The sequence below is a fragment of the Saimiri boliviensis genome, chromosome 3, assembly GCF_048565385.1.
Source record: "Saimiri boliviensis isolate mSaiBol1 chromosome 3, mSaiBol1.pri, whole genome shotgun sequence".
In the NCBI taxonomy this organism is placed as follows: Eukaryota; Metazoa; Chordata; class Mammalia; order Primates; family Cebidae; genus Saimiri; species Saimiri boliviensis.
The window spans coordinates 116,364,727-116,436,815 of record NC_133451.1 but is presented as its reverse complement, the minus strand read 5'-3'; the positions used below and the strand labels follow the sequence as shown (position 1 = coordinate 116,436,815).

The window sequence follows — 72,089 nt, the reverse complement described above, 5'->3', positions numbered from 1 at the left end:
CTCAACCTGGTAATGGGCATCTATGAAAATCCTATAACTAATGTCATACTTAATAATTGTAAAAGACTGATTGCTTTCCTCTTAAGATCATGAACAAGTCGAGTGTTTCTGCTCTCACCACTTCTCCTCATCACTGTACTAGAGGTTTTTAGTTCAACAGGCAAGAAAAAATAAAACAAAAGGCATCCAGATCGATATAGAAAGGTATCTTTTTTTTTTTTTTTTGAGTCAGAGTCTTGCTCTGTTGCCCAAGCTGGAGTGCAGTGGTGCAATCTCTGCTCACTGCAACATCCACCTGCTGGGTTCAAGCAATTTTCCAGTCTCAGCCTCCTGAGTAGCTGGGACTGCAGGCATGTGTCATCATGCCCGGCTAGTTTTGTTTGTATTTTTTTTTTAGTAGAGATGGGGGTTAACCACACTGGCCAGGCTGGTCTTGAACTGCTGACCTTTTGATCTGCCCGCCTCGGCCTCCCAAAGTGCTGGGATTACAGGCATGAGCCACTGCGCCTGGCCAGAAAGGCGTCTTTGTTCAGACATGATCATCCATGTGGAAAAACTGATGCAATCTACAAAGAAGCTAGTAGACTAATAAATGAGCTTTTCAGGACATATGCTCAATATAGAAAAGTTAGTTGTATTTCTATATATTTGCAATAAACAATTGGAAAGCTAAATAAAAGCACATTTGTAACAGCATTAAAAATATGAAACATTTAGGAATAAATCTGACAAAAGTTGTGAAAGACCTGTACACTGAAAACTAGGAATTATTGCTGAGAGAAGTTAAAGAAAACCTGTGTAAGTAAAATGATAAGCTGTGTCCATGGGTTGAAAGACTCATGTTAAAACAGCAACTCCCCAAATTGATTTATATATGCAACACAATTCTCATAAAAAATCAAAGCAGATTTTTTTTGTAGAAATTGAAAAATGGATTCTAAAAATCATGACAATGCAAAGGACCTGTATGACCACAATAATTTTGAAAAAGAACAAAGTTGGAAAACTAACACTCCCTGATTTTAAGACTTATCATAAAGCTAAATTCATCAAAATAATGTGGTATTGACATAAAGATAAACAAATAGATCAATGGAACAGAACAGAAATATCAGAAATAAAACAACACATATATGGACAACTGATTTTTTGGCAAAGGTATGAAGGAAATTCAATGAAGACAAATGATGCTGGGATAAATGGATATCTACACAGGATGAGATGAATTTAAACCTCTACATTATAAATATACAATAATGTCTTCAAAATGAATGATAGCTGTAAATGTAAAACCTAAAACTATAAAACTTCTAGATGTGGCCGGGTGCGGTGGCTCACGCCTGTAATCCCAGCACTTTGGGAGGCCAAAGCAGGCGGATCACCTGAGATCAGGAGTTCAATACCAACCTGGCCAAAATGGCAAAACCCTTGTCTCTACTAAAAATACAAAAATTATCCAGGCGTGATGGCAGGTGCCTGTAATCCCAGTTACTCAGGGAGCTGAGGCAGGAGAATCACTTGAACCCAGGAGGCGGAGGTTGCAGTGAGCCCAGATTGCATCACTGCACTCCAGCGTGGGCGACAGAGTCAGACTCTGTTTCAAAGAAAAAAAAAAAAAAAGTCTAATGAAAATATAGGATAAGACCTTTGTGTAAGAGGAGATATCTCGAATGTTCTGCATTATGTACACCCAGCCCACATCTGGAAAAGCAGATGTGGTGTAGAAGGAGCCACCAATGAGTGGAGGAGAGGGATGACTTAACACAGGGGAGGGTGATAAGGAAGAACCCCCACATCTGGGAACTCCACATCTTGGAGAACACTGAACACTGGTAACACCTTCTGGGAAGGCCAGGAGGGCTTCATATAGTTGCCAGGACATAGTGACTTCCAGATAAGGATAGCAGGTAGAACACACCTCTCCCGATAGCTCTCTAAAACTACAGTTCAGGAGATTTCTAATGGCATGGGGGAATGGGGGGGAAGAAAACTACAACAAATTCTGGATTCCAGAAAGTATATACATGAGTGTTAACTGACTTAGCAGACATAAAGAAGCTGAATGTTAAATCCGCAGTGGGGAAAGCTAATTTGTACCAGAGTCTCTAAACAGCTACAAATTGGCAGCACTGAGGGTCCAGGCCTAAACGAATTGTGGAAAGCTTTTTGGGAGCGATCTGGGCCAGAATCATGGTTCATTCCTGAGATCCCTTTGGGAGGCTGAGGCCGGAGGATCATTTGAGACCAGCCTGGGCAACACGGCAAGACCCCTGTCTCTACAAAAACATGTTTAAAAAAATTAGTTGGGCCTAGGGGGACATGCCTGTAGTCACAGCTACTCGGGAAGCGGAAGCAGGAGGACGGCTTGAGTCCAGGAGGTCAGGGTTGCAATGAGCTGTGATCGAGCCCCTACTCCAGCCTGGGTGACAGGGAGAGACCCTGTCTCAGAAACAAGAGGCAATTTCATTCCCACATCGTCTCATCCAATTCGTGCAAATCAGGCAGTGGCCCCTCCCCCCACTCACAGGAAAAGAGGTCCCCCGACTAGGGGACAGTAGGCATAGATGGAGGTGGATCCTATACCAGAAACAGGGAGAGTAGGTAAGTGGATTCTCATTGGATTCTGAGACCTGCTGTCTTCTCCATCCTTCTTAGCTCCCAGAACACTGAGAACCCAGCCAGGCCATTATCCTCCAAGCAGGAGACTAAAAAAGTCCTGTTAGGGGGTGGGGGGGCAGGCACAGTGGCTCATGCTTGTAATACCAGTGCTGTGGGAGGCCGAGGTGGGCAGATCACAAGGTCAGGAGACAGAGATCATCCTGGCCAACATGGTGAAAACCCGTCTCTACTAAAAATACAAAAATCAGCTGGGCGTGGTGGTGTGTGCCTGTAATTCCAGCTGCTCAGGAGGCTGAGGCAGGAGGATCGCTTGAACCAGGGAGTTGGAGGTTCTAGTGAGCCGAAATCGTGTCACTGCCCTCCAGCTTGACGAAAAAGTAGACACTCTGTCTCAAAAAAAAAAAAAAAAGTCCTGTGGGTATTTGACTGGCCCCAAGAAGATCTTAAAGATCTTAAAGATAACTGATTATGAGTTTCCTGGAGAAACAGCTCAGCCAGCTCACCCCCAGGATGAAGTTCACTGTTGACAACCCACATATTCAGTTTCTTTTCGCTCTTATGAGCACACGATCATGGATTCGAGACACACGAGGAAAACTCTAAGTGAAAGATCCAGACCAAGACAAAGCAATGTAAAAAGCAATGTGGACGAAATAGAGATGTTCACAAGAAGCAGCTCTTTTAAAAACCTAGCAGCACTAGCCTAACAGACATACAAAGAGATCTTTTACCCTTGGTACAGCAACAGGATGATATAAAACAGAACTTTTGAAGACAGAGGAGCTTTAAACATTTTAAAACATTATAGAAAATGTTTGAAGCTTAACAAATTGAAAGATAAAATTGAAGAACGCTCCCAAATAGTAGAGCAAAAAACAAACAAACAAAAATTAGAAGACTGGTCTAGGAGATCCAATATCTAAATAATAGGAGATTCAGAAAGAGAGAACAGAAAAAAAAAATGGAAAGGAAGAACTCATTTGTTAATATTTTAGTAAATAATTTGAACAATTTCCTGGACAAGAATGATGTAAGATTTCAGACTGACGCATGGTAGATAAAAACAGACACAAATCAAGGCATGTCACTGGGAAACTTTAGAACTGCTGGGATAAAGAAAGGATTTGAGAGGATTAAAGGATATAAAGGATCAAATCAGAATGTTGTCAGCCTTCTCAACAGTAATGGCAGAGGCTAGGGACATTACAGCAAGGCCTTCAAACATCTGAAGAAGAATAACTCATCTTAGAATTCTGTATGTAGTCAAAAATATCAACTGAGGGCTGGGGATGGTAGCTCATGCCTGTAATCCCAGCACTTTGGGAAGCTGAGGTGGGTGGATCACCTGAGGCCAGGAGTTCGAGACCAGCCTGACCAACATGGCAAAACCCTGTCTTTACTAAAATTACAAAACAATGAGCTGGGCGTGGTGGCGGGCACGTGTTGTCCCAGCTACTCAAGAGGCTGAGGCACAAGAATCACTTGAACCTGGAAGTTGCAGCAAGCTGAGATTGCGCCATTGCACTCCAGCCTGGGCAACAAGAGCAAGATTCCGTCTCAAAAAGGCCAGGCACGGTGGCTCATGCCTGTATTCCTAGCACTCTGGGAGGCCAAGGTGGGTGGATTGCCTGAGGTCAGTCGTTCCAGTCTAGCCTGACCAACATGGCGAAACCCCTAGCACTTGGGAGGCTGAGGCACAAGACTCACTTGAACTCGGGTGGAAGAGATTGCAATGAGCCGAGATCATGCCATTGCACTCCAGCCTGGGCAATAAGAGTGAGATTCCGTCTCAAAAAAAAATATTAATAAAAAATAAAAATAAAAAATAAAAATCCGCTGAGTATGAGGATTGAATAAGGACATTTTAGAAAGGTGATGTTCCAAATATTGTTTTCCCCATGCACCTTTATTCCTTTATGGTGGGAAGCTGCTAGAAGAAAGGCTTCACCAGGACAAAGAAGCCAATCAAGAAGGAAGAAGTACAGGAAACAGGAGCTCCAACACGAGAGAAGTGAAGGGCATCCCCAGAAGATGGAGAAGTCCTGGGGTGACAGTTCTGCACCAGTTGCTGAGAACAGTCTAGACCAGGAGTCCCCAAATCCCAGGCCATGGACTGGTACTGGTCGGTGGCCTGTCAGGAACTGGGCCACACAGCAGGAGGTGGATGGCAGGTGAGCGGGCATTACTGCCGAGCTCCGCCTCCTGTCAGATCGGTGGAGGCATCAGATAGGGCCGTGAACCCCACTGTGAACTGCACGTGCAAGGGGTCTGGGTTGCATGCTCCTGTGAGAACCTAATGCCTGATGATCTGAGGTGGAACAGTTTCATTCCAAACCATCCCCCACTGTCTGTGGAAAAATGGTCTTCCATGAAACTGGTTTCTGGTGCCAAAGAAGGTTGGGGATCCCTGGTCTAGACTGAAGTATGTTGGAGAATCTGGGTGAAATTTCATGAAGATTGGATTGACAAGATAAGTAATGCTCTGACTGTCTTAAGAGGATGTTTATGTAATTAAATGAGTTTGTGTTTGAATTCATGATAAGCATCAACAATAATAATAATAATAAAAAAATTTTAATCCAGGGAGGCAAAGAGTGGCTAGGATAGAACAAGTCATTATAGTTTGCTACATGGCTTAAAGTAGCATTTTCATGGTTGCAATAATACAAATGCTCAACAGAGAGCTAACAAAAATTATGATATAAGCATATTAGGAAGATAAGCAGATGAGAAGGGTATGGGTGTTTTTCCTCAGAGTAAGGGAAGGAAGGGCAGCCAAATTCTTCATTTGCAAAGGGATAAGTCAATAGATAAATACCTAAAAATGAAAAATCAAGGAACACAATATAAGCATTTTATTTAGAGAAGTAGAGGTTAACGCCACTAGAATTGGCTCAGATAATTGTAAGTGGTGTTTCTGGAGAAGAGGTGAGGGGAACTACTGTTTCTGTTAATGAACACTGTAGAATTGTTTGGCTCTATAACATTCATGCTTGTATTACTTTAATAAAAGTTAAAGTAAAAATATAAACAAACAACAAAAGGCTCACATTGCACGCCTCTCTGAACTAATAAATGAAACGAAGTGATGAATATTTTATAGCATCTGATTTCCATCAGCATCATTTGAAGCACTTTGAGCTCAGAGTCAGAAAGCTCAGCATCTATGCTGTAAGCAAAGCTCAGCCCTGGTGCTGACAGGCACAGAGAGGAAGTGCAAAGCCGCATCCCCAGGAGCGGGCGAGGGCACGGCCGGATATGAGCATCTGCCTGCTTTCATGGTTAGACGCCAGATGTAACCTGGCACTTCAGCAGGAAAAGTTTATATGTAATGATGCTGAGAAGGGAATTTTGCCTTAGAAAGCATCTTGAGAACAAAGAGTACTATAAAAAGATGAATAAGCGATTAAATCAATGTCCAGACATGAGCTGATTTTTCTTAAAAGCAATATGTTTACAGCTCCAGGGTTTAAACTCGCTGGTGTGGAACCAAGCCAAAAATAGCCGAAAGGAAACATTGGCCGTGAGAGTGGTGACCTGGCGAGCTCAACACTGTCCACCTGTTAGTCACCTGTCCATGTCAATTTCAACTTATGATTGCATACTTTCTAGCCTAGTGTTACTGTTGCTATACTCAGGTGCAAAAGCATTCAACAGAAGTTAAAGAGTGAATAAATAAACCTACCAAAACAGATTCAGGAGCACGGAGTGGGGTGAGAACAAACATGCTGCATTCCAAACCTCCTAGGATCCAGAGAATCAACTGCTAAACAAAGCACATACACCTGAGTCACCGTGGGAGCCAGTGCACAACACTTCCAAGGAATGAATTCAAGGAATGCAATTAATTCCCAAGCTCTTTTCCCCTCAACCCTAGTTTGGTTTCAAGCTAGCCTTCCCATAGCTCTGTTCAGACTTTGATTCAATTCTGTAATCTGTCCAGCTTTGGTAACCACCCAGCTATAATTTGAACTGGCTGGTCAACAAACTAACCACTGTCAAAGCTTCTCATTAGTGTCGCTAAAGTCAAAAACACTGAACAAATATAATAGAATATATAATCTTTTACTGATCACACAATCTCAGAAATTTTTTCCACCTTTAGATAGTGTCACGATTGGGGTTCAAATTGTGAAGGCCTAATGTGTAACTTATGCAAAAGTAATCACAATTGTTTCTTGCAATAGAAGTGAGCTGTTCTGTGCATTGCTGACAAACCACTTTTTACTGTTTACTTTTAAATGTATATATAGTAAAATTCATCCTTTTTGATGCACAGTTCCTCGAGTTTTAACACACTCATAGATTCAAGTAATAACCACCACAGTGAGGATACAGGGCAGTTCTATCATTCTATACTCCTTCACACTGTCCCACCTGGGATCCCTGGGAACCACTGATCTGTTCCCTGTCCCTAGTCTGGCCTTTTCTAGAATGTCATATAAATGAAGTAATTTGGAATGTAGCCTTTTGTGCCTAGCTTCTTTCACTTAGCATATTTGAGATTCGTCCATATTATTGTGTTATTAAATACAGCTCTGATGAGTGGAGGAATACCAGGTTCTTCCTCTCAAGTCAAATTGGAAAGAAAGAGGCGAACATATGTGGAGTGATTTTAAGGAGGGGAGAGTTTAACAGGCAAGAGAGATGGGAGAAGGCAGAAGGAAGTAGCTCCCCCGTACAGACACAAAGAGGTGCGGGGGGTGGTCCAAACCTGAAAGAGGAGACCCCACATGCCCTGGATACCAGCCAGGTATTTGAAGAGGCTGGAGGAGGCCGTGTTTGATTTGCATAGGCCTCAGGATATTGGTTTGATCAGGCATACCATTCATGTAGCACTCGGAAAAAGCTGACCCTCCCACTCCAGCCTTTTAATGTGCATCTACAGGGTGCCCTGATGTTCTACACACGTGGAGATATGTGTGGGCGGCCATGTTGACAGGAACACGTGGGTCGAGGGCAAGAGGACAACGGTGGGAACCCCCATGTTGGGTCACCATTTGGGTGAACCCAGTTTCTAAGAGCTGGCGTTTGCATATTAAAGGTTGCCGGCTGGGTTCTAAGAGCCAGGGATTTTCTGCTAGACAAGACACATTTCTGGAGCTGTTTTAAAAGAAACAAAACCTTCCCAAGGACCCCTTTTCCTCTGTAACGGCCGAAAATAATTTCTTAATAGCTCCTACAACAATATGTTTGTGCATGCATGTGTGTATGTGCATGCATGTTTGTGTGTACCTATATATATGTGAAATATACATTACAGTCATTGATTGACTTACGACCTATGCAACTTACGACCATTCGACTTTATGACCACAATCTCTAGCCACAACTGCTCCGTGTCTGGCAGTGCAAACGTTGCCCAGCTGGGCGTATGACAGGGCAGACCAGCTTCCGGCAGCACTACCATCTCCGCGTGCACCATTTCAACTGTTATCCCAGACTCGGTACAGCAATTTGTGTTTTGTGTCTTGGATATTTTTCATCAAACCCCTCCCAAGATGTCTACCAAGGGAAAATTGTCTTTGTCTACGCCTCAGCCTGCCAAGAAGGAAGGAAAGGCCATCGATCTCGACACGGAAATGAAGGTAATTAAGCAGCACGAAGGAGGAAAGAAAGGGAATGTGATCACATAAAATGAACAAAGAAAATTATGACATATAACAATAATGAAAGAAAATTATGATAAAATATGACTTAAAGATTTTTATAACATCATTTCACAGTACTGTACATAGAGCCTACTCAACTTACGACCAAATCGTGTTACGACCGGTCTGTTGGAACCAGTCGTGGTCATAAGTCGAGCACTAACTGTATATGTAACAATATTATCATGTATATATGCTTTTAATTTTGAAGTAATGATAGAGGCAGAGGAAGCTGCAAAAATAATACCAAGTGGTCCCTGTACCCTTCAGCCAGTTTCCTCCAATGGTTAGACCTTACGTAATTACTGCGCGTGCCATCGGGAGTGGGACATTGACGTTGATACTGCAGGAGAGGTGGGAAAACTGCCCCTTCACCCTCTAAATATTTGCTGAAAATCAACTGACAAAAGGCAGATTAATAGGAAAAAAGGGATTACGGTGGCTCACATGTGTAATCCCAGCATTTTGGGAAGCCGAGGCCAGTGGATCGCTTGAGCCCAGGAGTTTGAGACCAGCCTGGCCAACGTGGCAAAACCCTGTTTCTACTAAAAATACAAAAATTAGCCAGGTGTGGTGGTGTGCACCTGCCTCCCGGCTCCAGAGGTTGCAGTGAGCCAAGATCAGGCCACTGCCCTCCAGTCTGGGCAACAGAGTGGGACTCTGTCTCCAAAAGCAAGGAGAAAAGGCATGCACATTCATTCGATCATAGTTTTATGTGACATGAGAACCTTCAGAATGAAGACCCAAAGATACAGGGGAAACCATTCATTTTTATACTTAAGTTCAACAAAGTATGGGCAGCCGTGCAGCGATACTATTGGACAAAAAGGGTAAGATCTAATGCTGTGAGACTGAGTGGGGAAACCCAGCGAGGCCTGTCTGACTGGATTCTTCTTGGCCTCTCTGGGCAGCATTCCTTCTTTCTGGGTATGGGGCAGGGACCTCTCTAGAATGGGTTTCCGTGACCTAAAGTCAAACAAGGTGGGTCAGATAATTTCTTTATGTCCAGTTTTTACACAGAAAGTCCACTTGGGTAGGAGGGATTCTAGTTTCTACGACTAGCCTTAGGGAGAATGAGGGGCCAGAGACAGGAAGGCAGGAGAAGGTCAAGGAGAGCTGCTTCAGGCCTGGCATGGTGTCTCCTGCCTGTAATTCCAGCACTTTGGAAGGCCGGGACAGGTGGATCACCTGAGGTTAGGAGTTCGAGACCAGCCTGACCAACATGGTGAAACCCCGACTCTACTAAAAATGCAAAAATTAGCTGGATGCGGTGGTGCACTCCTGTAATCCCAGCTATTTAGGAGGCTGAGGTAGGAGAATCACCTGAACCCAGGAGGCAGAGGTTGCAGTGAACCGAGATAGCGCCATTGCACTCCAGGCTAGGCAACAAGAGCAAAACTCTGTCTCGGAAAAAGAGAGAGAGAGAGAGAGAGAGCGAGCGCTGCTTCTGAGGTCTCCCTTTGGGGTGCCCTTTTCTAAGCCCCAACAATATCATGTTTGTCATTTTATCACATATGCAGGTTCACATAACCACACCTCAGCCAGTGTTAGAACCGCTTCCAGCATCACTGAGACCCACCCTGAGCAACGCCTCCCTCGTCTCTCTGCTCCTTCCTTCCCCACCACTTACAGCATCTGGAAATCACTAATCTATTATCCAATTCAAAAATATTACCTACGTGGAATCACACAGTGTGCAACCTTTGAGATTTGTTGATTTCGCTTAGCATAATGCCCTTGAGAAGTTGCTGTATGTATTCCTAGTTCATCCCTCTATTTTATTACTGGGTGTATCCCATTGCATGGATTTTCCAGTTTGATTTCACATTCACCTATTGATGGACAGTTGGATTGCTTCCAATGTTTGACAGTTATGAAAAAAAGCTGTTATAAATATTTGCATACAGATGTGAACATAACCTTTCACTTCTCTTGGGTAATACCTAGGAGAGGAATGGCTGAGTCTTATACTAAGTGAATGTTTATGTTTAAAAGAAACTGCTAAGCTGTTTTCCAGACTGGTTGCATTATTTGCTTTCCCCCAGCAATGTGAGAGGTTTTATTTAGCTGCTTCCCTTCTGTACAAGCACTTGGTAATGTCAGGGGTTTTGTTTTTGCTTTTAGGCATTCTGCTAGAAGTAAAGAGGTATCTCCTTGTTTTAGTTTGCATTTATCAGGATAAACTTGAAATAAGAAAAAAGAAAACTCAACTTGAAGAGAATATTACTTCAATTTCCCTACTTCATATTTGTATTATTACTTAGCAAAGAATCTAATAAAGATCCTAAGGAGCTTCCACCCACCCCTCCTCACCAGCCACCCCGCCTCAGGAACCTGAAAATGGAAGTCATCAAGACAGTTGTCTGCTGTTTTGAATGACAGCTAATCACTGCTGTCAACTTCTTTGCAGGCTGAGTGAAAAAAAAAAAAGCTGATCTAGTTCATTATAATTTACTTCAAATAAAAAAGCAATTTTTCTTCATATTTCACACAAAATGTGTATTCTAGAAGCATTGTGTGAATAAAATTTATATTCCTTGAATTTCATTCCAAGGGTACTGGGAATGCTTTATGTTTTGAGGAATTTGCAGAGGAAGTCACCTCTTAGAAAATGAAAGTGCCAGGCGTGGTGGCATGCACCTGTGGTCCCAGCTACTCAGGAGGCTGAGGTGGGAGGAACGCTTGAGCCTGGGAGATCCAGGCTGCAGTGAGCTGTGATCTCACCACTGCACTCCAGCTTGAGCAGCATAGCAAGACCCTGTCTCTAAAACACACAAAACAGAGAATCAGCAGGGCTTCTTCTGAATCTGGGATGGGTTGAGGAGATACAAGGAGGCCTGGAGGAGGAGATGGGGGGAGACCTCCTCTCTTCCCCAGGTCCAGGGGGCAGTGGGCCTTTCCCTGCCCTCACCCCCATTTTGTACATTTATGAATCGCAGCACTATTCACAGCAGTATTCACAGTAGCAAAGATAAGGAACCTGCCTTGGCCTTCATCACTGCAAGACTGGATAAAGGAAATGTGGCCTGTATGTATCTAAAATGGAATACCATTCAGTCATAAGATAGAATAAAATCAGCCGGGCCCAGTGGCTCACGCCTGTAATCACAGCACTTTGGGAGGCTGAGGCAAGTGAATGACCTGAGGTCAGGAGTTCGAGACCAGTCTGACCAACATGGTGAAACCCCATCTTAAAAAAAAAAAGAAAAGAAAAGAAAAGAAAAAAACAGAAGAGTGCCAGAAAAGGTAAACATAGAGGTAATCATAAAAAAAAACGTTTTTTTAGTTTTCAAATTTTTATTAAAATAAATTGCTTAAAACAATAACAATGTATTGTTCATTTTATAATATGTATAGAAATAAAATGTATAACAGTAATAATCCAAAGGACAAGAAGCAGAAAATGAAAGTATATTATTGTAAGTTTCTCACCTTTTACAGGAAGTAATATAATATTATGCTATATCCTAGAACAACTACTAAAAAAAACTCAAAGAGATATAAATAGTAACAAATGGAAAATATACTAAAAAATATATTAATCCAGAAGAAGAAAAAAAGAAAAACAAAGAACAGAGAGAACAAATATTAAGATGGTAGACCTAAACTCAACCATATCAACAATGACATTAGATGTAAATAACCTTAGCTCTCCAATAAAATGACAAAGACCAAAAAGCAATATCCAGATACATGCAATTTATAAGAAATGGATTTTAAAAGTAAAAACATTTGAGGTGATAGATATGCTGTTTAGCCTGGTTTGATCATTTCATGATGTATCCATGTATCAAAATACCACACTGTACCCTGTAGATATGTACAACTATTATTCATCAATTAAAAATTAAATTTCTTCTATGCAGCACTTTAGCTGCTTCTTACAGAGTTTAATATGTGATGCTTTTATTGTCATCCAGTTCAAAGTATTTAAAAAACTTTCCGGGTGATTCCTTCTTTGGCTCTTGGGTTATTTAGGAGTGAGTTGTCTGATTTCTAAATATCGAGGGCTTTCCCACATATCTCCTAATTGCTAATTTCTGATTTAAATTCAGATATTTGATCAGAGAATGTACTTGGTATAATTTCAATTATTTTAAATTTATTGAGACTTGTTTTATGGCCCAGTAGGAGAATTGAATAACTCTATCAACCAACTACCTTGTCTTAATTGACATTTATGGAATGCTCCACCTAACAACAGCAGAAAATATATTCTTTTTGAATGTACATTGACTATTCACTAAGTAGAACATATACTGGGCCATAAAACAAGTCTCAATAAATTTAAAATAATTGAAATTATACCAAGTATATTCTCTGGCCAAATATCTGAATTTAAATCAGAAATTAGCAATTAGGAGATATGTGGGAAAGCCCTCGATATTTAGAAATCAGACAACTCACTCCTAAATAACCCAAGAGCCAAAGAAGGAATCACCCGGAAAGTTTTTTAAATACTTTGAACTGGATGACAATAAAAGCATCACATATTAAACTCTGTAAGCAGCAGGTAAAGTTGTGCATAGAAGAAATATGTAGTGAGGAAGTGGAAAAGAAGAATGAGCTGAGAATTATTTAAGCTTCTTCTACCTTAAGCTTAGACAAAGAAGAGCCAATAAATCCAGGTTACAGATTAGAGCAGAAATAAATCCTGAAAAACAATGGGGGAAAAAACCCAATGAAACTAGAAACCGGTTGTAGACAAGCGCATCTGGAGGACAGAGTGTGTGGGTTCAGATGCTGGGGTGGCCGGGGTGGGTGCATCTGTGGAAGTTCTTTTCTGACTGCCTCAGTAGTCCCCGTGAAATAGGACGCAAGGGCAGTAGCTCCAGGTAAAGAAAGGAGAGGAGGTGCTGGAGCTTTGAGGGGGAAGGGGAAGTTGTGAAATAGGCCTCTGAAGAGTGTGGAACAGTAATAATAAAAGGTCTCTTGAACGATAGCCTGGTAGCAACCAGGCTCCCTTGACATCCAGGGTACCTTCACACCTACTGTTTAATTACATTAAATAACACCTTATAAAATACAATTAGGGCAGGTATGATTGCCCCATTGCAAGGATGAACAAACGGAAATACCAAAAGGCTGTGTGGCTGGCCCCAGGCCATGAAATCTGTTACTGGTAAATGAAGGTCTAGAATCCAGGCTCTGGGCTCAGCTCTTGGACAGTCCCTTGCAAACATCTCTGCAGAATAAGTCAGAGAATTGGCAGAATCATCATTTGCATTTGGGCAGTTGGTAATATATCCTCCCACGTTTGACAGTTACTTTTTTAAAGTCTGTTTTTATTTATTTTATTTATTTATTTTTTTTTTGAGACGGAGTTTCGCTCTTGTTACCCAGGCTAGAGTGCAATGGCGCGATCTCGGCTCACCGCAACCTCCGCCTCCTGGGTTCAGGCAATTCTCCTGCCTCAGCCTCCCGAGTAGCTGGGATTACAGGCACGCGCCACCATGCCCAGCTAATTTTTTGTATTTTTAGTAGAGACGGGGTTTCACCATGTTGACCAGGATGGTCTCGATCTCTTGACCTCGTGATCCACCCGCCTCGGCCTCCCAAAGTGCTGGGATTACAGGCTTGAGCCACTGCGCCCGGCTAAAGTTTGTTTTTAAATAGGCTTTGAAAATAAAATTCCAATCTCCAGTTCAAATGTTTAAGACTTCCTCCTGGAGTAAATAGTGTCAGTTCTTTAAGCTTGAGAGACGGTGAGGTCTGCTGGCTACAAATGTGATATGAGAGACAGGTAACGCTGGGCTGTATTACCATGTAACTCACTCTGACCTGGGTGATTACACTTGCTGTTGACAACTGTCAAACAGCACATCTCACCTGTCTCTTGGGGAATCCCCCACCTTTTTTTAAAAAAACTTAAGGTCTTTGAATAAAAACAGATACTAAAACACCAGCTTTAACTTTCACCTTAGCTTCAGACACAATTACTTCCAAAAATTTTAGTGAGCAGCTTAAAATTCTACGCAATTTACTTTTAGAAGCAATATTTTATCGGTTGCTGAAATCTAATTCTTGATGATTCGTAAGAATGGATAGATACTTAAAAATAAGAAAAGGGAATTATTTATATTCTTCGGAAGGAAACGACAAATGAGGAAATGAATATTACGGTTGATTAATTCAACATATACTTATTGCATGTCTCCTATATGCCAGGTACTGCTCTGGGCACTGAAGATATAGCAGCAAATAACCCAAATAGAAATTCTTTCCTTGATGGGCTTTTAGTGGGAGCAGGTGGAAGATAAGGGAATAGGTACAATGTGATGGTAAGTGTGAAAAAGAAAAAAAACAAAATGTGGAAGGAAATAGGGAATGGTTTTGGTGAAAGGCCTAAAATTAAGGCTCAGTATTAGGTGCTGCCTTGATAGCCAGCGGAACTAACAGGACCTTGAATGACCTAACTTCAAGGTCCCCTCCCCACTCTGCTTCCATAGGTAAGCCCCAAAGAGCCCTCCTTATCAAGGGGCCAGGTGCAGTTCCTGTTCATCCCTGAGTAGGGGGCTTCAGTTCCCCACCGGGCCATGGAATTATTCAAACAAGCCAATCACAGCTTCCTTTGGGAACAGGGGTCACTCACCCCTTTGATACTACAAAGCCTGCCTCCCATAGCCCCTGATCTTCACTCTGTTACAGAGGGGAGTCCTTGTGTGACTTTTTAAAGTCCGGGCTTTTTCCTCCTGGATGTGATACATGTGACGAATGAATTGCTGCCGATCTCACCTTTCCAGTGTCACATGTCAAGTGCTTGGCCATTCGGTAACCCCAGGGTGGTGAGCAAGAGGCCATGGACATGGTGATCAAGTGGAGTTCCAATTTGGGATGATGCGCGCATGGCCAGTCAGCCGGTCTCCGCAAACTCAACCAGAAATGATCCTGGATATACATGAAAGGTAGAACTGGCAGACTTTGAAAGCAAATTGGATATCTTGTAACATGGAAATGGAGAGAGACGATACAACATTGTGAATGTACTTAGTGCCACTAACTTGACAGTAAGAAATGGTTAAAATGGTCAATTCTACGTTACATATATTTGTCCACACTAAAAATACTATTAAAAAGACAATATGAAGGGAAAGAGTAACATTTTCAATAGGATGATAAGAAAAGACCTTCCAGAGGGAGGTGACATTTGGACCAAGATCAGAAGAGGGAGTGAGCCATCTTCGTATCTGTGAGGCGGGTAAGAGCAGGTGCAAACCTGAAGCCGGGCGTGTAACTGTTGTTTAAGGAACAAGCAGGACTCGCAAGGACCAGGCAAGAGAAGAGGATGCAATGAGCTCAAAGACATGCCTGGGAACCGAAGGGGGTCAGCGCAAAGGCTGCCAGTCCTTTGTAAGAACTTTGGCTTCACTGGGCTGAAACATAAGCACAGATGTGACGAAATCTGACTCAGATGTTGTGGGAATCATCACTCTGACTGCCGTGTTGGGTACGGACTGGAGAGACAAGGGTGAAAGACCCTTAGGCGCTGTTGCAAAATCCAGCTGAGGGTGGAAGCTGGCTGGGGCTAGGCTGCTAGCACAGGTCCTGGTGAGAAATGGCTCTGGATGTATTTTAAAGGTAGAACTGACAAGACTTGAAGGCAAAATGGATATTGTGTATGAGAGACAGTGGGAAGAGGATGAGTTGCCTTTAATAGAAATGGGGATGACAACAGGGGGAGCAATTAGCAGAGGAGGAGGACAGGACGTCTGCTGCATTCTAATAGCTAGAAGTCAGTCCAGCCGAAATCGATGGGGCCGGGGAACTGAGCTCCGCCTCTTAAAGGAAGGGCCATTAAACCACCACAGCACAGGAGATAAGACAATACGAGTCACATCAGCATATTTTTGTAATAAACTTGAAGAACAGGCCAGGGATGGTGGCTCATGCCTGTAATTCCAGTACTCTGTGGGGCTGAGGTGAGAGGATCACTTAAGCCTGGGAGGTCCAGGCTGCAGTGAGCTGTAATCATGCCATGACACTTCAGCCTTGCCAACGGAGCAAGACCCTGTCTCAAAAGACAGCACCCCAAAACAAACAAACAAAAATAGATACCTCGAATGAGTTTGCTGAGACCACCCGACTGACCACAGGTGGAGCAGACCATTATCAGCACGGGGCACCTCTGACCTCATCACTGTGGACAGTTTTTCCTTCAACAGGGAATACGGCAAGACACACGTAACAGGAGAGCCTGTAAAAACTGACCTGAAGACGCATGTGAGTTCTTGAGAAACCATTTTAAAACCACACACATTTAGAGCTCACTAGCACATTAAATAACAGAATGATCTCTCTGGCTCTGCACACGGAAAAATGAAGTACTATGAAAGGAAGCTACTTACTGTTTGTTAATCAACTTCAACATGGATTGGAAGTTGGATTTCAAGTTTTTTCTTTTCCTTTGTTTTTTTTTTTTTTTGAGACAGTCTCACTTTATTGCCCTGGCTGGAGGGCCGTGGTGTGATCATGACTCACTGCAGCCTCAGCCTTTCCGGGCTCATGTGATCCTCCCAGCTCAGCCACCTGGGTACCTGGGACTACAGGTGTGCTGCATCACACCTGGCTATGTTTGTTTTGTTTTATTTTTAAAGGCAGGGTTTTGCCATGTTGCCCAGGCTGGTCTGGAACTCCTGAACTCCTGAATTCAAGCGATCCACTCTCCTCAGCCTTCCAAAGTGTTAGGATTACAGGCGTGAGCCATTGCACTTAGCCTCAATTTTTTTTTTTTTTGTCTCCATTTCCTTTCTGTTTAGCTTCTAATTGGTGTCTTCACAGGCTTTTAAAAACCATAAGTAAGTATGATTGATATATGTACACATATACAAAGATCAGTAGGAGAAAAATCATGAGTTTTAATTCAAGTAAGATGGAGATGAATTATATTGGTTTCCAGTTAGAGAGTTAGATGACATCTCTTACCATAATATCAGTCATCACTCTCAGCACTTTTTATTGAGTCCTAACCCATGCTCCAGACAATACTATTTGTCTTAATCCATTTGGGCTATTATAACAAAATACTGTAAACTGAGTGGCTTATAGAAAATAGAAATGTGTTTCTCACAGTTTTGGAGGCTGGGAAGTCCAAGATCAAGATGCTGGCAGATTCAGTGTCTGGTGAGGACCTCCTTCCTGGTTCACAGATGGCAGCTTCTAGCTGTGTCCCCATATGGCAAAGGGACAAAGAGTCTCTTTAAGGACTCTTTGATAAGGGTACTAATCCCATTCATGAGGCTCTGCTGCCAAGGCTGAGTCACTTCCTGGAGGCTTCACCTCCAGATGTGATAACATGGAGGGTTATGATTTCAACATGTGAATTTGGGGAAGACATAAATATCCAGTCCATGACGTTATTCTACTCTTTTCTATTCTGGCCTATTATACCTGCCTTACATACTTTCATTCTTCATCACAATACTGCAAGAGGATCCTTTTATCCATTTATAGATGGGGAAACTGAAGCCTGGAGAACTGAAGTGACTCGTCCAGGGTCACACAACTAATGGGAGCAAATTATCACGAAGAAGGCACTGGAATAGGAATTCAGAGACCCTGACTCAGGCCTGGCTCTGCCAATAACAAGCAGTGTCATTTGAGCTAATTTAATTAAAGCCTAAGATTCATCCCAGCTCTAAAATCCTAAGAATTTTGTTTGTTTGCCCCTGGTGCCAACCATCAGGTACAGCTAACCAAGACATGCGGATGCCTGAGGTGGACTAATAACTTGATGTCCCTTCAAATCCATATTCTCTAAATAGTTGCTTAGCTCTGCCATTGAACCCTGGACACTGCCCAGGAGAAGAAGGGAAGGGAGAGCAAGGCTGGGCCAGTGTTCAGCCTCTTTCTTTGTTCTGAGCAGTTCCACTCATACCAAAACTTGCATAACAGAAAGCCGTCTTCACAGTTCAGAGAACCCATCTTCAATGAAGGACACTTTATTAATAACAAGATATTGGGAGGCTGAGTGGGAGGATCATTTGAGACCAGGAGTTCAAGACCAGCCTACCTAACATGGCAAAACCCTGTCTCTAGTAAAAATACAAAACTTAGTCGGTGTGGTGGTGCACATCTGTGATCCCAGCTATTCAGGAGGCTGAGGCATGAGAATCGCTTAAGCAAGGGAGGCAGAGGTTGCAGTGAGCAGAGACTGCCATACTCCGACCTGTGTGACAGTCTCCAAAAACCAAAACCAAAACAAACAAAAAAGATAGTAAGATAATAAGATTAATTTTATTATCAGTAATTTTATTACTGATAATGTTATCTTAGCAATAAGATTGCTGGTAAGATAATAAGTTAGAAGAATTTTGTGATGCCAGAGATATTATCAGTGACTGCATTACTGACTGAACATCCTCATCTGAGAGCCCTGAGGGCAAAGAGGAAAGATAAAAATGAGTGTTTTTTCCTACAACCATCTGATCTTCAACGGAGCTGATGAAAACAAGCGATGGGAACGGACTTTGTATTCTATTTCTAATGGTGCTGGGAAAACTGGCTAGCCATATGAAACCGGGCCCTTTCCTTATGCCATGTACAAAAATCAACTAAAAATGGATTAAAGACTTAAATGTAAAACCCAAAACTATAAAAACCCTGGAAAACAACTTAGGAAATACCATTCTGGAGGTAGGAAAGGGCAAAGATTTTATGACAAAAACACCAAAAGCAATGGCAACAAAAACAAAAATTGACAAATGAGATCTAATTAAACTTAAGCACTTCCGCACAGCAAAACAAACTCAACAAAGTAAACAGACAACCTACAGAAGGGGAGAAAATATTTGCAAATGTTTTCTCAGGTCATGTCATACATTTGACAAAGGTTGAATATTCAGCATCTATAAGGAACTTAAGCAAAATTTTCAAGCAAAAAACAAACAACCCCATTAAAAAGTGGGCAAAGGACATGAACAGACACTTCTCAAAAGAAGACATACATGCAGCCAACAAGCATATGAAAGAAAGCTCACCATCACTAATCATCAGAGAAATGCAAAACAAAATCGCAGCGAGATACCATCTCACACCAGTCAGAACGGCTAGTATTAAAAATGTGAAAAATAACAGATGCAATGTCACAGAGAAAAAGGAATGCATATACACTGTTAGTGGGAGTATAAATAGTTCCAGCATGTGGACAGTAGTGTGGCGATTCCTCAAAAAATTGCTAAAAACAGAACTACCATTTGACACAGCCATCCCATTACTGGGCATATACCCCGAAGAATATAGATTATTCTACCATAAAGACACAGGCACATGAATGTTTATAACAACATTTTTCACAATAGCAAAGACACAGAATCAACCTAAATGCCCATCAATGGCAGACTGGATAAAGGGCATGCAGTACATATACACCATAGAATACTATGCAGCTGTTGTAGGAGTTATTAAGAAATTATTTTAGGCAGATAGAGAGGAAAAAGGGTCCTTGGAAAGTTTTCATTTTTAAAGACGTTACTTGTCTAGCTAGAAAGCCCCAGCTGGCAATTCTTGATATGCAAATCCTGGCCATTAGAAACTGGGTCCACCCAAATGTGGTGATTCCTGAGCCCTTCTTGACCTTGCCCCAACATAGGCCTGGCAACATGGCCACCCCCACATGTGTAGAACATCATGGCACCCTACATTTGCAAATTAAAGGGCTAGGGAGGGAGGGCCAGCTTTTTCACTGTGTACCTGAATGACATACCTGCTCAAATCAACCCTCTGTGCCCTGTGCAAATCAGACACTGCCTCCTCCAGTCTCTACATATACCTGACTGGTTTCCATCCCACTGAGCATTCCCTCCCATGGCTTTGGAGCCCCCCTCCCTCTGTTGCTGTGCAAGGGAGCTTCTTCCTTCTTTCTCCCCGATTCCATCTTGCCTATTAAACTCTCCCCTCCTTGAAAGCACTCCACATGTGTACATGTCGTTTTATCTAAACTGGCATGAGGACCAAGAACCTGGTGTGCCTCCACTCATCAGAGCAGTATCACAGCCATAAAAAAGAACAAGATTGTGTCTTTTGTGGGTACATGGATGGAGCTAGAGACCATTATCCATAGCAAACTAACTCAGGAACAGAAGACCAAATATTGCATGTTCTCACTTATAAGTGGGAGCTAAATGATGAGAACACAAGGGCACAAAGAGGGGAACAACAGATACTGGGGTTTGGATGTTGGGAATAGGGAGAGGATCAGGGAAAATATTGGGTACTAAGCCTAGTACCTGGGTGATGAAATAATCAGTACAATAAACTCCTGTGACATGAGTTTACCTATATGACAAACCTGAACATGTACCCCTGAACCTAAAATAAAAGTTAAAAAAAAAATCAAAAAAGAAAGAAAAAGGAAAATAAGTGTTTTTCATTCTCTGTCACAGAAGACTTTATAACGAGATATCTGTAAAATAAAAACACAGCGTTCTTTTACTGCAGACTTTCTCCATCACTGCTTTGCTAAGCAGAAAACAAAATGCTATCCATTTCAGACAAATTTTGATTTTAAAAGACAATAGTTTACATTGTTGAGCGCTTTACAGTTTGCAAAGGACATTTCAGGCATATCATTTCTTCTAATCTTCACAAAGTCCTTTGGTGGGTGGGAGAGACTGAATTAACTGAATTAACTTCAATCTCTGTGTCTAAGTGTTAGGAGCCCTCAAATAAGGACATTCATTGCCCAGTGCTGGCTTCACCGGCAGGGGACCAGTGGGGCCCAATGGGGAGGAAAGCACGGACCCTCTACACCCTGGGTCCTGCCTCCCGCCTCCCTGGGCTGGGTTCTTGGCTGTGCTCCCCTGTTCTCTGGGAATGGGGAGAGTGCTAGGGTCTTTACTCTCCTGCCTCATGATGAATCTATCTGTGTCTAACGGAGCTTGTCACTAAAACACCCAGACAGGTGGAGACAGTGACCACTGGAGAAGAAGAAAGTTTTTTCCTGCTTTTTGAATAAGGGGCCATGCATTTTTATGTTGCACTGTGCTAGACAAAATATGTAGTCGGTTCTGACCTTAACAAATGCCATCTCATTCAACCACTTCACAATTAAAGCTATTTTACATGCGTCAGAGGATGTAAAGCTCTAAAAAGTTAAATCATTTACCAAAGTACACGCACCTGATCACTGCTGGAACTAAAACTGAACTCAAGTCTAAGTTCAAATGAACTTTTTACCTCACCTTACCTGCCAGGAAAAATATACATAAGAACACTGTGTAATAGTGAATTTAATTTGAAATGTTTTTTATATTTAATCTTTTATTTTATATTCAAGGAAAGAGATGATCCTTCTAACTTAAGAAAGTATTTGTATTTCTTAAGTGGTTTTGAGTAGGCTGGTTTTATCCATATTATTATGCAGTTTTTAAAAATTAAAAAAACAGTTTGCTTAATATCTTCTAAACCATGTCACAGATTCACCTGACTCAAAATAAACTAACTTATCAGATTGTTTGCCCACTGTACCTGACACATAAGCTATGTCTATGCTTGTGCTTTCTGTCCAATTCTCAAGGCAGCCTTGAGTACTCATTGCAAGATAACATCTCAGCCAGCTCCTAGGTTGCTACATAATATGTAAATCTCAGATACTGCTAATTCTGGCCAGGTGTGGTAGCTCATGCCTGCAATCCCAGCAGTTTGGGAGGCTGAGGCAAGAGGATTGCTTAAGTCCAGGAGTTCAAGACCAGACTAAGCAATATGATGAGTCCTTTACAAAACATTGAAACATGAGCTGGGTGTAGTGACATGCAGAGGCTGAGCTGGGAGGATCTCTTGAGCCTGGGAAGCAGAGGTGGCAGTGAGCTGAGACTGTCACTGCACTGCAGCCTAGGCGACCGAGGGAGACTTTGTCACAAAAACAAATAAATAAATAAATAAAATCCTTATGAATTAGCCTCTGTACTTAAGTATTTTAGAGAGAAACTTGCTGATTCTGATATACAGAGTTTGGTAGGCCTATGAGAATCACAACTATCCTGTTCTTTGGAAGGTTTAAATCGTAAAAACAACTTTTGGGGGTTTTGTCTTGTTTTTTTCCTTAGAAAATTTTGCTAATACTTTCCTTAAATAAATGGTTTTATAGATTTAAAAAACACTTGTAGAATGCACCAAAGAATACAAAGGACTTTACAAGCAACTGTGTGAAGTCAGTGTTATGACTGCCATTTCATTGATGTATGTTCACATCAATTTTTATTGTGTATTCAGATGAACACACATTTCACTGATGTGTCATGACGTCAATTTTCTTTCTTTTTGTCTTTGAGATGGAATTTCACTCTTGTTGCCCAGGCTGGAATGCACAGCATGGTCTCGGCTCACTTGAACCTCCACCTTTCAAGCATTTCTCCTGCCTCAGCCTCCTGAGTACCTGGGATTACAGGCACATGCGACCATGCCCTGTTAATTTTTGTATTTTTAGTACAGACAGGGTTTCACCATGTTGGCCAGGCTGGTCTCGAACTCCTGACCTCGGGTAATCCACCTGTCTCAGCATCCCAAAGTGCTGGGATTACAAGTGTGAGCCACCGCACCTGGCCTTCCACATCAATTTTCATTGAGTGTTCAGATGAGACTGTCGTGGAGTAAGGCCAGGCCAGGACTCTATTCTTAGCCCGGTGTTCTTATCACAGCAATACTCCTTTTCCTAGAGGTACCATGACAGGCCGAGGGCACAGGCTGCCATGCTGGCTAGATGACCATCTTAGAAAAGGGCATGTCTTGACACTGCCAGTTGTTTGTTTTCTGGGACTCCTATTTCACTTAGGGATAATACCCAGAACACTGGTTAGATCACTGTATGACTTTTAAGAGTCAGGAAGAGATAAGGGTCCTGGTTGGCGTGGTTGAAGAGGTAGCCAAATTAAACAGTTCTGAAGAGGTGGATCTTTGAACCAGTCGGGTACAAGGTGTGAGGTAGTTTGGACTCTCTTGAAAAGCACAGGGATGACACATACTTTCAGGGTGGGGCAGGAAGTGTGGGTTTACCATCCCTGTACACTCTGCCCACTGGTCTGTCTTCTGGGGTATCACTTAGTTTGGGAGGTAGAAACTAGCCTCTTCAACCTGAGCACTGCTAAAATTCTACTGTGGGCTAATGCAAAAAAGTTGGATCACACAGCACAGACACAAATTGTCTGTTTCCACAGGAAAGATTAGGAACTTTTCACAGAGGACTGCTGTGGTCTTTGTAACCCGACAGCCCTCTAGGACAGAGCTCCAAATAGACAGGAGGTGAGGACATCAGGGCCAATGTCGTTAGGACAGGCATTCTTACCTAAAGCACAAGAGTCCCGAGGCCACGTCCAGGAAGCCTGTGCAACCCTTAGCATGAGATCCGGCCACAGATCTGGTGTGACCTGCCTGAGTAAAAGAACATGCAGTCCATGCTTCCTGTTCTGCAGCTCCATTTGGATGACTCCAGAAGAAAACACACAGAATCACGTCCTTCTTGTCCAGTTAACGTGCTGCCTCCCTGAAGATGATGGTTTACATAATCATGGGAGATGCTGTTTTTAGCAAACACACCAGAACTTACCTACCCACAAGATGGCCGCCTTTCACAGACGTGGTCTGGGGTAGGGTGAAGGCGCAGCTGCTGCTCAAGGTACAGATTTTGCTTAAGGTGGTACTTTGGAAAGTCTCGTATTTGATCACTAGACATAGAAGACAATCTGATTAGTTTCTGGAATCACCCTTCAGGTTTGTTTGGTTTTAAATAAAAATTGAGCCCTAAACCCCAGAATACCAGTATGTGCACAGCACATACTGGTATTCCACTAAGTGATTTGGGAATGTCCAGAGATTCATTTCCCATCATCACTGGAGTTCCCCCAAGTCAGCTCTACCTTTAAAGGGGAAGACTCACCACCACCAGTAAGTCTAAAGGATGTTCCGCAGATGGCTTTCCAGAAGAAGGTATCCCAACAGGGCCACTTTAAGGGGACGATATTCACCAAATGTTGTGGTTTTAAATTACAGTTACAAGTTCTTTAATACTTTCCTCATAACAGGTGGGGCTTATGCTTCCTCCCCTTGAAAACAGGCAGGCATGTTTATCTTTGACTAATAAAACAGAGTGAGAAAGATGCCACGTGACTGCCGAGGCCAGGTCACAAAAAATCACACCATTTTCACCTTGTTGACTCAAATCCTCATTGTTAGAGCCTTAACCTGCCAAGTAAGAAGTGTGAGTACCCTGATTCCACCGTGCTGTGTGGAAGCTCAGCATTACCTGGAAAGGTTGATTGTGGGTGCATGATCGACAATCCAAGCTGGGCCAGGCTCTGAGGCATCCTGATGCAGGCATGAGACACCTCCAGGTACTTCCAGTGCCGGTTTACTCCACGACAGTCTCATCTGAACACTCAATGAAACCCTTCCAGCCATTGGAGTTTCCCTCCTTGAGATGCAGCTCATTGTGATCAGGATTGTTATTGTGATCAGGTCATTCGATCAGGAACAGTGAGGATTCCTTATCTCAGGTCACAGAGATTTAAAGCATAACAAAACAGTTGCTGTTCCGGGCTAATTTTAGGGTACTTTGATATAAAACAATAGGTGACTGGGCCATTGGTTTGACAACTACTGGACAACCAGTAAAAGTAAATATTTCAGTCATATGACTCCTACCTGCCACATAATGTGCTGAACATTGTCGAAAATGGTGCATTCGTTTTACCAAGATTCAACCGAAGTTTTAAACCTCATGGCCTTGGTACCTTCTTTCAGGGCTGCCACTGATGAGAGGTTTGGTGTTTCTGGGCTTTTGTTCCCTGCTCTATGAGAAACTGCATGATATAGCCTCTTTTTTTTTTTTTTTTTTTTTTTTTTTTTTTTTTTTTTTTAATAAGACAGGGTTTCACCATGTTGGTCAGGCTGGTCTTGAACTCCTGACCTGAGGTGATCCACCCACCTCGGCCTCCTAAAGTGCTGAGATTACAGGCATAAGCCACCACACCGGCCATGATGTAGCCTCTTAAGGAGTTCATGATCCTAAGGTTTCAAGCACGAACATGTCACAGAAAGTATCCTTTCCACACCAGTGTTCATTGCCCCATTATTCACAATAGCCAGAGGAGACGCAACACAAATGTCCATTCAGAGATGAATAGACAAGCAAAATGTGGTCTACCCATGCAGCAGAACGTCATTCAGCCTTTAAACGGAATGAAGTGCAGATACCTGCTCCAACCTGGATGGATCTTGAAAACAGTGCCCTAAATTAAAGAAGCCAGATGCAAAAGGACACATATTTTATGTTTCCACTCATATGATGCACCTAGAATAGGTAAATTCACAGAGATAGAGACAGTTACCAGGGGCTGGGGCAAAGTGGACTCTGGGAGTTGTTTAATAAGTACAGAGTTTCTGTTTGACATGACGCAGAAGTTCTGGAGATGGATGGTGATGGTGGTGAAACATTTTGAATGGACATAACACCACTGAAATGTACATTTGAAATGGATTAAAACGGTAACTTTTAAAAATTTATATTTTGGTACAGTAAGAAAAAATTTCAGTCTTCTTCCAGGAGGCTTTAACTGTGGAGTCCACACCTCGCATCACAACGTGGAGTAAGGAGGAGGACGGATGCCCTCATCCGCCTTCAGGCAGTCACCGGGCATCTGGAAGTGTCTCTTAGGACACAACCCAGATTACTCATCTCATCAACAGGGATTTCTGGATACAGTCAAAGAAGAGCTGTGAAGGGCTTCCATGAATATGTGCTACAATGCCCTGACTTCGCATGTGAGGACAGCGGAAATGTCACTCAAAGAACCATCCTCCGTGGGGAAAAAAGCAATCCAGCTAGATTTCAGGCTTAACTTAAACCAAGTCTGGCATTTGCTCTTCTAGGACAGTGGTCCGCTTTTCTCTATAAATCTCATTTTCAGCTCATTTGCCATTTCGTGTTCCTCTCTGAGCCAAGGAATTGATAGGACCCAGATTGAGGATCTAGGTTCTACTAAACCTCTAATTTGATTCTCCTTCTCAGCATGTGAATCTAGGCAGTCACTACCAATTCATTAGAGCTGGCATAAAAGTTGAAATGTATTTGCGATTCCCATGACAATGTGTTCTATTGTAATACAGTGGAGTGGGCACTGAACTTGAAGCCCAGTGGCCTGAATTTACATCTAGACTCTGCCATGACCTAGGGCAAGTGATTAAATTTCTCTGTTCTTCATCTTTAAATAAAGCAAGTGGAGGAAATATATCCTAAAATGGCTCCCAGCTTGTATGATTCCATTATTCTCTGATTGTGTATTATTTTTGTTTGTGCTTTAAAAGTAAGGAAATAACCTGAATACTTGAAAGTTATCATGCATCAATCAATTCTACCATTCCTCCATCCATGCATGTGTGAAATGACGTGTGGATCGGTGTGTGGATTGTCTCAGTGTAGTGGAAGCAAGGCTGCATTGCCCAGTTTTTCATTTCTGAATGAAGGACTTACCTCCCCAGCTGCCGGGTGTATGGCCTGTAAACGGCCCTCAAGCCTCAGTTCCCTTCAGGAATTGCTCTGGGCTGAAGGAAGTCACTTTGCCTGAGACTTACTGCCTTTCCAGGGGCAGCTTGTACCCAAAGACTGACCCACATGGGAATTTGAAGACATGACCTCCTCATCCTGACCCAGGACCTAACTCTGAAATGTTCTACTAGCTCGGAGCTTCTCATGGGGTTAGCTGAGGCCTTTGATGAGACTAAATTGCAAGTTAATTTCTCCCTCTGTCCAAATTCGCTTCTTTGCCTTCCCCCCGCTCCCCTCAATGAGTTGATCCCAAAAGCAACCCCCAAGAAAAATCCTGCATGCTAATCTCCATTCAGCTGTTTCCCAGGTAACCTACCTGTAATAGTATAACCTCCTAATGATATTATAAGGTAGATATCTGATAAAGGTATCATAAGGTATTTAGAAGCTAGAGGAAGGTACATTTCCATGATTGTCCAACTAGAAGATGATAAAGCCAGGATTTAAACCCATGCCCTGGCATCCGTACTCCAGGCTGCTATAATATTCTGCCTCCTTGATGTTTCATTCCTTTCTCAGATTTTTTTTTTTTTTTAAATTTGAGATGGAGTCTCACTCTGTTGCCCAGGCTGGAGTACAGTGGTGCAGTCTCAGCTCACTGCAGCCTCTGCCTCCAGGTTAAATGATTCTCCTACCTCAGCCTCCTGAGTAGCTGGGACTATGGGTGTGCCACCACACTTGACTAATTTTTTGTTTTTTGTTTTTTGTGGTTTTTTTTGAGACGGAGTTTCGCTCTTGTTACCCAGGCTGGAGTGCAATGGCGCGATCCCTGCTCACTGCAACCTCTGGCTCCTGGGTTCAGGCAATTCTCCTGCCTCAGCCTCCTGAGTAGCTGGGATTACAGGCACGCGCCACCATACCCAGCTAATTATTTGTATTTTTTTGTAGAGATGGGATTTCACCATATTGGCCAGGCTGGCCTTGAACTCCTGACTTCGTAGTTTACCTGCCTCGGTCTCCAAAAGTGCTGGGATTACAGGCGTGAGCCACCATGCCTGGCCCATTTCTCAGATTTTATACAAATTTCCCAAGTGTATATTTAAAAACCATTGCTTAACTAAATGCATATTTTCCAAATGTTAGACATGTTTTCATGCTAGTCTGCAAAGGTGAATGTAAGTATTGGGAAAAGCCCCAGTAAAGTGACTTTCACAGTAAGTCACCCCACAGTTAGGAACCTAAGAAACAACCCAGCAATCCTAAATCCAACCCCTTCCAAAATCTTTTTAAAATTTTTTTGTTTTGCCATTTTGTGTTTATAAACTACAGCTCCTTCAAAATTCCAATAAAAATAGCCATGAAGACAAAAAGAGAATGCTGTTTGACAAGTTGCAGGTGAGAAAAACCCAGGGCACAAAAGCCCCCAGCGGAGCCGCTGCGAGATGGCACGGACGAGAGATGCGCTCTTCACAGGCCTGGCCTGCTGTCCGCGGTCCTGCCTCTGCTGGGGCCGTGGGCAGGCGGGGGGCAGTGAGCATTCCCAGGTGCGTCCTCTCTCCCACCTTGCCTACCTTCGCTGAGATTCTCTGGCACTTTCAGAGACCGGCAACTGCTGAGAGAAATGTCCTGTGCTAAGACGGCCTATTCACAAGCGGCTGTACAGGCCGATGCCGGAGGTGGCAATCTACCACTCAGCGATTTTTAGGGAACTGCAGACCTCGCCGTCCCTCCGTTTTCTCAGCAGCCAACTGAGGATAACAACACTTGTTCTTCCTTCACATAAAACAACCGCAAAAAACAAACGTGGCAATGGCATGGCTTGATGGTTACAAGTGCTGTATATTTTCCAAAACCCATTATTCTATCCTCTGGAAACAGAAGGAGAATTATGAATAGCGATTTATTCATTTGACATTAAAAAGTGTCTCATACTCTTTTCTTTCGTCTAGGAGATGATTCACATCTCATCTACATCACTGCCTATCTTCACGTATCTTTCTGGTGTGAGGCCTTGTGTATTTGCCTAATAGTTATCTAATCCCTGGGCCAAAGGGCTAAGGTTGGAGGTCAGTGGACCAAATTCAGCTTGCCGACAAAATTGATTTCAGCTCACATAGTGTTGCTGTTATGTTTGAAAACTTGAATTAGCTGACAACGAAAACTCAGGTTTCCAGCTTTGTTCAAAATTTCAAAAATATGGTTTCATCCCTATATGGCAAGAGTTAGCTGATGTAAGATGGCAGCTGACCACTTTAGGTAGGGCACATGAGCTTGAGTTTGCCACAGTCTCCACCATTCCCTATTGCAGCCCTCTCACTGAGGCCAAATGTCCATTGCAGTTTCTCATCTATACTTGCAAATCCATTCTGCTCTTTTAAATTGCCTGACCTCCCCATCGCCCCGGAGTCTTAAATCTAGTGTCAGATTCCTGCCCTGGCCAAGGGATCCACAGGCCTATGTTCTTAGGTGACACTAAGAACAGCTGGTAACTTCAGGGCCTGAAACTGTTTGAGTTGGCTCAGGAACTAGGATTTGTGGGCCCGAAGGAGTAATGGGCTATTTGTGGTCTTTAAGACTCAGCTGTGAGACCTCCTCAGACACACTGGCTTTATAACACAATATATACACTGGTTGTGTATATGAATTGACAGTGCTTTAAAGCATTAATCACACGAACGTCCGCGGCCAGTGCTGTCCTAGGAGTCTCTTGAGTCGTGCTTGGTCTGCCTGTCCACATCGCCACTGGTCATAATTAACGTCCTCGTCTTATCCCTGGGAAATTGCATCAGTGGTCTTGGTCTTTCTGTCTCATCTCTTTCTTCTCCAGTGCACTGATTTACTGGAACCAAAGTTAATCTTCTGGGTTCCAGTAAAATATAATCTGCTCTCTCCTTCACTTATAAGCCCCTAGCTGCCCCTGAAGAATGAGGTCCGAGCTCCCTATGAAAGACCGTCCTCCATCTAACCCCAAACCACGGCTCTGCCCCATCTTCCGCACGCCCTGGCTTCCTCCCAGTTCCGCCCAGGCACTACGGCCTGCCCAGCGGGGCAGCCTGCATCCTCCGGCACCTGGGCCTGGAGTGAGTTATGGTGGCCCTCAGGCCTTTGCATTTCAAAGGTCAATATTTTTATTTAAATGTGGGCAACGTGATGTTTTGATTAGGCTAAGTAAGAGAGAATGTAAATAACAATATAGATGGTATTATCTCTGTTCAGCTTGATTTCAGAAGAGAAAAACAGCAACATTCCAGAAGGAGAAAGTACATCGTCCCAAACCTAAGTTGTTTTCAATCGGATACATTTAGCTTTTTGTAAAGCTTACTACCTGACCTTTATTTTTCTCATGTCCCTTCAGACCAGTGAAAATGTCATCACTAGCATCTGTCCTGGGCTTGCTTTTGAGACCCACTAACCTGTCCATTATGATTATGATTATGATTATTACTTTTTGAACAGAAGTCTCACTCTGTCACCAGCATCTGACTCCCTGGTTCAAGCAATCCTCCGGCCTCAGCCTCCCTGGTTCAAGTGATTCTCCTGCCTCAGCCTCCCGAGTAGCTGGGATTACAGGCACACGCCACCATGCCCAGCTAATTTTTGTGTTTTAGTAGAGACGGGGTTTCACCATGTTGGCCAGGATGGTCTTGATCTCCTCATCTTGTGATCCGTCCACCTCAACCTCCCAAAGTGCTCTAATTACAGGCGTGAGCCACCACACCCAGCCCCATCTTTTTTATTCTAGAAAATTCTCACCCATCCTTCTAGATCAGTTCTTGAGTGAAGTCTTTGCTGACTCCGGAGGCAGAGGTAGTTACTATCCCTTTGTGTATCTCCTTGTTACAGCAAAGCGTCTTTCGATTTTTGATGGTGATTGTTTCGATACATGGAAGAGGGAATCACTAAAGCCCCTTCGAAATCCTCTTAAACAGGCTGTGCTTGGGGGCTCACACCTGGAATCCCAGCACTGTGGGAGGCTGAGGCCACGGACCACTTGAGGTCAGGAGTTCGAGACCAGCCTGTTCAATATGGTGCAACCTTGTCTCCACTAAAAATACAAAAATGACCTGGGCATGATGGTAGGCATCTATAATCCCAGCCACTTGGGAGGCTGAGGCAGAAGAATCACTTGAACCCAGGAGGAGGAGATTGCAGTGAGCTGAGATCGCACCACTGCACTCCAGCCTGGGCAACAGAGTGAGACTCTGTCTCAAAAAAAAAAAAAAAAAAAATCCTCTTAAACAGCCTCTCTTCTTCCACAATTTCATTCACTATGGCGGCTGCTCACCCCTCTATCTCTCTTTAAAAAAATGTCTTTGGGCAGGGCGCAGTGGCTCGTGCCTGTAATCTCAGCACTTTGGGAGGCTGATGCAGGAGGATCACTTGAGGTCAAGAGTTCCAGACCAGCATGGCCAACATGGTGAAACCCCATCTCTACTAAAAATACAAAAATTAGCCAGGCATGACGGCACGTGCTTGACAGCCACACTCACAGCAGAATGGGTCAAAGGGTCATGGGACAAATCACAAATGCAGTTGACATAGCCTGGGTACATCCATGACACTTGTCATGCATACAAGGGTCCACTCTGTTCCACCATCAAAGACCCCTGCCTCCTAATTGGGCTTCAGAGAGGACAGGACGTGCCTGTGTTTCAGCAGTGCAGCTCCCAGAATGGCTGGCCTGCCACATGCTGGGAGCTCAGGGAAGCTGCCCCCATGTCCTAAACATGCTTCAGTCGTCGTTCTAGAGGAGGTAGAGACTTTGGTTACAGTAACAGGAAAAGTGTGAAACAGGGAAAAGTACCAGGATGTCCCCAAGAACCGAACAGTGGCCTCTTGTGGATGGGTCGCTACTGGCCATCACTACAGAACTTTTTTTTTTTTTTTTTTTTTTTTTTTTTGAGACGGAGTTTCGCTCTTGTTACCCAGGCTGGAGTGCAATGGCGCGATCTCGGCTCACCGCAACCTCCGCCTCCTGGGTTCAGGCAACTCTCCTGCCTCAGCCTCCTGAGTAGCTGGGATTACAGGCACGCACCACCATGCCCAGCTAATTTTTTGTCTTTTTAGTAGAGACGGGGTTTGACCACATTGCACGTTGACCAGGATGGTCTCGATCTCTTGACTTCGTGATTCCACCCTCCTCGGCCTCCCAAAGTGCTGGGATTACAGGCTTGAGCCACCACGCCCGGCAGAACTTTCATTCATTGTTTTAAAAACGGTGTGTGTGTGCTCCAGAGGCTGAGGCAAGAGAATTGCTTGACCCCAGGAGGAGGAGGTTGCAGTGAGCGGCGATCGCACCACTGCACTCCAGCCTGGGCAACAGAGCAAGATCCATCTCAAAAAACAAACAAAAAACCAAAAACTTGTCTTCAGCATTTCTGGGGACACTTCTGTATCCTCCATACCTAAAACTGCACTGGGAGAGAGTTCAGTGAAAGCCACATCTGTTCTCAGCCCAAACGACAAGCCCCTGTGCCTCAACTATGCCCGAATCCAGCATGACATTGAGCTGTCTACCCAAAGTCTGTGGCCCCAAGTCAACGATGAGGGACTCACAGAAGAAAGATCTAAGGCCTTGCACACACACGTTTTTAAAACAATGAAACAATGAATAAAAGTTCTGCAGTGATGGCCAGTAGCGACCATCCACGAGAGGCCACTGTTCGGTTCTTGGGGACATCCTGGTACTTTCCCCTGTTTCACACTTTTCCTGTTACTGTAACCACAGTCTCTACCTCCTCTAGTACGACGACTGAAGCATGTTTAGGACATGGGGGCAGCTTCACTGAGCTCCCAGCATGTGGCAGGCCAGTCATTCCAGGAGCCGCACTGCTGAAGCACAGGTGTGTCCTGTCTGCTCTGAAGCCCAATTAGGAGGCAGGGGTCTTTGATGGAACAGAGTGGACCCTTCTGTGCATGACAAGTGGCATGGATGTACCCAGGTTATGCCAACTGCATTTGTGACTTGTCCCATGACCCTTTGATCCATTCCGCTGTGAGTGTGGCTGTCAATCAGGGTTGAGAGGTGACAGAGAAGTGGGCAGGCAGCTTCAGGCCCCATGCTGGTGTTGGCCTGGGCACCTGTTGGGTCAGCACTCTAATTGCACCCTGGAGTTCCTGGAAGCTGCCCACCACTCAGCCAGGTCTGCTTGTGGATGGAGCCTTGTGCCAGCTACATTTGGCAAGGAAGCCACAGCTCGGCTAGTGAGCAACACAGTTCTGGGAAAGGTCAGGCTCTCTGTGTTCCTTCCTTTCTTGAAAAGCATGGGCACCATGGGGTCCCTTGAGGTCCCTATGTTGCACTTGCTTTTCATCTCTCTGGGCAATGGCTGCCCAAGCCATACCTTATGACGCTGAGGTAAGAGCGGGAGGTTGGGGAGTATGCGGGCTGGGGTGTGTGCTGAGGCCTGGGTGCTGGATTCGTCCTTGTGTGTCTCATTGCTTACAGATTTTTTTTTTTTTTTTTTTTTTTTTTGGATAGAGGGTCTCACTGTGTCACCCAGGCTGGAGTGCAGTGGTGTGATCATAGCTCACTGCAGCCTGGGACTCCTGACCTCAAGCAGTCCTCCTGCCTCAGCCTCCCAAAGTGCTGGGATTATAGGTACACACCCAGTTGCTTCCTGTGGCTCTGGTCGTCCTGCTGCCGTCTCCTCTCCCACTCCACTGCCGGGGATCTCCAGCCCGTATAAAAACTCCCACAGGCTTCCAGGGATCTCCAGCCCGTATAAAAACTCCCACGGGCTTCCAGGGATTTCCAGCCCATATAAAAACTCCCACGGGCTTCCAGGGATCTGCAGCCCATATGAAAACTTCTCACTCCCCTGCTGTCGCCCTTTTAGCAGGCTCCTTATGCCACTGCCTCCACGTCCAGTCAAGTCACTCTAATTTAATTCTTTCCAAGTATCCTCCCTCCTGCAGTGCTGGGCTCCACCGTGGGGATGAGTCAGGGCACATCACCCACAGCTTTCCGGAGACCCAGGGCCCAGGGCCCGCCCTGCTGCGAGCGTGGCTCCTTCGCCTCCTTCCTTCCTCGCCTGTGGAGAGTCAGACATTCGTGAACTTTGTGCCTATATCCCTGCATCTGTCAGGACCTGCTAAGCACATAAGACATATCTGCATGTTTCACAATCCAAGCTTTCGACAGGATTCCAGTTTTTCCCCATGGAGCTTTTGGCAAATGAGGGGTATGGCTCAACAGCTGCTCCAATGTCCCTTGTCTCCCCCACACAGGACCGTCTCTGCCTCCACATTCTAGCATATCTGGGTCTCAGCTTTGCAGCAATCAGACTCCGTTGCTGAAGTTTCTATGTTTATGTGACAAAAGAAGCTGTCAGCCTCCTCCTACCCACCTGTTGTAAGAAAGGGCTCCAAAGTCTTGAAACCACACGCCGGGGAAGGGAAAGTTGACTTTAAAGGGGAATGAGGTCCTTCTGGGATTCCAGCAGCCTTGGGAGGAGAACGTCAAAGACGGAAGGCTCCTCTGCCCAGGGATGGGGACTGCTGACTTCAAGAACAGAACAGGTGCCTGGCTAGTGGAGGAGTTCCCCAGTGTGGATTTAAACTCCAGTGTCTCCAGAGAACATCACCAACATTTGTCATTAGGAGGTGTGTTTGTTTTAGTAGATCAGCTAGTGAAAAACCCAGCCGGCCGGCAGCCCTCCTGGCAGATGGTGAAAAGGAAACCCCGACTAGGCACCGCTGCCCACCCCGGTCCCCAGAGAGCTGTGTTGCTTCCTCCTGCCGAGGCCTTTGGATCAAGCCACGGCGAGCATCCCTGGGCACCTGGCCGAAGCCGGAAACTCAGGATAAGAATTAAGGCCCTGAGGCTGGGCACCGTGGCTCACGCCTGTAATCCCAGAACTTTGGGAGGCCGAGGCGGGCGGATTGCCTGAGCTCAGGAGTTCAAGACCAGTCGGGCCCACGCAGTGTAACTGTCTCTACTAAAATACAAAAAATTGGCCTGGCGTGGTGGCGGGCACCTGTAATCCCAACTACCTGGGAAGCTGAGGCAGGAGAATCACTTGAACCCAGGAGGTGGAGGTTGTGGAGAACTGAGATTGTGCCATTGCACTCCAGCCTGGGTGACAGAGTCAGACTCCGTCTCCAAAAAAAAAAAAAAAAAAAAAGAATTGAGGCCCTGGAAGGGAAGAAGAAGAACCCACGCGTGAGCTTGCCCCATGAGAAGGGGTGGAGTTTTCAGAAGATGGGGGTGAAATGAACAGAGACGCCTGAGGAAATGGAAGCTGTGCTGGAATGGGGGAGCCTGGATGAAAATCAGAGAATGAGAAGGCCAGGTTCAGAGGGTGGAAAGAGTCTCTGGGTGTCCCCCACAAGGAGGATGAGTCATCTGGAACCTCCAGGAGGACCAAGCCTTTGGGCAGAAGGAACCTTAGTATTTACCCTCCTGGCTGTAATTCTGCCTTATTTTGGCTTTCTTAAAACTGTGGTAAGATGTCCAGAAGAGCTACCGTTTTAACCATTTCCAAGTGTACTATTCAGTGGCAGTGAGCACATTCACGGTGTTATGCAACCATCACCCGCCCCATCGATCTCCAGAGCATTGTCATCATTCTGAACACAAACTCTGCACCCATTAAGCAATAACTCCCCTTTCCCCCAAACCCCCGCAGCCCCTGGCAACCTCTGCTTTACTTTCTATCTCTTTGAATTTGGCAACTCTAGGAATCTCAGATAAATGGAATCATATAATGTGTTTCCTTTTGTATGTGACTTATTTCACATAGCATGTTTTCAAGGCTCATTCCTGGTATAGACTATGTGCAAATGGCATTCCTTTCTAAGGTTGAATAGTATTCCATTATATGTAGACACTATCTAACAGAGAATGGGCTCACTGCCATACATGAATAGATACCCATGCTGGCGCTGGCTTTTTTTTATTTTTTATTTTTTATTTTTTATTTTTTATTTTTTATTTTTATTTTTTTTGCATCAGGGTCTTTCTCTGTTGCTCAGGCTGGAATGCGATGGCACGATCTCAGCTCACAGCAACCTCCACCTCCAAGGGTTTAAGGGATTCATTCTTGTGCCTCGGCCTCCCGAGTAACTGGAACTACAGGGGCACACCATCATGCCTGGGGAATTTTTATATTTTTAGTAGAGACAAGGTTTCGCCGTGTTAACCAGGCTGGTCTCAAACTCCTGATCTCAAGTGATCCACTTGCCTCAGCCTCCCAAAGTGCTGGGATTACGGGCATGAGCCACCGGGCCTGGCCTGATTTACAATATTTGAAATCAAATCCATCCTCAGTGTTTCCCCAAGGGGATCAGAGCAGGGCACCCAGGAATATGCTTTCTTTAGGTGTGCTGCAGAAGCTTAGCTACCTACACTACGCTGTCTCCTGTTGCATGTAAAACCAGAAACAACTGAAATGGTCAACAACATGAGATGGCTGGGGAGTCTTTGTCCATTCATATGAGCTTTTTTTTTTTTTTTTTTTTTTTTTTTTTTCTGAGATGGAGTCTTGCTCTCTCGTCCAGGCTGGAGTGCAGTGGTACAATCTCGGCTCACCACAACCTCCGCCTCCCAGGTTCAAGCCATTCTCCTGCCTCAGCCTCCTGAGTAGCTAGGACTACAGGCATGCACCACCACACCCGGCTTATAGTAGCTTTTACCAATACGTAATGTTCTTGAAGATTTTTCAGAGAGAGATCCAAGATGGCTGATCACTAGCAGCTCGGGATTGTAGCTCCCAGTGAAAATGCAAAGAACGAGAGGACGCCACACCTTCACATGAATTCTTGTTGCTCACGCATCAGGAGATTCCCAGCGGAGGAGCCCCACGGGTTGCCAGCGTGACTCTTGTGACCGGCGAGGCGGTTTTGCCGGTGCCTCAGAATGTCAGTTCTTGGTGCAGAGTCAGAAAAGCACCATCAATCTTAACACCGCTGGTTTAGTCGGTGCAGTGGGTTGCTCAGATTTCGGCGCTGAGAATCAATAAGTTGGACGTCCACTCAGAAACCCAATTACAAAGACGGTAATTATAAAGACCACAGATGGATAAATCTACAACGAAGGGAAGAAAACAGTCAAAAAAGACTGAGAATACCCAAGATCAAAACGCCTCTTCCTCAGCAGGGGATCCCAGTTCCTCATCAGCAACGAAACAAGGCTTGATGGAGAACGAGTGTGTTCCAATTACAGAAGCAGGCTTCAAAACGTGGATAATAAGAAACTTCTGTGAATTAAAAGAACTTGTTCTAACACAATCTAAAGAAACTAAGAACTTTGAAAAAAGGTTTGACGAAATGTTAACAAGAATACAAAATTTAGAGAGGAAAATAAGTGAATTGATGGAGCTGAAAAACACAATACGAGAACTACGTGAAGTATGCACAAGTTTTAACAGCCGAATTGATCAAGCAGAAGAAAGGATATTAGAGGTCGAAGACCAACTCAATGAAATAAAACGAGAAGACAAGATTAGAGAAAAAAGGATAAAAAGGAACAAGCAAAGTCTCCAAGAAATATGGGACTATGTGAAAAGACCTAACCTACGTTTGATAGGTGTACCTGAATGTGACGAAGAGAATGAATCCAAGCTGGAAAATATGCTTCAGGATATTATTCAGGAAAATTTTCCCAACTTAGTAAGGCAGGATAATATTCAACTCCAGGTAATACAGAGAACACCACAAAGATATTCCTCAAGAAGAGCAACTCCAAGGCACATAATCGTCAGATACACCAGGGTTGAAATGAAGGAGAAAATACTAAGGGCAGCCAGAGAGAAAGGTCAGGTTACCCACAAAGGGAAGCCTATCAGACTTACAGCAGATCTCTCAGCAGAAACCCTACAAGCCAGAAGAGAGTGGGAACCAATATTCAACATCCTTAAAGAAAAGAACTTTCAACCAAGAATTTCACATCCAGCCAAACTAAGCTTTATAAGTGAAGGAAAAATAAAGTTTTTTGTGAACAAGAAAGCACTCAGAGAATTCATCACCACCAGGCCTGCTTTACAAGAGCTTCTGAAAGAACCACTACACATAGAAAGGAACAAACAGTATCAGCCTTTCTAAAAAATACCAAAAAGTAAAGAACATCAATATAATGAAGAATTTACATCAACTAATGGGCAAAATAGCCAGCTAATATTAAATCGCAGTATTAAACTCACATATATCATTATTAATTCTAAATTTAAATTGACTAAATTCCCCAATTCAAAGACAGACAGGCAATTTGGACAAAAAACTAAAACTGTATGCTGCATCCAGACCCATCTCACATTCAAGGATACACAAAGACTCAAAACAAGGGATGGAGAGAGACTTACCAACCAACCAGAGAGCAAAAATAAATAAATAAAAAGCAGAAGTTACAATTTTTGGCTCTGATAAAATAGTATTTAAAGCAACAAAGATCAAAAGAAGCAAAGAAGGACATTATATAATGATAAAAGAATCAATGCAACAACAAGAAGAGTTAAAGGTCCTAAATATATACGCACCCAATACAGGAATACCCAGACATACAAGACTTATAAAGAGACTTAGACTCCCACACAATAATAGTGGGAGACTTCAACATTAATATTAGACAGATCAATGAGACAGAAAATTAACAACTCTGTCCAGGACTTGAACTCAGATCTGGAACAAGTGGACGTAATTAACATTTATAGAGCTCTCCACTTTACACAAAATCTACACTCTTATCAGTACCACATCATATCAACTTAGAAGTTTAAACGAAATGTTGGTTGACTCCTTGTTTGTTACTCTCTTCCCTCATTTTCTTTCATGTCTCCATTATTAAGGACAATTATAGGCATACCCATATTTAGACTGCATTCTAGCCCGGGCAACAAAGCAATACCCCCATTCTCTCTCCCTCTTCCTCTTTCTCTTTCTTCCTCTTCTTTATTCTTTTTCTTATTATTCTTTTTCTCTTAAAAAAAAAAAGATTTTTCAGTGAGATGGGCAAAATCTCATGATATCATATTGAATACAAAAAAAAGATGACAAAAGACATATATAATGTCATATATTTGTAATACATCTTAATACATCACTCTCCTGCATCTATGTGTGTATATATACATATATATGCAGGAAATTATAGTGCATTGTCATGAGATACATGTATATATATATAAAAGCAGGAAAGAGATGTATTAAGTATAGTTTGTCTCTGGGAGATGGGGTGAGCAATAGTTTTTGTCTTTTCTAAATTTTTCATGTTTTTTTTTTTTTTCACAGTAAGCATACATTATTGGCATAATCAGAGGAGAGCAGTATGCATGTGAAAACTGAATGTAACAGGTCGGTGTGCACGCGTACATCCAGCACTACTCCATCTGGCCAGAGATGTCGTGTCATCTCCTTTCCTTCATCTCTCGGTGGTGACTCATGTCAGAACCATGAGGATCCCATGAAAGAGCCAAAAAGAGTCCTCAGAAAATATCTACTCCCTGATTGTCTGCATGACCTAGTGACAGGAAAGAAAGGGAGAAGTCTTGTTACCATATTAGCGAGAGTAGCTGTGCAGACACTTGCAGGGAAAAACTCTATTATGACATTATTTTTAAAAACAGGCTTTTCTGGCCCAGTGCAGTGGCTCATGCCTGTAATTTCAGCACTTTGGGAGGCCGAGGAGGGTGGATCACAAGGTCAGGAGATCAAGACCATCCCGGCCAACATGATGAAACCCCATCTCTACTAAAATACAAAAAAATTAGCCGGGCATGGTGGTGCATGCCTGTAGTCCCAGCTACTCAGGAGGCTGAGGCAGGGGAATGGCTTGAACCTGGGCGGTAGAGGATCCTGTGAGCCGAGATCATGCCACTGCACTACAGCCTGGTGACAGAGCAAGACTCCGTCTCAGAGAAAACAAAACAGGCTTTTCTGTGCTTAATCTGTTTTGTAAATGATCTTCTCTCTGCCCCTTCCCATCTCACAAAAAAAGAAGACTTTTGTGTGTGTGTGTTAATGGTAATTCTGTTGGTAAGGCTGGGTCCTATTGCCTGGCCACAAAGGGGAACCCATTTAAGACCTCCATCCCTTGTGGTTCCATAGCATGGGGATGCATAGGAGGGCAGTCAACACACAGTCCAGGAAAGGAATCTCGTGTTCCTACTCAGCTACTGGTTCATTTGGATTAAAAAACATCATGGGAGGCCGGGCGAGGTGGCTCACACTTGTAATCCCAGCACTTTGGAAGGCAGAGGTGGGCGGATCACAAGGTCAGGAGTTTGAGACCAGCCTTGCCAATATGGTGAAATCCCATCTCTACTAAAAATATAAAAAATTAGCCAAGTGTGGTGGCGTGTGTCTGTTGTCCCAGTTACTCCAGAGGCTGAGGCAGGGGAATCACTTGATCCAGGGGAGTGGAGGTTGCAGTGAGCTGAGATCATGCCACTGCATTCCAGCCTGGGTGACAGAGTGAGGCTCTGTCTCAAAACAAACAACAGCCGGGCGCGGTGGCTCAAGCCTGTAATCCCAGCACTTTGGGAGGCCGAGGCGGGTGGATCTCGAGGTCGAGAGATCGAGACCATCCTGGTCAACATGGTGAAACCCCGTCTCTACTAAAAATACAAAAAATTAGCTGGGCATGGTGGCACGTGCCTGTAATCTCAGCTACTCAGGAGGCTGAGGCAGGAGAATTGCCTGAACCCAGGAGGCGGAGGTTGCGGTGAGCCGAGATCGTGCCATTGCACTCCAGCCTGGGTAACAAGAGCGAAACTCCGTCTCAAAAAAAAAACAAAAAAAAAACAAACGAACAACAACAACAATAACAAAAAACATCATGAGCAGACAGGCTGGCAAAGTTGCTGTGTTCTCTTTGGATTCAATAGCCATATAGTTTAATTTTATGTATTTACTTATGCATATTACTTCATTAGAACAGGCTTCAAAGATGGTATACTAGCATTTGTTTGTTTTTATTTGTTACATTTACAAATATTGGCTTATCAAATTTTATACTGTAGCAAGATATTAAAAATAAACCAGAAGAAAAGGAGGCCAGGGGAAATTAGCGCATAAAACGCCTGCTGTAAGGCCCTGCAGATGACCAAGGTTGGATGGGAAACTCAGCTGGGAGCTTCCTAGTGGTTAATGAGGATCCCAGACAGAGGGTCACCTTAGAGCTGATTCAGTGAGGAGAGGACCATGAAGCAAGCACCTTGATGGACTCTAACCATCTCACAGCACAGTCAACCAGTCATCAAAAACCCACCCAGAGGCCAACAACAGCCATGTGCAGACACAGTCGCCTGGGGTAGCCGGAGAGGACAGAGACATGTTCCAGCTGCCAGCTTCACTGCTGCTGTCTTCCGAGAAAGCCAGGAGTCAATGCTAGGAACTCAACAGTGCCCAGAGAACAGCAAACCGGGGCTGGGTCTTAAAAAGCCCTTGTCCAACTTTATAAAGTCTAAATGAGTTTTGGTTTTATCCTAAAATGTTGGTAAAATTCCTTAGCCCCGCATGCAAGGCCACCACAAGGCAGTACCAGCGAACGTCTATAGCCTTGGTTCCATTTCATCACCGTCATTTCACCGTTCCATTTCACCACCGTGATCCTCCATATCACTGTCATTCCAGTTGAACACTGGCCTTAGGCTCCCCGTGCCTGCTCTGTGGCACGTCTTTGCACAACTCTTTCCTTTAACCTACTATCACCTCGAGAATGATTTCCTTTCACCCACAATAATCTCCAGATGGGGTCCTCTGGGGCCCAAGGGAAGCCCTACCTAGAAGAGAATGTTAGGGCATTCACAAGGATCTCTTTCACTGATAAGAAAACCAAAGCCCTTTGTGAGGTAGCTAATTCGTTTCTCTTCTATTTCTGTTTTCTCTTCCAGGAGGACAGCACCTTGTACTCTCACCTCCTGCAGTTAAGTGTGGCCATGTGACTGAATTCTGGCCAATAGAATGTGAAAGAAAAGAAAGAAGACGATTCACCTCCCCAAGAAGGTGAATCCGCACTGCTGTGTCCCTTCTGTCAACTTGAATGAAAAAAATGGGAATGGAAACCACTTGTTGAAGACGGGAGGGCTAAAAGATGGAAAGAGACTGGAGCCCTGAGTCACTACCTGGAGGAAAACCACCCAACCATCAGGAATTTTGATTACACATTTGGGAGTTTTTGGGTTACAGCAGCTACTTTAACTAAAATACCCCAAGACAAGAGCTATTATTACACAAATTGGTTAAGTTACCTTCTTGTATGTTTGGATCCTCTCTCTTCGATTAGACTGCAGGTTCCTTTGAAACACATCTATTTAAAATTCTCATATCCCCAGAAAACCTAGCAAAGAGTGTGCACAGAGTGAGCCTTCGGTAAATGCTGAGTAAATAAACTCCTAATTAATGAAACTGGGTCTCTGAAGTTTGTTCTGAACAGCACTTAGTACAGGCTTTTGTGCTGTTGGTCACTTTTCATAAACATTCTTGCTGTTAAGGAACCTGACTCATAGAGAGCAGAATTCCAGGAGAAACAAATAGAAGAGATATGTCCAAAAGTCCGGTTAAAATTTCACTGAGAGATATTTATCCCTTTAATCCTGGAAGTTGTTGTATGTAATGGAAGGTTCAGTAGAATGAAAACAGGACTGTGAGCTAGAAAGAGACTTGGGGTCTCTTGGCCGACTCTGCCACAAATTGTGTTACCTTCAATTTCTGCATCTGTAAAATGAAGTCAGTGGTCTCCAAAATGAAAACTTCACTAATGACAAATCAGCTAGGATTTGCTTATATAGAGATAGGTTCTCCATGTGATTGTGATGCACAAATCAGATTTGGAAACCACCTGGCTATGTGATCTCATCCTATGAGTCTATCATTTTCAACATGGAAAAATAAATTTGTTTTGCTGACCGAAGGCTTTGTAACTTAGAACTGGAAAGAGACATAGAATTGAATAACCCATCTCTATGGGGTAAAAAAATGAAACACATTTAGTTAGTCCAAAGATAAAATGGAAAAATAAATATGTTTTAAAATGATTTGTTAGAGAAAATATTTTCTTTGACAGGATATTAGAGAATTTGTCAAGAGTTATTAAACAGGAGAGTCAAAGGTTTCATTGCAGGAACTTAATAAATATTTGTTTATTAGCTGATTAATGTGCTAATCCAAGCAGAGGAGGAATTCTGCCTTTGTTTTAAAGTCAGGATTTCTAATTGCCCTTTCAGGATAAAAATATTCTCCGTGTTCAGCTAAGCAACCTAAACTGACTGTTCCATTATTCAAACAAACACCAAAAAGGATTTAATGTATCCTATGGCAACCAAAGATAAAACTCCCAGGTCAGGCTTCTTTCAGGCAGATATTAATGGTTACTTTTAGTTATCAAAAAATATTGCATAATTCATGTGCTGTGCTTGACAAAGTAGATCTAAACTCTGGGGCCCTGAGGAATTTCAGGCAGAATTCCTTACTCTTTGAGAGTGTCTTCGTTCCCCACCCTGGGTGCTTATCATGCCTCTGAGTGAAACCCAAATGATAATAATGGCAGGGCTTTTCAAAAAAGCAGTGATCCAAGGTCCTTTTGAAGTGCAACAATCAGAACTATTGATTCTGAAACTGAGCAATTTCCAGCGGTACCAAAGAATTGGTATATTATAGTAATTAGAATATGTCTTCTATTCAGCACATTCCAGATCCCTCTCTATTCAAACATGCTCAACATGTATTTTTATTCAACATATTCAAAACATTCATTCTTCAAAAAGTGCTTCCCCCATTAGTCAGCCCCCTGCAAGTCAGTTGCTCCCACCTTTATTCCACTGATACGGAGGTCCTGTGAACGCTGTTTGCTTTGTTAAGATGCTGTCATTTGAACCACACACTCACATTTCATGCAAATCTGAATTATGCAAATTTTCAATAATGCTATGTAAAATAGCAATAAAATACTGCTGGAGATTGCTCAATTTCAGAATGAATAACATTTGAAATAGTGCAAATTCCTCCAAATTTGCATGATTTATCCAGAATGGCATAACAAATCCAGAGCACAGCCAGTGAAATTTACACCGTGTTTAGACCTGGGCTGGTGGCTGCACCAACATTACGGTAAACAGAAACCTCCACAGGGAAACTGCCATGGGCACTGGCCTGTGTGACGAGGAGTTGTACCGTGAAGCAGAGCAGACGTTCTCCTGAGTGATTTTTGTGACTATAGGGCTGGTTTTTTTTTAAATTAATTGAATTAATAATTTAACATCTTTTCTATCCTATGAAATATCATGTAAGCTATTATACAATAGTGGCACTGAAAATATGCTGTAAATTATACTTCATTCAGTTTCCATAGGGGAATGGTTCAAGATTCCCGGCACCTCCCATAACAAAATCTGCAGATGTTCAAGTAACTGAAACACCATGGCCTAGGATTTGCATAGAACCTACTCACATCTTCCTGTACAGGTTTTTTTTTTTTTTTTTTTTTTTTTTTTTTGACAGAATCTCGCTTTGTTGCCCAGGCTGGAGTGTGAAGTCTCAGCTCACTGCAACCTCCGCCTCCCATGTTCAAGGGATTCTCCTGCCTCAGCATCCCGAGTAGCTGGGATTACAGGCACCCAACACCACACCCAGCTATTTTTTTTTTTTTTTTTTTTTAAGTAGAGATGGGTTTCACCGTGTTAGCCGGACTGGTCTTGAACTTCTGAACTCAAGTGATCCACCCACCTTGGCCTTCCAAAAATGCTGGAGTTACAGGCGTGAGCCACTGCACCTGGCCCCTTCCCACATACTTTAAATCACCTCTAAATTAATTATAATACCTAATTCAATATAAATCCTAGGTAAATAGGTGTTATACTGTTTGGTTTAGGGAATAATGGCAAGAAAAAGTCTGTACATGTTCAGTACAGACAAAACCATCTTTTTTTTGTTTGCTTTTTAAATACCTTCCATCCAATGGTTAGTTGATTCTGAGAATGTGAAAGCCCTGGATACCGAGGGGCAACTGTAGTATGAAGGGACATTAGATGTGCTAGATGAAGAAGGCCTGTCACTGGCCGTGAGCCACAGTGCCATTAATTTAGGAGAAAGACTGCAAAATAATAAAAGAGATTGTGCTAGGACTTTTTCTGAAGCATCTTTAAAGCAAATGTGCCACGAATACAGACTTCCGCACTCTGAGAACATATTCCCTTTCTGTCTTGTGATTCTCTACAGGAAAATTAGACTTAGATTAGGCACGTTTTGGATGATGTTGTTCTTCAGGAGTAGTTACCTTTAAACTATTTTCATGTGAATATCGTGCATGTGCTTCCGAGATTGTAATCTCCTCAGAAGGAAGCAGAAACCATCTGTTGTTGTTATATCCTGAACTCCAGTTAGCTAATGACAACAATAGTGACATTGTGACGGTAGTTTCCTCTTCGCAAAGTGCTTCTGTCTCAGTTCACCCTGTGACAACATTGCAAGGTGAGTTTTCTTGGCTTCTACATTTGACAGGCCAGGACCCAGAAGCGTAGAAAGAGTCATTGATTTTTCTGGGGTAAAAACGAGCACCCATTCCCTAGAGCTGCTTCCCTTCTCTTGGACCTGAGGTTCCCCCGGGAGGGTCTTGGCTGGCAGCCCGTGGCAACCAAGCTTCTTTGTTCAGTGTGAGACACACCAGAATCGGACACAGGTCAAGGGTGTGCAAGTGTGTTTAGAGAAAGAAGGCCTTCCTTCTTACCCATCGCATAAATGAGTTTAAAGGAATCCTCAAACCACAGATGCTCTAGTGTGTTTCTAGGTCCACCCTCCACCCCCACTTGCCCTCAGTGGTATGCACACTTGTTCTGAGGTTGGGGAAGGAGACTTCAGGAGGCCCCGTGACTTGCCCTAGTTCACTCAGACAGTTGGTAGAAGAGCCAGGCCTAGAACTGGTTCTCTGCCTTCTCCCGTCTTGGGACATGGCTAGCATGCCCTGGTTCCCTGGTTATCCTTCAGATGGGTGGGCCAGACTGCAGGTCGGAACTCAGATAAGGCATCTGGGGGACACATAGAGAGGCCTTTGTCAAGAGCAGTGAAGCCTGAGAAACAGAATGAAATCTTTGGACGTTGTGGCTGCAGAAAGAGGTGATGTAATCGACTTCTGCTGGAACCCAGGAAAGGAAGCTGGGAGCGGGCGATGTCATATTGTCGGGGCAGGTGGCGTCTGGCACCCAGGCCGCAGACACTGGGCCCCATTTTTGGGAACAGGCCTTCTGCCCCTGGGACAGTGTCCAGCACTAAAAAAGTCAGAAGGTCACCCCCACAGGGACTGGAGTGGTTGGCAAGAGACATAAATGGATATTCAAGTTTAAGAATTTAGGGCCGGAACCTCATGATTATGTCAAAGACGGGGCTCAGGGGGGAGGGGCAAGGCAACAGAACAGGGTGTCAGTGTATTGGGCCAACCTCGGTAGGCCCATGGACAGGGTTGGTCCAGAGGTGAGATGGGGGTTGAGCCTGCAGATTGGAGATAGTTAAGGGGGCTGGTACAGGGACAAAGGTGAAGGCTGCTGACCAGGCAGAACTTTGCACTGCCTTTCAGCCAGTGCTCTTTTCTGTTAAATGTTTATCTATTAGAAATTCAGCACGATTAAGACTTTTCGCCCTCATACCCTATGAAAAAGGAAGGGTAAAGAGACACAAGGTTCTGACTTGCTCCTGCCAATTTGGGGAAAGCAGTTGTATTTACCCAGATTTGGCAATCCCATATTGGATAGCTCAAGCAAAGGAAAGTCACAGCCCATGGCCAAGCTCCCAGTTCTTCATAAATACCAGGAAAATGGGCTTTTAAAAAGTGTTACGTAAGTCATCCTACTGAGAAGTCAGGTAGGGAGTGCAACGTGCGATTCAGGCAGTAAGGCAGTTGCCCCTAGACTCGTGGAGGAGAGAGGGAGATGGAGGCTCGTGTTGGAGGCAGGATAGACAGGGGAGGAGCACCAGTCTGCCAGTCAGAAAACCTGGTTGACTCTGCCCTCCCACTGCTCTGGGCAATGTCCTCATCTATAACCTGGGGATTACACATCCCAGAGAGGAATAAGGAGTAAATGCAGTTGTATCTTTGCAAGTGCATTGAAAGAATTGCAGAGAATCATTCTCCTTTAATTTGCATCCACCACCCCTTTCCTCTTCCTTGGCTATTCGGATATTCTTGGCTGAGCCGAGGAATGAATACCCAGCTTGATCAGGCAGGTGTGGACTGAGGCCGGTGACCAACCTCACTGTCCCTCAGGAGCTTGGTGGCTGGTCCTTCTAGCAATCACTCACCTGTGTCTAATCCCACATGGACCTTCTTAGAGAGAGGCTAGCATTCTGCTGAGTGTCCAGGCACTGAAATGATCACGATCAAGTCATATCCAACGAACTCCTTTTTTTTCTGTAGAAAATACTATATTATAGAGTTGCACATGATCTTGCTGTAAAAGGGAGGTGAAAAACAGACTGATTAAGAACATAGCTTGCTGATTGAATATTTCTTCAGAGTTGATTAATATCAATGTGCTAGCCAGAGGGAAATCATCAGGTCTCTGTTCTTGGCCCTGGGCAAACTGACAATGTCATGAGTAATGCAGAGAAAGCAGAGACAGCATGCCGATCGGATCTGCAAATGTGGGAAGAATGCTTACAACCAAATAACAACTACTAACTAAATAGATGATAAGCACAACCAAATAAATGCCCATAAGATACTATTAATGAATTTCCCCCCTGGAGGTAGACTAGAATCAAAGGGGAAACATATTTTTAAAATATTCATGCCTTCTAATTTAGTTTGATTTCCCTTGGAATTAAAAAAAAGAAAAGAAAAGAAAAAAAGAGAGAAACATCACATGACCAGGATCCTTTCCCAGGGATTCTGATTGAGTACGGGGCCAATCTATGTGAAAATCATTTTAGAAGCGGGTAAAGGCAAAACAAAACCAGGACGCAAAGTGGCAGACACTTCATGAAACTAAGTGTATAAAAATACACATGCAAAACAAAGATGGTAAGAAAATGTAAGAAACTGTTAACTGCGCTTAACTCAGGATTAGCAAACAGACTGATAATAAGTGACTTTATTTTCACTGTCTTTTCCATATAAGTCTTCTATCATCATAATGTATTGCTTTTTAATCAAGGGGGAAGCATTGATTTTTTAAAAAAAGATGTTGGAGTTGACTGACTACTTTGTGTGAGCCAACTGTATAATGTTGGCTACTAAAAATTTATCGGAATCATAGGCTGCCTGTCCATGAACATGGTAGCTACTTAAGATCACTAATCACACCATGGGCTTTGTGCTGGGCAGAACTCACTGGAGCTGTGTTTGACTCTGGGCCCCACATGGACAGGGATATCATCCCCCAGGAAATGAAGGGTCTGCAACGCATCATGAGTCAAGAGCAAGAGCCTCGTTTAGAAAAGAGGAGACAGGGGTCTATGGCAACCGTCTCTCTATACCTGAAGTACTTTACTAGAGAAGAAGGGGCAGGCATCCCCAAAAGCCATTCATCAGCAAGAACATGTTGGCCCAACCTCAGAAAGAGCCTAAAAGAATGAAATGGTGCAGCAGCGGGGAAGACTGCCTCCAAATGCATGAGGTTCACATTATGCAAAGTGTCAGTGCTTGCTCTGAAACTTTATGGATTTGGTAGAAAAAACTTCTGTGCCCTATTTATTCATAAATTTATTGAGATGTTCATTTATTCAATAAATATTTATTGAGAAAATTGTGAGTTGCAAGAAAGTTGGAGGAAGTGCCTTTCAAAAGTTCTTTCTGATCAAATCATGCTTCTGCTTAGTTCAAAGGAAGTGTTGGGGCTCTTACATTGGGTTGACTGAAGTAAGGAAAATCAAGCTTTTAGAGAATTAAAGTTAGTTTTATTCAGAAGTCTGACTCGGGACTGTGGACTGAGGACTACAGCCTGGGAGGAGTTTTTCAGAGAGCTCAGACTCCTTTCAAGCAGTGTTTTTATTCATAGTTTATGCAAAATCACATCAAACTTGTTTGGAAGTTACGGTAAAGCAGAAACACATCAGGGTTTGGATGTAAGAGTGCGTCTGATTATAGGCCACAGAGGCGTAATCATGAGCCATACCAGATGTTACCTGATGTCTAGGAAAAGGCGAAGACTAGGGTCACTTACCTTTCCTGGAATACGGTGACTCAGGCAAGAGATGTGGGAGCCACGTGCTCTATCCTGCTGTGTCTTCAAAGCATCACTCCGGAGACTGCACACCACCAGAGTCAGGGGCTTTCTGAAATTATGCTGGCCAGCAAATTGAGAAAACGCAGCTTCTTACATTTGCTACTCTGTCTCACAACTATATTTGTTCCACAAAGTTTTATTAGGTGCTAATTACCCAAGGAATAGTTACCAGCGGGCACTGTGAATTTAAGATGCACGGATTCCAAGCCTGCAAGGCTAAGGCCTTTGGTTACAGGAAACTCTGAGCCGGCCTAAGAATCCAGGCCCAATTCCAGATGGCATCATTCTGCTCGACTGATCAGGCCAGGGAGCAAGACGCCCAAGCAGGAGGTGAGCAGCCTTGAGAGAGCCACTGAGAGGGGCTAAGGCCAGGAGACGGGGCGAGGGCACCGAGAAAACAACCCGGACAAGGCCAGAAAACAGCTGACTCTTAACCTGGAGTGAGTGGAAATAGAGACAATGAAAATGCTGGGAAAACGGTCAGATTTTCTCACAGAGCGCCCCGCCCCCTCCCTGCCTTCCCACCCTCCCCATTATCTGGCCTGCACTGCAGCCTCGACCCCATATCTCCACTCTGCCACTGCAAAGACCTGATAGTTTATGCAAAATCTGGCATGTCTGGCATTGTTTGAGGCTCAGGATAGAAAGGGCATCTTGGCTGGGCGTGGCGGCTCACACTTGTAATCCCAGCACTTTGGAAGGCTGGGGTGGGTGGATCACAAGGTCGGGAGTTCGAGACCAGCCTGACCAACATGGTGAAACCCTGTCTCTACTAAAAATATAAAAATACAAAAATTAACCTCCCACCAGGGCCCACCTCCAACACTGGGGATCACATTTTAACATGAGACTTGGTGGGGCCAAACAAACCATATCCAAACCATGGCATGCTCCCTTACTCAAAGCCCATCCTCGCTGCCATCTCTCTGAGAGTGAAAGGCCGACAGCCTTCCAACGTCCTGCAAGGCCCATGGTCTGTGCACTTGCCTCCATGCTGCACCTCCCCAGCCTCCCCTCCTGCTGCCCCCACCCCACTTGCTCCCTCTGTTCCAGCCATATTGACTGCCTTGCTGGTTCTCAGCTGCTCTGGGCATGCGCCAACCTCAGGACCTTCATGATTGCTGCTCCTCTGCCTGGAAAACACTTCCCCAGGTACCCCCATGGCTTCCTACGGCTTCCTCCTCCCTCCTCCCTCCTCTCTCCTCCCTCCTCTAGCTCTTTACTGCAATGCCATGTCTTTGGTCAGCTTGCCTCTCACCCCCTGGCCTAAAACTGGGTTCCCCTTCTCCCTTGGCACTCTTACCCTTCCTTCCTTGCTTTTTCTTCATAGTATTTGTTACAATCTGACTTAAGCACATGTTTAATACATGCCGATCTTCTGCAACCAGGATGTAGCTCCGTGAGGATCAGACTTTGTGGCTGCTTTACTTGCTGCTACATCTGGCTCCTAGAACAGTGCCTAACACACAGTAGGCATGCAGTCAGTCTGCAACGAATTAGTGAGTGAATGATAGAGAACTCGGTTCAGGAGAATGTTGAAAATAAATAACAAAAACAATAGTAATAGCAATCATACTACTTTTACATTTAAGTTACCATCTGTTCAGTTCTTTAAACTCCATCTTGGTTTAGAAAGACTCCCTTTGACTGCATCTCATTATCTATCTTCTCCCTGTCAGGTGGGGGTTTTGCAGATCAGTTATGGGTTACGTTATGTTCACCCCAAAAGATGTGAAGTCCTGGTCCGCAGTACCTCAGAATGTGACCTTCTTTGGAAATGGGCTCTTTACAGAGGTCATCGGATTAAAATGAATTCATTAGGGTGAGCTTTAATCCAGTGTCATTGAGGTCCTTATAAAAAGGGGTAATGTGGCCACAGGCAGGCCTGCATAGAGGGAGGCTGAGCTGAAGACACATGCAGCGAGGATGCGGCCGGGAAGATGCAGGCGGAGGCTGGAACTCTGCAGCCACAGCCGAGGAATTCCTGGGGCCGCTAGAAGCTGCAAGCGGCAGAGAGCAGGCTCTCCCTCACAGCCTCGGGAGGAACCAACCCACCGTGCCCACATCTGAGCTATCCCGTACTTCTGGCCGCCAGGAACGAGAGACAAAAACTTTCTGTTGTTTAAGTCTCCCAGTTCATGCTTTTCGGTTACAGTGGCCCTAGGAAATTAACACAGCTGGGAAGCTTCCTCTTCACCAGGTAGTCAGCCCGAACTTGGGTAGAAAAGAGAAACCCAGAGCTCCTGTTGCACTGATGTCGATGGATGGGATGTGGAGGTAAACTGAGGCACATGTGGCAGGATGTCGTGGGCCTGCTGGAGAAGGGCAGAGCAGCTGAGGATGCCTGGCAGGGCAGACCACGTTGGCCATGGCGGTGCCCTGTTGTGTCTGCAGATCACTCCACCATTGGGATCTCTTTGTTGTCACCTGCAAAGCGAGTTTTTGGAGTGGGTGCTGTTCTTTGGTTCTAGGGCATCCTAGGAGGTCTGGACATCTGCAGAAGGCAAGAGGAGAGAATATCTGATGAACAGTGACCATGAAAACATTTTCCAAATTATGATTAATTTGCAGAGCCCAATCCCACAATTCAAAAACTTTTCACGTTCCCCTTGACTGGTGTTGCCTCAAATGAGTGGGAAGATGAAGTCAGTGGCTTCAGGAGGGTCAGAGGACCTGAGTGGCAGCTACAAAATTAAGCTGTTACATCCAATTCAAAAGCAGAAGTGGAAAAAAAATCACGAAAATGAAGAGGTCCAAAAAAAGACATGTTTGATCTCTTAGAGAATAAAAGAGAATGCAGAGGGGCCCCGAATCATAGACAATTGGCGAACTTCTCGTCTGCCACTGCAGTCCCAGTGGAATTCTATGTCAGTTGCATAAACTGCTATAATTATTGGTTTGGCAAAAATATCCGGAGAGAAACTCTAGTGTCCTGTGGGAGATACGTCTCCGAAATACCCAGATTTGGAAATAATTAACTGCCTCCAATATCTATCCCCACAGTCTGCAATCACCTAAATGTTGCCACAGCCCAAATGTGAGTGCTCCCCTCCCCACAAAGTAGGGGCTGTGGGATGTGTGGGATGGGGGGAGATGGTGCCAGCTTAACTGGGGCAAGATACAGCTATGGTATAAGCTGGAAGCAGGGACCTTTGAGGCTATCTGTGCAACTTTCTGGTCCATTCAGGAAAGCAGAATATAATCAAATGGGAGGATTTTTCATTGATTCATTCAACAAACCTGATGGGAACTTACAACTTTCCAGGTGCTAGCCACTGGACACGTAAGACAAACATTTGCTTCGCTAAACTCACTTTACTAAGTTTCTAATTTCAGATGACAAGCTGGAAATTACAATAAGAATTGTGAAGAGGCTTTGACAGACACCTCTGTGACAGGCGAGGCTGAGGCCTGCGGTGAGGAGGAGCTGGCAGTGGGAAGATGGAGAATAAGCCCGGTCCACGCGGAGGGAACGGCAGGAGCCACGGCCCTGAGATGGGAAATTAAATGTCTGCTTCCAAAAAAGAGGGAGATACTGAGGGAAAAAAATCCACAAGTAGGACAAAGAATTAGGCATCTAGGAGGAGCCACAGACAGCAACTTGCCAATCATCATCAATTTATATTTTCTAAAGTATAGGCTGGGCATGGTGGCTCACATCTGTAATCCCTGCACTTTGGGAGGCCAAGACAGGAGGATCACTTGAGCCCAGGAGTTCCAAGACCAGCCTGTACAACATAGCAAGGCCCTCTCTCTACAAAAAAAATTAAAAATTAGCCAGGAGTGGCTAGGCATGGTGGCTGACAACTACAATCCCAGAACTTTGGGAGGCTGAGGTGGGTGGATCACCTGAGGTCAGGAGTTTGAGACCAGTATGGCCAACAAGGTAAAATCCTGTCTCTACTAAAAATGCAAAAATTAGCTGGTCATGGTGGTGGGCACCTGTAGTCCCAGCTACTCTGGAGGCTGAGGCAGTAGAATCACCTGAACCCAGGAGGCAGAGGTTGCAGTGAGCCAGGATTGCACCACTGCACTCCAGCCTGGGCAACAGAGCAAGACTCTGTCTCAAAACAAAACAAAACAATTAGCCAGGAGTGGTGGTGCATGCCTGTAGCCTCAGGTACTTGGGGAACTGAGGTGGAAGGACTGCTTGAGCCTGGGAGGTCAAGGCTGCAGTAATTCATGATTGCACCACTAAACTCCAACCTGGGTGACATAGCAAGACCCCAACTCAAAAATCTAAAAAAAAAAAGTTTAGAGATGTTCATTTCTGTCCCTAAAGTCTCACAGCAAGCCAGCGGAAGAGAGGGACTAGAATGCAGAGCTCTGAACTATTTTATATCATTACCTCCTTACCCTTTCTCTCTCCTTACTACATTCATCATGTTGTACAACAGACCTCTTGAATTATTCCTTCTGTATAACTGAAATTTTATGTCGACAAAGTATTTTCCTAAATGGTTCTTCTGTTCTTAATAGATGTTCTGCTGTTGGATTAAATTTTTCCCCTGCCAGCCAGGCGCAGTGGTGAGCCACCACCTGTAATCCCAGCACTTTGGGAGGCGGAGGCAAATGGATAACTTGAGGTCGGGAGTTCGAGACCAGCCTGGTCAACATGGTGAAATCCCATCTCTCCTAAAAATGCAAAAATTAGCTGGGTGTGTGGCAGGTGCCTGTAGTCCCAGCTACTCAGGAGGCTGAGGCAGGAGAATTGCTTGAACCCGGGAGGCGGAGGTTTGCAGTGAGCCAAGATCTCACCACTGCACTCCAGCCTGGACGACAGAGACTCAGTCTCAAAAAAAGAGAAACATTTCCTTTGTCTTATAAACTATGAAGATTTTTTCAAAAGAAATAAGCTGATTTATTTTCTATTTCACCCCAACTCTCTTCATGATACCATGCCTGCCTCACACATACACCTTCTCTTAGGGAAAATGTGCTTTATACATGCAAAATGACAAACCAAGTCCTCTCTGTAACCAAGCGGAACAACTTTAGTTTAATTCTATTCTTGTGCTTCCAAAATATTGGCACCACTGTATGTTATACAAGTGAATTGCAGATTTGGAAGGAAGGTAAGAGTTCATTTTATTTTAATGCACTCATTCATTCATTTGCTCACTCATTCAACTGGCCAGTGATCCCCTGAGGAATGCAGTGCCCAGAGCCTGACTACTTCCCTGGCGACTGCACTTTCCCACACTGCTCTGATGTTCTCTGTAAGTGTCTGTACCCTCAGTGAGACCAAGAGCTCCACGGCAAGGGCATCGATCTAGCCTGAGCACCAGAGACTCCCCAGTGCTTAGCATAGTGCCCGGCAAATGAAAAGTCCTCCGTTAGTATTTGCTGAAATCCCACGAATGGCTGAATGGATGGATGAATAAGTAAAGGTTGAATATACTCAGCTCTTAATTAGAAAAGTCACCTGTGAGAAAGTAATCTGTAGAGACGCATGCCCCAGCTTTGTCTTCAAGCACTGTCAATAGGGAGTTCAGATATCATCAAATGCTCATCCACCATGAAGGACCAATGAAGGCCAGCAACACATTTTACAGTGACCATGGTCCTCCCAACATTTTCCGAATTTTATTTCCTATTGCTGCCAGTAGGTAATACATGTGCATTATTCCAAAGTCAAAGCAAGACAACAAAATGCCCTTTGGGAAGTCTCCAGCTCCTCTACTCCCCAAGCCCCACCTCCTATCCGCCCTATGTGGAGTGACCATGGGGACTGGTTTGTCTGGAACAGTTCCAAACTATGTCTGTTGTCTTGTTATAAACATTAATAGTGACCCTGTCACTCTCAAAATTATTCCATTTGGGCAAAAAAATAATGTTTACCCTATCTATAGTTAACCACTTTCGCCACTTCCTTCGAGCTTTGCTTGATGCTGAATCAAGCAAAGAGGAGTATGGATTTCTGTTTTTCCCTCTGTCTTCCGTATTCAGCCCCTGGCTCCTCCTCTTAACAACAGGGACCCATTTTTGTAAAGATGATCCTCATCTTTTCTTTCTTTTTCCTTTTTCTTTTTCTCTTGCAGCTGCATGGCCCCCATTGTAATGACTATGGCTTATTGATCAGTCTGCTATTGATGGGCAATTGGTTATTTCCAATTGTTATTACAATCACTGCATCAGTGCTATTCGTTTACGTGTGTGGAGTTGTATTTATAGAAAAATACTCAGAAGCAGGATTGCTGGGTCTAATGCAAGTGTATCTGTAAGTTTGAAAGATATCGCCGAATCTCCCTTCATTGAGGTTGTGAGGTTCTGCAGTCCAAATACAAGATCTGAGAGGTCATCTTTTCCCGTAACTTTGCTCTTAAATGTCTCACAGACTGCATGATTTCATCCAAAATGTGAAACTGTATCCCAGAGGGGAACACCGTTGGCTTGTTCCTTTCTGCAAACTAGACTTGGCTCCCTAGACCTGGCAAAGACATGGTAGTACCTTGCTTATTTCAGTAAGATATAATTTGGTGATTTTTTTTTTTTTTTTGAGACGGAGTTTCGCTCTTGTTACCCAGGCTGGAGTGCAATGGCGCTATCTCGGCTCACCGCAACCTCCGTCTCCTGGGTTCAAGCAATTCTCCTGCCTCAGCCTCCCGAGTAGCTGGGACTACAGGCGTGCGCCACCAAGCCCAGCTAATTTTTGTATTTTTAGTAGAGACAGGGTTTCACCATGTTGACCAGAATGGTCTCGATCTCTCGACCTCGTGATCCACCCGCCTCGGCCTCCCAAAATGCTGGAATTATAGGCGTGAGCCACCACGCCTGGCCACAATTTGGTGATTTTTAAACAATGTTCTTTCTATCAGACACTTTCATCAACACTAAGAACTTCCAGTATTTTTCTTTTTTTTTAATGATTAAATTTTTCTATGAAACCACCTAACAATAGGATTGTTAACTGGTGGTGTTTCTTTAGTCTGATGCATAAAAAGGATTATTAAGAGCTGTGGAAGACTGTCCTGTCACTAGAGCTGTAGTAATTCTGCACGTAGCATTTGGCCCTGTCAATAGATCTGTGGTAATTCCGCACATAGCATTTGGTAAGTACTTACCTGATGTCATACTTTTCAAACTCTTCAGGCTGATGAGGTAAGTTGGGTGCATTGCCCACATCCTGCTGTGCTAAAGATGAAGCTACATCGTTTAACTCATTATTGAAGCATTTCTGGAGCTGTGGTCCATAGGCCACCTGTATCTAAGCCATCTGAAGTGCTTGTTAAAAGGGTAGGTTTCTGGACTGTATTTCAGAGCACCTCACTTTCTGTCTGCCAGTCTCTTCACATGTTATCATTCTGATCATTGCCACTGTTAGTCATAGTACTGAACGTCATGTGCAGGACACCACACCAATGATCTGTAGGAAACTCCTAGCTCTTCTCACTGATTTTTAGAGAGCATTGTTTTCCCTTTCTTCTCTCTTTCTCTCTTTTTCTGTCTCATTGTTTTTTTGGTTTTTTTTGAGACAGAGTCTAGCTCTGTCACCCAGACTGGAGTGCAGTGGCACAATCTTGGCTCACTGCAACCTCCACCTCACAGGTTCAAGCGATTCTCCTGTCTCAGCCTCCTAAGAAGCTGGGATTACAGGCGTGCACCAACATGCCTGGCTAATTTTTGTATTTTTAGTAGAGACGGGATTTCACCATGCTGGCCAGGCTGGTCTTGAACTCCTGACCTCATGATCCAGCCGCCTCGGCCTCCCAAAGTGCTGGGATTGCAGGCGTAAGCCGTTGCATCCGCTGTCTCACAGTTTTTTAAAGAATTTTTTATGGGCTGGCCACAATGGTTCACACCTGTAGTACTGGTGCTTTGAGAGGCCAAGGCAGGAGGATCACTTGAGGACAGGAGTTCAAGACCAGCCTGGTCAACATAGCAAGACCCCCATCTCTACAAAAAATTTAAAAATTAGCTAGATGTGGTGGTACATGCCTATATTTCCATCTACTTGGGAGGATTGCTTGTGCCTAAGAATTCGAGGCTGCGGTGAGCTATGATCCTACCATTCACTGTACTCCAGCCTAAGTGACACAGCAAGACCCTTCTTTTAAAAAATTTTTTTGGTCGGGCGCGGCGGCTCAAGCCTGTAATCCCAGCACTTTGGGAGGCCGAGGCGGGTGGATCACGAGGTCGAGAGATCGAGACCATCCTGGTCAACATGGTGAAACCCCGTCTCTACTAAAAATACAAAAAAATTGGCCGGTCATGGTGGCGCGTGCCTGTAATCCGAGCTACTCAGGAAGCTGAGGCAGGAAAATTGCCTGAGCCCAGGAGGTGGAGGTTGCGGTGAGCCGAGATCGCGCCATTGCACTCCAGCCTGGGTAACAAGAGCGAAATTCCGTCTCAAAAAAAAAAAAAAAAATTTTTTTAATGTTTTATTGCAAAAATGTTCAAACATATGTGAAAGTAGAAAGAATAGTATAATAACCTATGTATCCGTTGTCAACGTTAATAATTATTAACTCATGAATAATTTTGTTTCATCTGTATCCCTACCAATGTCCCCCTACTGCCCGGAAATCCCAGAGTTCGTATTTTCCCTCTGGAAATATTATGTAGTATGTATCTAGAATGCTTCCTGCTCCCAGAGAGCAGCAGCTGAGCCAGGGAATGAGGCCCCTCGGGCAGATGGAGGGAGGTTATCTTGGAGGAAGGATGGCCTCGCTGGGTGTCTGGTGCGTGTCCTCTGAGCTGTGTTACTCTGTGATGAGGAGCTGTGCTAGGCACATTCTAAGGTCCTCCCTGGCTCTAAAATGCAGGCTCTGTTCTGTGTCCTGAAGGGACTGTCCCTGCTTAGTTGTTATGGCTTGAATACTGCCCAGACTTTCCCCACACTTTAATAGGTTTAGCTTCTGAATTTCACCAGCATTTTGCCCTCACTCCCTATATAAGCACTTAAATTCCAAAAAGTACCCTAAAAATCCCATAGTCCTTCAGTCCTCCTCAAAATCCTGCCTGAATTGGAAGCAGATATTTTCATCCCTTTTTAAAGAAGCAGATGGCTGGCCGGGTGCGGTGGCTCACACCTATAATCTCAGCACTTTGGGAGGGCGAGGAAGGCAGATCACCTGAGGTTGGGAGTTCGAAACCAGCCTGATGAACGTGGAGGAAACCCCGTCTCTACCAAAAGTACAAAATTAGCATGGTGGTGCATGCCTGTAATCCCAGCTACTCGGGAGGCTGAGGCAGGAAAACTGCCTGAACCCAGGAGACGGAGGTTGCGGTGAGCCGAGATTGTGCCATTGCACTCCAGCCTGGGCAACAAAAGCGAAACTCTGTCTCAAAAAAAAAAAAAGAGAGAGAGAGAGAGAGAGAGAGACAGAGAGAAAAGAAACAGATGGCCATATGCAATAATTGTGTTTTTATAGAGAAAACCTGAGCACATTATTAACCATGATACCAAATACTACTTCTTGATTTTATAGCTATGATAAACTATCATCTGTAATTCTCTAAAACCTGAAAAGCCTTCTGGCCTAGCTGACCCCTGGGGCAGAACAGACTATGGTGAAACTGAAATGTTTGAAAGTACTGGAAGTACTTTGACTGAACAGATGCATATTTCACACCAATAACAGAGATAATAAGGAGAGAGCAAGGATAAAGCACCCACCAAAACTGTGGGCACTACGAAAGAACACTTTTCATCATTTCGGAGTTACAGTTTATACTAAATTGTCAGAGGGGATGTTGGAAGATTAGGCTCCTGACTGCTCTTTGACCCACAGAGCAAAGGACTTCTTGCTTCTGGAACTATTTTTCATGAAATTGGCAATCTCACATTCTGATTTCTACAGATTCTTTTTATTCTAATAAATTTCCATTAGCCAAGATCTTTCATCACAAGGTGAACGCTGCCTAAAGGAGATCTATTTCCTCAGCATGAAGACACCACTGATGTCTTGTGAAAGACGAGGGCTTCAGAGAAGCAGCAGACCTGGACACAAAGCTCATGTCTCCCAGCCCGGCCAGTGCCTTGCTGTGTGACCAGCCAGGCTCTTGGCTTTAAGACCACTCAGCGGAGGCCAGTTGAACAAAATCAATCCCTGTTATCACGCATCCCGGAAAAAAGAGTAGGCACCGGGTTGCATTTTGTTGTTGTAACTTTCTTGATCAGCCTAGAGTTCAAAACCGTCTACAAAAGATGTGTATTACATGAGAAAATTAAATGTCCAAGAAGGTAGATTAGACTGGGTTGTTATAAAGTCATAAACTAGAAGTCTCTGAAGTCATAACAAATTACAAGATAGAGCTACGTTTATTGACATAAAAATATTCCGTAGTACATTTTATTTTCTTTGGTGTATATTTCTTATGTATTTTTTTCCTTCTCTTTGCAATGATGGATGCCACCACCAACTATGCAAACATCAATAAACAGTCAGATACTCTATTCCATTGCAATCTAAATAGATACTAGAATTCTGAGAACGTGAGTGTTGCTGTTAATAGTTTCCATAAAACAGTGCAAGGAAAACTGGTGGCTCCTTCAGTGACATCAAACTCAGAGGCATCGTGGAGATCAAATCTCCCTTAGGGGAAAAGTAGCTGGCTGGTGCGGTTGGAAATCTGATCCTTGGATAATTATTGTCATCATTGGAGGAGTCCACGGAGGGACTATTTCCTTATTTAATATTTTCCACAAAACGGTCTTGATGGAAAAGTGAAATCAGTGCAGCTGGAAAGTTAGAAATAAGAGGATAAAATGACAATTTAGTATTGAGGCAGGTGAAAAAGAAGGACGTCCCTTGCTGTTTAAAGGCTTTTGAATCTGAGGGCACGTTTCCAGGGGTTACTCACAAAGAGAACAAAACGCAGAGCAAACATCCAAGGCAGGTCAAGACGGCGCTTCTCTACAATTACGAGTTTTGTCTGAATTCTCCTCTGACAGTGGAAAGTTTATAAATGTATAAGTCTCTTCCTGAAATAAACATTTATCAAGCACCTATTGTATAGCAGCTTGGAGATACAGACATGAGCAAATACAGTCTCTCGGCTTGAACACGATCTCAGTCAATTCAGAGTCAGCAAAAGCCGTTTCTGTGACATAGACAGGGTTCTGTGGGAACGGAAGAGGGGAGGTAGCCTCTGGCTGCAGGGATGCAATTCTGAAGGACAGTGATGGACGCCACGGTGGAGAGGGGTAGAGAGGGTGGCCTATTTGAAAATGGTGAGCCGTTTGTCTTAGCCGGACTCCGGGAGATGGCCAGTGAAGGACAGTGTGGCCGAGAAGACCACAGGGTAAGGAAGCAACTGGTTTGTTAGGCCTCTATTAGACCAACGAGTTTAGACTTTATCCTACAGGAAATAGCCATAGAATTATTTTCACTAGGGTTTATTATTATTCGACATAACAATATAATTTCTGTCAGTAACATCAACCTTAGGACCAAGGCATTATCCTGCCTATTCCTGGAGTCAGAACTTTTCAGAGGAACTAAACATCTTCATTTATTTCTTTCTGGCAGTAGGGGTTGAGAACAGGATTCAGCCATCACAAGAAGTCACTGACTTGACCAATGGCAATTTTAAGAAATCATTAGGACTATCCTAAGCCTCAACAGTGTAAGACTGGATTTATTATTCATTCATTCATTTATCCAAAATAATAATTGTTGACACTCACCATGTATTAGTAATTGTGTTAGGGCTTGGAAATACAACAGGTGTGACCCCTACCCTTTCTCAGCCTATAATCTAATGGTAGAAACAGACAAACAGAACAAACAATAGAAATAAAGCATGATAGCATTGGTCTCTAAGCGGCCCTTCTTCTCAACTCAACGGGAAGCTTTCCCTGCAGCTCTGGGTTGAAACTATTCTTAAAGGGATGTAGGCAAAGGACCCTGCCATCAAAATACTAACGCTGACTCCTGCTGTCCCAGAATGGTTTTATTCTCTTGTGTTCCAAAAGGTGTTTGGTCTTCAACAGTTCCCTGATTGGTGAGACAGATACTAAATGGAAGCCAAGCTCTTGGTGGGTTATGGTTATATGGCTAAATAGATATTAACTAGTCCTTTTTCCAATGTAGATAAAAAAGCATTATGATGAATAAAATACAAGTTCAAAATGTTACTAAATTCATTGCAACTTTGTTTTTTATTTTTTCCCCCAATCACTAGGTACCAAAAATACAATTACTAACATGTAGGAGAAATCCTCAAGATTAGTTTTATGCTAAGCAGCAAACTTCATTCATTTAAATGCTGTGAATTACAAATATGAAGAATAAATTCTTAGTGGAGTGGAGAGGTGTATTAGTCAGTTTTCTCCTAAATGAAACATTTCATCCAGAAATGACTGAAGATAGATAGATGGTAGATAGATAGATAACAGATAGATGATAGATAGGCAGATAGATAGATAGATGGATAGATAGATAGATAGATAGATAAGAGATTTAGTATGAGGGATTCACTCCTGTGATTATGGGGGCCGAGAAGGCCTATGATCTACAATCTGCAAGCTCCAGGCCCAGGAGAGCCAGTGGTATGGTTCCATTTCAATGGTAGAAGTCCCAGTCCAAATCCAAAGGTTTGAGGACAAGCAGTGCTGATGTCCAAGGATGAGAGAAGATGGATGTTCCAACTTAAGCAGGGAGCAAATTTGCCTTTCCTCCACTTTTGCCTTCTATTCGGGCCTGCAGTGGAATGGTGATGCCCACCCACATTGGTGAGGGGAATCTTCTTTACTGAATCCACTGATTCAAATGCTAATTTCTTCCAGAAACACTGTTACAGACACTCTTAGAAAAATAAATGTTTTGCCAGCTATCTGGGCATCCCTTAGCCCAGTCAAGTGGACACCTAAAATTAACTGTCAAAGGAGGAGAAAAGGGAAGGGCGAGGGTGTGTAGGAAAGCAGGATTCCTGGGAAGGAGGAACCAGGCATTGAGGAGACGCCACTCAAAGTGTGTGTATTTAATTCATTTACACCAGACTCCTGGAGTTGCTAGGCGGGCTAGCATATGTTTTGTTTATGTTCTAGGTGGGCAAGCCCCATTCTACATAGCCTGTGATGACTCATTCAATTAATTTTTTTTACTAAATTGATTAAACTAATTTGGTTAATCGGCTGCTTTAGTGTCACATAGATAGAACCTAGCCACCAAATGTTGGGGTTCCCTGAGGGCAAAGACCAGGCTGGCCTATTGCCTACTACAATTCAGTTTCCCTAAATTCAGAATTCCCCTCCAGTAATGCAATCCACTGCGTGTCTGCTTGTCACCTGCCTCTCTTTGTACTGCCCTGTGAGCACTGTGACTCCGGGAATCGGCATAAGAAATGATACTCAGCCTACTGCTAAAGTCCCGAGCCTCTGACATCTTCCCATATGACATATGTCATAGGTTCCATCAGCACCCACGAAACTGTGGCAAGCTAGCTTGCAGGTAGGGCAAAATCCCAGCGTTTTTACACTTCTTGACAGCATCCTCTGTGCTTAGCCAAAGACACAGGTCCAGCATTGAGGTCCTTGACATGGCCCCAATATACCAACGAACCACAATACTCAAGGGAATGCAGAAAATGTGATTTCAGCTTATGAAGTGTTCATGCGTATTGAAAAGAAACCTGGGTACATGACTGGAATTTACCTCTAAGACCACATCAGTTCAGAACACTTGCCGTGAAGTCTCCTTTACTATGAGCTGGCAGGCTTCGCAAGGATGATTCTGAGCCACCCTCTTTCAGTGGCAATAAAAACTGTTCCCAAGTCTGTGTGCTACACTTTGCACAGCATAATGCAATCAGAGCCTCCTAAAAAGCACAGCCCCTCACTTCTATTATTAGTGGAATCTGTCTGCTACCAGTGCTCATTTGCCTCTGCAAAAAAAAAAAAAAAAAAAAAAAAAACCTCGGCTGGGCGCGGTGGCTCATACCTGTAATCCTAACACTTTGGGTGGGCAGATCACGAGGTCAAGAGACTGAGACCATCCTGGACAACATGGTGAAACCCCATCTCTACTAAAAATACAAAAAATTAGCTGGGCTTGGTGGCACACACCTGTAGTCCCAGCTACTTGGGAGGCTTAGGCAGGAGGATCGCTTGAACCTGGGAGGTGGAGATTGCAGTGAGCCAAGATCACTCCACTGCACTCCAGCCTGGCGACAGAGCGAGACTACATCTCAAAAAAAAAAAAAAAGATTCATCCTGAAGATGGTACAGAAATCAGAGTAAATAACGCAGTTGTCCCCTTATTCACAGTTTTGTTTTCCATCCTTTCAGGTACACATGGTCAACTGTGGTCTAAAAATATTACAGTATTCTGAGAGAGAGAGAGAAAAAATCCATATTCATATAACTTTAATTACAGCATATTACTATAGTGTCTCCGTTTTTATTATTATAATCTCCCACGGTGCCTAACTTATAAATTCAACTTTATCGTAGGTGTACATATACATATATATATATATATATATATATATATATGAAAAAAACAGTCTATCTAGGACTTGGTACTATCCATGGTTTCAGGCATCCATGGGCCGACTTGGAAGGTGCCCCCCATGGATAAGGGGGACCTACGGTACTGACCTAATATTCATGCATCTGCCTTGGGAACAGAGGTCAAAATTCCTGCTCTAGCAGGAATGAGTAACGATCACAGCAGTGCCCTCTCTGTGCCAGGAACTGTCAGGAGTGTTTCACTCATACTTAGTCCCCCTCAGTGGGGCAACTCCCAACCCCTAAGCTCAGAAATATCATCCAACCCAGCAATCCCGCAACTGGCTATATACCCAAAGGTAGACAAGTGGTCCTATCACAAAGACATACGCACGTGTATGTTCACTACAGCAGTAAAGATATAGAATCAACCCAAACGGTCAGCAATGATAGACTGGATAAAGAAAATGTGGCACATATACACCATGGAATCCTATGCAGCCGTAAAAATGAATGAGATCATACCCTCTGCAGGGACATGCTGGAGGCCATTATCCTCAGCAAACTAATTGCAGGAACAGAAAACCAGATACCACATGTTCTCTTGTATAAGTGGGAGCTAAATAATGAGAACTGATAAACACATAGAGGGGAACAACACACGCTGGGGCCTATCAAAGGGTGGAGGGCAAGAGGAGGGAGAGGATCAGGAAAAATAACTAACAGACACTGGGCTTAATACCTGGGTGATGAATAATCTGTACAACAAACCCCCATGGCACACATTTACCTATTTAACAAGGCTGCACATCCTGCCTGTGTATCCCGAACTTAAAGTTTTAAAAAAATAGATTAAGTCCTCCCAATAAGTCTGAGAACTATGGCATTCCTTCACAATTTTTTTTATGTGGATACGTTTGTTCATTACTGCCTTTGAAGATGTCCCTGGACAGTGAACTCTGCCTCTGCCTACTAAAAACCATGATGGTGGCCTTGCTTCTATTCCACGGGGATTTCCTAAATGTTGGATTCAGCTCAACCACCTGAATCACCACACACAGCTACAACTTCACACATTCACTAAATTCCTAGACCTTGCACTTGCCTCCAAACTCCAGCCTTCCTGGGCTTTCCGCCTTCATGCCCAGATATGCAGCATTCACTCATTTCATCATTAACCAGACTCTCTGTTCTGGCTGGTCCAAACCACCCTGCCCGGTTTCCCGCACAGGGCCCATCATCTGTGCCACGGATCTGACATTAGCTCTTCCTGATCACCGTGACAACTTTACAACCTAACATTTAAGTGCCCTTTGTTTTAATTTCTAATTTAGTGCATACATTTTAATTTTACAATCTACAAGGCAAAAGGACAATTTTTATAAGTAGGAAAACTACTTTTAAAAAATTCAACACTGGCCAGGCGCGGTGGCTCATGCCTGTAATCCTAGCACTTTGGGAGGCCGAGGCAGGTGGATCACCTGAGGTCAGGAGTTCAAGACCACCTTGGCCAATATAGTGAAACCCCATTTCTACTAAAAATATAAAAATTAGCCAGGTGTGGTGGTGGGCGCCTATAATCCCAGCTACTTGGGAGGCTGAGGCAGGAGAATCATGTGAACCTGGGGCGCAGAGGTTGCAGTGAGCCGAGATTGCACTACTTCACTCCAGCCTGGGCAAAAGAGCAAAACTCAATCTCAAACAAACAAACAAAAATTCAATGCTAAGTATGTCCTTGCAAACTAACATTGTAAAATATAATTGAGACCTGAGAATTCAAATAAAATAAATAACTGAGCAGTACTTGATCTTTTTTTTTTTTTTTTTTTTTGAGACGGAGTTTTGCTCTTGTTACCCAGGCTGGAGTGCAATGGCGCGATCTCGGCTCACCGCAACCTCCGCCTCCTGAGTTCAGGCAATTCTCCTGCCTCAGCCTCCTGAGTAGCTGGGATTACAGGCACGTGCCACCATGCCCAGCTAATTTTTTGTATTTTTAGTAGAGACGGGGTTTCACCATGTTGACCAGGATGGTCTTGATCTCTTGACCTCGTGATCCACCCGCCTCAGCCTCCCAAAGTGCTGGGATTACAGGTGTGAGCCACCGTGCCTGGTCTTGATCTTATAATAATACAGAATTAGGCCAGGTATGGTGGCTCACGCCTGTAATCCCAACACTTTGGGAGGCCAAGGTGGGAGGACTGCTTGAGGCTGGGAGTTCCAGATCAGCCTAGGTAACATAGTGAGATCCTGTCTGCAAAAAATAAAATAAAATAAAATTAGCCCTGCATGATGGCCCATGCCTGTAATCTCAGCTACTTTGGAGGCTGATGTGGGAGGATCACTTGAGCCCAGAAATTCAAGGCTGCAATAAGCTACGATGGTGCCACTGCACTCACTGATAGGGCAAGACTTTGTCTCTAAAAAAAATAACATAGAATCAGACATGCAGATTCTACGTGACTAATTAGGGTCAAGTCAGGAGAACAAACCACAGCAGTTAATCTAGCAGGGAGAATTTGATCTAAAGTATTATTAACCAGGTGAATGCTGGTTCCCTATTGCTGCTGTAACAATGACCACTAATTTAGTGACTTAAGACAACACAAACCTGTTATCCTTCAGTTCCAGAGGTTAGGTATCTGAGATCATTTCACTGGGCTAAATCGAGGTGCTGCCAAATTGTCTCTCTTCTGGAGGCCCTAGAGGACAGTCTGTTTCCTTGCCTTTCCCAGCTTCTAGAGGCCAACTGCACTTCCTGTGGCATGGCCCCCCTCGCTCCAGCCTGTTTCCCCTGCCGCGCCTCCTTCTCTGACTCTGGCCCTGCTGCCTCCCTCTCATAAGGATCCTTGTGATTCCATTGGGCCCATGCAGATGATTCTGGGTCATCTTCCCATCCCTCCGTTGCTAACTTAATCATACCTGCAGAGTCCCTCTTGCCATCTAACAAGCTATCCCCAGGTTTGGGAAATTAGGATGTAGGCCTCTTCAGAGGACCGTTATTCTATTAGAGTAACTAACAGGCAAAAACAGGACCCTAAGGTGCCATAATTTATGGACTGAATCAGCAACTGCAGGAAGCTACAACCTTCCCCAGGGTTGAAGTCATGAAGAGATATTGGAATGTATAAAACATGGAGCCTTTAAAATGGGACCTCACAGGGCAAAAAACCAGACCTCTGAGGGCAAGTTGCCAGTGGTTAGTGCTGGGGTCTCTGGAGGGGCCAATGAGGCAGGTTCTCTGAAGGTGGGGAGAACTGCAAACTTCTGCATCCGCAATGAAGTGCGGCTGTGGAGGTGCGTGCTGTGAGGGCTGGTAGTGGGGTGGGAAGCATTGCTGGCTAGGCAGGAAACAGACAGGAAACTTACAAGAAGCTCCAAGGGGCAGATCCCTCTCCCTTCCTGCCACCTGCTGTTTTTACTCTAATGCTTCTGGTTGGCAGAATCCAAGAGGGAGCTGGGAGGCAAAGGAGGTACACAGAGTCCCAGCCCCAGCGTGACAAGCAGAGCACAGAAGGGCAGTGCAAACCTGAGAGACAGGAGCTCTACAGGTGCTACAGAACTCAACCTGATGGAAGGCAAAACATATGAATCAACCAATTGTTCTTGAGCAGGATTTCTGGATCAATACAATGGATGTTGCATCAAATCATTTCACAATAATAAATGAAAGGAAACCGGTAGAGGAGATGTCCTGAGGCACAAAGTCAGAGTTTGAAAAATTTATCCCGTTTTGAGAGTGCAGTTTATGCATTTTCACTCGTATTTTGGCCTCATTTTAATGACTTGTGTGTATATAGCAATCTGGGATTGCTAGAATCCTTAATGAATAACAAGAAGAAAAAATTTCCCTCTTTATTGAAAGATACCATCTTAGACTTGAATTTATCACTACAATTTTTTATATACAATATCTGGCACTCATTAAAGATAATCAGACATTTGAAGAAACAAGTTAATGTGGTAGATAACTAAGGGAAAAATAGACAATAAAAATGGATTACAAGAATCTAAGTAATTGGTTACACAGACCTTAAAATACCTGTACTTAATATGTTCACTGAAATAAAATACCAGGTTTAGAATTTATGTAGAAACTGGAAATAAGTTTTAAATGAAATTTCTCAAAGAGAAAAACCTCTATAACAAGTTTAACAACTGAACTGAAAGGTCAGTAAGAAATATCCAGAATAAAAGCACAGAGAGATTTTGGCCAGGCACGGTGGCTCACGCCTGTAATCCTAGCACTTTGGGAGGCTGAGGTGGGTGGATCACCTGAGGTCAGGAGTTCAAGACCAGCCTGGCCATCATGGTGAAACCCCATCTTAAAAAACAAAATAAAATAAAATAAAAAGCACAGGGAGATTTATAAAACCTAATAATCAATGAAGAAAAGAGGCTAAGAAACAGAGGATTCAGTAAAATGTTTTAAAATATGAGTAACTTGGTGTTCAGGGGAGAAGAAGGGGAGAATTAGGCAGAAGGTTTATTTGTCAAGTTAACAGTTGGGACTTTTCCAAAATGGGTGGGCAATACCAAACTGGATTCAGGAAGCATCGCAAAACCAAGAAAGTAAATGTAAAGAAAATGACAGTTTTGCACACCATAGCACAAATGCTGAAAACCAAAGACAAAATTACCTTAGAATTAACTAACAAAAGAAGAAAAATAAGCTTCAAGTTAGCAGCAATAAGACTGACAGCTAACATTCCAACAGAACCAATGAGGCTGGGAAACAATGGAATGATATCTTCAAAATGCCGAAAGGAAGTCATCGTAATCTCTGTTTCATCCAAAATGTCTTTTAAAATGTAAGTTAAATACATTTTCAGATAAGAGAATTCAGCAGTAGCAGACCAGCACTAATGAAAACAGCAAAAGATCTTCAGGCAGAAAGAAAGTGATCCCAGATGGCAGCTCAGAGATGCAGAAAAGAAGGAAGAAAAAAACCAAAAGGTAATCACACAGGAAACTATAAGTGAATATCGATGATTAAATTATCATAATAAAATACTTGGAGGCTTAAATATATACAAAGCAAAATACATGGCAGAATCACTTTGGAAAGCAATGTGGTAGTTTCTTAAAAAGCTAAGCATACATTACCATGTGACACAGCACTTCCTGTGTCCATGAAACGGTGAATTCATAAACAAATTGTGGAGTATCAGCACAGTAGAATACCACCCAGCTCAGTATAATAGTAAAAAGCAAATGGCAAGGTAGTTGATCTGGATTTAAAAAACGACTACTCCTTGCAGAAGACACACCATAAAGATAAGATACAGAATTCAAGGAAATAAAAAAAATAAATCATGCAAACATTAACCCCAAAAAGCCAAGGTTATCACATTAATACAAGAGAAAGTAGACTTTCTCTTAGAAAAGAAGGAAACACAGAGAGATTAGGATCCCTGGAGCTTTCTATAGAGGCAGATGAGAGGCTGAGAAGCTCAGCAGAGACACCAAAAGCTCGTGACACTTGAATGAAATACCTAGAGATCGTACACTACCAGAGATGGAGATTCCAGCAATCCCCCTAAGCTTTGGAAAGGCTGTAAGACTACACTCTAGGACTAAGAGTAAACTATAAGTGGGCTGACCTTCTCAGAGACTAGAGTCAGGTTCAAGTCATCTGAATCTCTGATTAGACTCAGGTTGCCTGGGATTGCTAGAATCCGTAACTACTAACAAGAAGAAAAAATTTTCCTCTTCGTTGAAAGATATCATCTTAGGCTGCAGTTTCTCTCTGCAATTTTTTATATACAATGTCCGGCACTCATTGAAAGATAATCAGACATTTGAAGAAACAAGTTAATGCGGTAGATAAAGGCAAAAATAATTACTGGAAATCTATAGGAATATTTCATTATAATATATAATTTAATTTACCGGAAATATATAATAATTATTCAAATGTATGCAGCTATGTTATTAGATGCATACATTTAAATAATTATTATATCTTTCTGGTAAATTAGACAAAAATTAACCTTACGATGGGACCAAATGAGTAATTCTACAGTAATAGTGGGAGCTTTTAATTTAACATAGACAAAATTTAACATAGACAAAAATTTACCTTATGATGGGACAAAATGAATAATTCTACAATAATAGTGGGAGGTTTTAATATACCTCTCTCATTAAGAAGACAAAAACAAAAGAAAAACCAGGTGCAGTGGATCACACCTGTAATCCCAGCACTGTGGGAGGCCAAGGTGGGAGGATTGCTTGAACCCAGGAGTTTGAGACCAGCCTGGGCTATGAAACAAGACAAAAAATAAAATTAGCTTGGTGCACTGGTACACACCTGCAGTTTCAGCTGCTTGGGAGGCTAGGGTAGGAGGATTGCTTGAGCCCAGGAGTTTGAGGCTGCAGCGAACTATGATCTCACCTGAGTAATAGAGCAAGACCCCATCACGAAAAAAATACCTAATTAATTAAAAATTCAAATAAATATTTTTTAAAAGAAAAGAATAGATTTTAACTTCACAATTAACAAACTTGATCTACTTGACATATGAAGACTATTTCACCTGATGCTACAGAATTATTTTAAAAATACACTTGGAGTATTTATAAAAATGATCACATGCTGATTCTAAATTTAATCTCAGCAAATATCAAAGGCCTGAAATAAAATGGTTTGTTGTCTGCCAATTGGAGAATTACATTATAAATAGATTATAAGAAGATAATTTGAAGATCCCTCCATGTGTGAAAATTAAGAATTATCCTTTAAATATCCTTTAAATTATCCATAAATCAAAGAAGAAAAAGCAATGGATATTAGAACATATTTTAGTAGAATGAAAATAAAAATATTACAAAGGATGTTGATAATGAGTGGCTAAAGCCACAGAGTAAAATTTATACCCTTACAGTGCACACAATAAAAAAATAAAAAAAGGCTGAATAAACAATAACGTAAGCGTCTCTGAGAGTGGAAAAAACACACTCAAGGCAGGGCGCAGTGGCTCACACCTGTGATCCCAGCACTTTGGGAGGCTGAGGCGGGAAGATCATGAGACCAAGAGATTGATACAATTCTGACCAACATGGTGAAACCTGTATCTACTAAAAATATAAAAATTGGCCTAGCGTGGTAGCACATGCCTGTAGTCCCAGCTACTCTGGAGGCTGAGGCAGGAGAATCACTTGAACCTGGGAGGCAGAGTTTGCAGTGAGCCAAGACTGTGCCACTGCACTCCAGCCTGGCAACAGAGCGAGACTCTGTCTCAAAAAAAAAAAAAAAAAAAAAAAAAAAAAAAAAAAATCAACAACAACAACAAAAAAACCACTCAAAGTGCTTTATTGCTGTTCTTTCACTGTATGACAACAATCAACACAGAAGACTTCTGTGATCAAATGTGGGGGTTTCTCCCCAAACACCAAGCAAGCAAGCAATTCTGCAGCCAACACCCCAGCTGAGTGTCTCCCAATTCCACTCCAGCATTACCTACCTGGAGAGAGTCAGATCCCATGGGCTGAAGCGAAGTCCCCGAGACTGCTCCCACCTCAGGCACCAGTCGAAAGTCTGGGCCTCAGGAACTGCTGACCAATGAACTTCAGGTTGGAGTTCCCACAACTCCCTCTCTGAATTTGATTAATTTTCTCCCAGAGAACTCCGAAAAACACGTAACTTTACCAGTGTAATATAAAGGATGTTACAAAAGGCACTGATAAAAAGATGCATGGGGCGAGGCATGGGGGAAGGGACAAAGAGCTTCCATGCCTTTCCAGGCTGCAACTCCTACAGGAACCTCCACATGCCTGGCCATCGCGAAAGCTCTCTGTACCCTATCCTCTTGGGCCTTTTATGGGGACTTCACTGGGAAGGCATGCTGGACAACCATGTAGATACGTGACTGGACGAAAAAGGTCAGATCTAATAATAGACTGAGTGGGGACGCCCAGCAAGGCCTGACCTGTTCAGATTCTTCTTGGTCTCTGTGCGGCATACATTCTTCCAGCGTGTGGGGCAGGACCCCTTCTGAAATGATGGTCTTACGACGCACAATCAGAAAGGTAGGGGAATACCTGAGCCCTGCTTTGGGCAAGTGAAAGGAGGGCAGGTGAAGGTCAGAGAAAGAGAGAGGTTTTGTTTCCTGAGTCCTGCTTCTGAGGCCTAAAGTTCCACAACATTATTACAAGACTGTGACAAGAGCCATGGGAGTTATAAGACAGGAGCTGTGCATAAAAACCTACATAAATATATATGTTTTCATTGTTTATGTATTATAAAATATTCCAGCACCTGTCTCCAAAAGTTAGAAAAATATCAAGTTAAACTCAAAGATAGTAAAAGATAAAAAAGAGAAAGCATAAAAGAGGAAAATTAAATGGAATAGAAAACAAATATATAGGCCAGACGCGGTGGCTCAAGCCTGTAATCCCAGCACTTTGGGAGGACGAGGCAAGGGGTGGGGATCACCTGAGGTTGGGAGTTCGAGACCAGCCTGACCAACAGGGAGAAACCCTGCCTCTACTAAAAATACAAAATTAGCCAGGTGTGGTGGCACATGCCAGTAATCCCAGCTACTCAGGAGGCTGAGGCAGGAGAATTGCTTGAACCCAGGAGGCAGAGGTTGTAGTGAGCCAAGACTGCACCATTGCACTCCAGCCTGGGCAAGAAGAACAAAGCTCCATCTCAAAAAAAAAAAAAAAAAAAGGCAAAAAAGAATATATATATATATAAAACATATATATATATAAAATATATATATATATAAAATATATATATATATATATGTGTGTGTGTGTGTGTGTGATTTTTTTTTTCTCTCTCTCCTCTTTTCGTT

General features: G+C 43.6%; 1 long non-coding RNA gene across 6 annotated transcripts; it reads right to left on the bottom strand.

Annotated features, from left to right (window-relative positions):
- Window positions 1-35,392: 35,392 nt before the first annotated feature.
- LOC104652327 (uncharacterized) lies at window positions 35,393-71,094 on the bottom strand. 6 transcript variants are annotated; one of them, XR_012516939.1, is made up of 4 exons: window positions 70,752-71,094; window positions 50,197-51,387; window positions 46,969-49,328; window positions 35,393-45,701 (listed from the first exon to the last, which is right to left on the bottom strand). It is a non-coding gene; the product is annotated as an uncharacterized LOC104652327 (long non-coding RNA). The 6 variants fall into 6 exon arrangements; XR_012516940.1 differs by having other exon boundaries at window positions 35,393-47,117; window positions 48,831-49,328; XR_012516942.1 differs by having other exon boundaries at window positions 35,393-47,077; window positions 48,831-49,328.
- Window positions 71,095-72,089: the final 995 nt, after the last annotated feature.